This window comes from Arachis stenosperma, chromosome 6 (assembly GCF_014773155.1).
Source record: "Arachis stenosperma cultivar V10309 chromosome 6, arast.V10309.gnm1.PFL2, whole genome shotgun sequence".
Taxonomy (NCBI): domain Eukaryota; kingdom Viridiplantae; phylum Streptophyta; class Magnoliopsida; order Fabales; family Fabaceae; genus Arachis; species Arachis stenosperma.
The window spans coordinates 2399673-2470085 of NC_080382.1; the positions used below are offsets into that span (position 1 = coordinate 2399673).

At 32.3% G+C, this 70413-nt stretch overlaps 9 protein-coding genes and 1 non-coding gene across 16 annotated transcripts; 7 read left to right on the forward strand and 3 right to left on the reverse strand.

Annotated features, from left to right (window-relative positions):
- Nucleotides 1-6250: 6250 nt before the first annotated feature.
- On the forward strand, nucleotides 6251-9163 carry LOC130935124 (serine/arginine-rich splicing factor RS31). 4 transcript variants are annotated; one of them, XM_057864701.1, is made up of 7 exons: nucleotides 6297-6457; nucleotides 6615-6756; nucleotides 7192-7551; nucleotides 7698-7810; nucleotides 7938-8161; nucleotides 8268-8546; nucleotides 8690-9163. In XM_057864701.1, the coding sequence occupies exons 3-7, from the start codon at nucleotides 7428-7430 to the stop codon at nucleotides 8718-8720; spliced, it is 771 nt and encodes a 256-aa protein (XP_057720684.1). In that variant the 5' UTR covers nucleotides 6297-6457; nucleotides 6615-6756; nucleotides 7192-7427; the 3' UTR covers nucleotides 8721-9163. The 4 variants fall into 4 exon arrangements, with proteins under 4 accessions (XP_057720686.1, XP_057720684.1, XP_057720683.1 ...); XM_057864703.1 differs by lacking the exon at nucleotides 7192-7551 and having other exon boundaries at nucleotides 6251-6457; nucleotides 8690-9161; XM_057864700.1 differs by having other exon boundaries at nucleotides 6615-7551.
- Nucleotides 9164-9536: 373 nt separating this feature from the next.
- LOC130935125 (calcium-binding protein KIC) lies at nucleotides 9537-10262 on the reverse strand. Its single transcript, XM_057864704.1, has one exon. It carries the CDS (start codon nucleotides 10146-10148, stop codon nucleotides 9762-9764), a length of 387 nt encoding a protein of 128 aa, XP_057720687.1. The 5' UTR covers nucleotides 10149-10262; the 3' UTR covers nucleotides 9537-9761.
- A 691-nt stretch (nucleotides 10263-10953) lies between these two features.
- Nucleotides 10954-12951, forward strand: LOC130933292 (uncharacterized). Its single transcript, XM_057862871.1, has 3 exons — nucleotides 10954-11577; nucleotides 11659-11749; nucleotides 12620-12951. The coding sequence occupies exons 1-3, from the start codon at nucleotides 11464-11466 to the stop codon at nucleotides 12748-12750; spliced, it is 336 nt and encodes a 111-aa protein (XP_057718854.1). The 5' UTR covers nucleotides 10954-11463; the 3' UTR covers nucleotides 12751-12951.
- Nucleotides 12952-13916: 965 nt separating this feature from the next.
- LOC130935563 (probable serine/threonine-protein kinase WNK10) lies at nucleotides 13917-17821 on the reverse strand. 2 transcript variants are annotated; one of them, XM_057865360.1, is made up of 8 exons: nucleotides 17700-17821; nucleotides 17093-17571; nucleotides 16783-16820; nucleotides 16331-16558; nucleotides 16017-16237; nucleotides 15766-15923; nucleotides 15260-15662; nucleotides 13917-15075 (listed from the first exon to the last, which is right to left on the reverse strand). In XM_057865360.1, the coding sequence occupies exons 2-8, from the start codon at nucleotides 17204-17206 to the stop codon at nucleotides 14156-14158; spliced, it is 2082 nt and encodes a 693-aa protein (XP_057721343.1). In that variant the 5' UTR covers nucleotides 17207-17571; nucleotides 17700-17821; the 3' UTR covers nucleotides 13917-14155. The 2 variants fall into 2 exon arrangements, with proteins under 2 accessions (XP_057721343.1, XP_057721344.1); XM_057865361.1 differs by lacking the exon at nucleotides 16783-16820 and having other exon boundaries at nucleotides 17093-17797.
- A 4315-nt stretch (nucleotides 17822-22136) lies between these two features.
- On the forward strand, nucleotides 22137-22210 carry TRNAV-AAC (transfer RNA valine (anticodon AAC)). The gene has a single exon. It is a non-coding gene; the product is annotated as a tRNA-Val (tRNA).
- A 44-nt stretch (nucleotides 22211-22254) lies between these two features.
- LOC130935530 (bifunctional fucokinase/fucose pyrophosphorylase) lies at nucleotides 22255-27352 on the forward strand. The gene is made up of 7 exons (XM_057865316.1): nucleotides 22255-22765; nucleotides 22849-23113; nucleotides 23308-23672; nucleotides 23846-23972; nucleotides 24069-25085; nucleotides 25789-26522; nucleotides 26703-27352. The coding sequence occupies exons 1-7, from the start codon at nucleotides 22415-22417 to the stop codon at nucleotides 27093-27095; spliced, it is 3252 nt and encodes a 1083-aa protein (XP_057721299.1). The 5' UTR covers nucleotides 22255-22414; the 3' UTR covers nucleotides 27096-27352.
- Nucleotides 27353-28207: 855 nt separating this feature from the next.
- On the forward strand, nucleotides 28208-30102 carry LOC130933188 (protein LEAD-SENSITIVE 1). Its single transcript, XM_057862740.1, has 2 exons — nucleotides 28208-28447; nucleotides 29227-30102. Exons 1-2 carry the CDS (start codon nucleotides 28354-28356, stop codon nucleotides 29946-29948), a joined length of 816 nt encoding a protein of 271 aa, XP_057718723.1. The 5' UTR covers nucleotides 28208-28353; the 3' UTR covers nucleotides 29949-30102.
- Nucleotides 30103-30814: 712 nt separating this feature from the next.
- On the forward strand, nucleotides 30815-43385 carry LOC130935724 (uncharacterized). Of its 2 annotated transcripts, none has more exons than XM_057865601.1 (4): nucleotides 30815-31100; nucleotides 31184-31332; nucleotides 31423-31528; nucleotides 35102-35221. In XM_057865601.1, the coding sequence occupies exons 1-4, from the start codon at nucleotides 30915-30917 to the stop codon at nucleotides 35204-35206; spliced, it is 546 nt and encodes a 181-aa protein (XP_057721584.1). In that variant the 5' UTR covers nucleotides 30815-30914; the 3' UTR covers nucleotides 35207-35221. The 2 variants fall into 2 exon arrangements, with proteins under 2 accessions (XP_057721584.1, XP_057721585.1); XM_057865602.1 differs by lacking the exon at nucleotides 35102-35221 and adding an exon at nucleotides 43335-43385 and having other exon boundaries at nucleotides 30816-31100.
- On the reverse strand, nucleotides 37967-39635 carry LOC130935723 (dof zinc finger protein DOF2.5-like). 2 transcript variants are annotated; one of them, XM_057865598.1, is made up of 2 exons: nucleotides 39555-39635; nucleotides 37967-39255 (listed from the first exon to the last, which is right to left on the reverse strand). In XM_057865598.1, the coding sequence occupies exon 2, from the start codon at nucleotides 39239-39241 to the stop codon at nucleotides 38438-38440; it is 804 nt and encodes a 267-aa protein (XP_057721581.1). In that variant the 5' UTR covers nucleotides 39242-39255; nucleotides 39555-39635; the 3' UTR covers nucleotides 37967-38437. The 2 variants fall into 2 exon arrangements, with proteins under 2 accessions (XP_057721581.1, XP_057721582.1); XM_057865599.1 differs by having other exon boundaries at nucleotides 39458-39568.
- Nucleotides 43386-69025: 25640 nt separating the features above from the next.
- On the forward strand, nucleotides 69026-70109 carry LOC130936217 (transcription repressor MYB6-like). Its single transcript, XM_057866253.1, has 2 exons — nucleotides 69026-69304; nucleotides 69388-70109. The coding sequence occupies exons 1-2, from the start codon at nucleotides 69172-69174 to the stop codon at nucleotides 70074-70076; spliced, it is 822 nt and encodes a 273-aa protein (XP_057722236.1). The 5' UTR covers nucleotides 69026-69171; the 3' UTR covers nucleotides 70077-70109.
- Nucleotides 70110-70413: the final 304 nt, after the last annotated feature.

Sequence of the window (70413 nt, forward strand, 5' to 3'; positions counted from 1 at the left end):
AATTTATCATCAAATAAAATATAAAAATATTAATTTTTGTATCTTGTTTTTAGTGTCTTATTTTATTCTCATAACTAAACACTAAACACAGCCTAATAGCAGTGGTTTACCAAAAAAATTTAATAATCATGTTCTCGTAATAATAGTAGTTTACCGAAAAAAAAAGTTTAATAGTAGTATTTAGTTCTAGTAATTGCTATTGTGCTTTCCATTTATCAATTAAATTATACACTTAAGTTCAGTTTGGGTAAATAACTTAATTAAACTCTTTTTAAAAAAATAGATTAAATAATAAATGACTATATTAAAAGTAACTTATAAATAAGTTATTTTGTATTTAAATTTTTAGTTCTAAAAGTGTTTATTTTATAAAAATATGATAAAAAATAATAGTATTATAAGAGAAGTCATTTTTTTTAACTTCTCTATAAATTTTTAAATAATTTCTTAAAAAACTATAATTTATACCAGACATTAATATTACTAATTTTTATAAATAAAAAATTTAAAAAAATTACTTTTAAAACTTCTCAAAATATCGATCATATTCAAGTAGACAATTAGAATTATATTATGAGTGGAGGACTTGAAAATCACTTTCATTTTGGTCTTGCATATTTCAACTCAGCCTGTCATTCATTTCTGCCCATCCCATACTCCATGCCACCCTCAAAGGACCGTTTAATTTAATCTGTCTACCTAACATTTTAAATAATATCACAACCACTTCACAGTTGGGAATTTGATATTCCCCAAACTCTATCGCTGTACTAGTTAAAAAGTTGACTAACAAAAAACATTTTTCTTTTAATTGTTCAATTCAGTAAGTAGTTACATTTTTTATAAAATAAGGGCAACTAAACATTTCTAAATTAGAGTTCCTATGCCCAAGCTTAAACTTATTTATTATTTCAAAAGTTACCTAAAATGTTGATTTGGTCTGAATGTAAGATCCAGATCTCTTTGTATGATAGACTCTGACTTATTGATATTGATGTGTCGTCTGTCCGAGTTCTACGTGAAGAGGTGGGGGTGATACCTGTAAGAGACTCCGATGCTTAAATTAGTAAGGACTTTAAACAGATTTTTTTAGTAGATTAAAACGTAAATATACTTAAGGAATGTAAGTGTATTTATAGTAGAGTAGGTGACCACCTTTTGAGTAGTTCCATTTTTATTGATAGATAACCGTTCACTTTATTTTGGGAGTTGTTGAGACTTATCTTTTAGGAAAGATAGAGATAATAGGAGAAATTCGCGGAGGTAGTTTATTTGCTTGGACAAGTAGAGCTTGAACTCCTTTGCGGTGTCCGGCCTCTTTAAAGAGGTCGGGTACGGGTTGTAGACCTCCTTTATGGATTGGGTCTTTTATCTTTATTGGATCTGACTTTAGTTGTTGGGATAGAGTATAACCAATGCCTATGCTTGAGTCTTGAGTTTTTTAAGAAGTCGTACTCAAGCAATTTTGTGACCTTTGCTTTGACGTCAGGTACATCGTCTTTCTAGCGGTCGGGTACTCGACGTGTTTTGAAAATTTGAACGTTACCCTCTTTAAATGATAGTCTAATTTTGCATGACAGTTTTCTTGAATTATGCACACACCTTTAAAAGGAGTTAAGGAATGCTCGGGAAGAGTACGCTGCCCTTTAGGAAAATGTGGTCGGAGATATAGACAAGATGTTCGACAATTTAAAGGTTCAAATCCAAGTCCTTGTCCCCGACCTTGATCTTTCCTTTTTCAGCCAAGACAATATTGTTGTTGACGGGAGGATCGAGTGATGAGCCTTAACCTAACTTGAAGTCTCAGCGCAGCCGGCCTCCTCAAATCCCCGAGGTCCGCGTCGAGGTCGAAAATGCTAAAACTCTTTCCTCGCCTCCTGGTCTTATTCTGGCGGTCCCGGTCTCGGTACATCCTCTGACCCCTCCTGTCCGAGGTAAGGATGCCGAGATTGATGAAGACCTCAATCCTCTACTTGGTGCTACTTCTTTGAATGCTCTTATGCTTTTATTTGGGTTGTTCGAAATGACCTGGCTTGTGGGTCTTATGACAGTTTATTTTTTGTAATAGTTAGTAGCTTTTTTGAACACTATGCTTTGGTTATGGTTGCTTTTTTCACAACTTTATAAAGTAGTATTCGAGTTACTTTCTTGTATCTTAAAGAACCCTTCTACTTTTTAAGCGAGTGAAGCTAGGTCCTTGAGGTTGAATATAGTTTGCTTGATTTCGGATCTTAGCAAATTTTTTAAGTATAAATTCATTTATGAGTTTTCTTTCCTATTTTTGACCTCGTATAGTCGGACATTGTTAAGTTATTTTTACACTTCTTTTTTATCCGGCTTGTGGTTGAAGTCGGTTTTCATGAGTTATTTTTATAAGTTGTTACATTAATTTGTATTTCGTCGCTTTATCTTGTCGACCATTTTAGCTCGAGTAATGATTTTTTCAGTTTGTCGAGTTTAAATTAATGCGTTCTTAATAAAAAACTTTTGGAGAAAGAAATAGGAATTTTATTGATAAGCAAGAAATTCCTTTACATAAACCTACGTACTAAGGACTTAAGTACCCTTAGCCCTTGTTTTGGTGACTCATTAAAATCCTTTTTAGAAAAAACTCTTTTTCAGGGAAAAAATCCTAAGATCGAAAAAAATAGTACACCAAAGAATAAGGTTTGCTATCTAGCTGTAGTACTTTCTTAGGTTACATGCATGTCAAGACCTTGGGAGTTCCCGCCCTTGGAGGTCGAACACTTTATAGTAACCTTTGCCTAAGACCTCGACTACCTTCTAAGTTTCCTTCCAGTTTGCATATAGTTTTTCTTCACCTGACTTTTGCACTTCAATGTCATTTCGGATCAGGATAAGATTGTTTGTGACAAAACTTCTTTTGATCACCTTATGATTGTACCTTAGAGTCATCCTTTGTTTTTGGGCTTCCTCTCTAATCTAAGTTCTTTCTCAGACTTCTGGGAGAAGATTGAGCTCTTCTTTTTATGCCTGGACGTTAGCTCCTTCATTGTAGAATATAACTCGAGGTGATTATTCAGCAATTTGTATGAGAATCATGGCTTCCATTCCGTAAGCAAGTCGGAAAGGTGACTTCCCTGTTGTGGAATGTAGGGTGGTCCGATACACCCATAGGACTTGAGGAAGCTCGTCAGCCCAAGCCCTTTTCGCGTCTTGTAGTCGTCGCTTTAGCCCGACCAGTATGACTTTATTCGCAACTTCTTCCTGTTCATTGGCCTGGGGATGCTCTACCAATGTGAACTGATGTTTTATCTTGAGGTCAGCCACCAGGTTCCTGAAGGTTGAGTCGGTGAATTGAATCCCATTGTCTGTGGTGATGGAGTAAGAAACTCCAAACCTTGTGATAATGTTCTTGTACAAGAATTTTCTACTTCTCTAGGCAGTGGCGGTTGCTAAGGACTCTGTCTCGATCCATTTAGTGTAATAATCAATCCCTACTATGAGGTATTAGACTTGTCCTGAGGCTTGAAAAAATTATCCGAGCAGATCGATACCCCATTTTGCAAATGGCCATGGTGAGATGATACTAATGAGTTCCTCAGGCGGTGCAACGTGAAAGTTAGCATGCTTCTGGAAATATGGGAACTTCTTAACAAACTCGGCCGCTTCCTTTTGCAAGGTCGGCCAAAAGAATCCAGCTCTGATCACCTTTTTGGCTAGTGATCGGGCTCCCAGATGATTCCCACATATGTCATTGTGCACATCCTCTAAGACTTCCTTTGTGTTGGAGGTCAGAACGCACTACAAGAGGGGTGTTGATATCCTTCTGTTGAGTTAAGAAATTAACTAAATTAATTAACGATGACAAACGTTATTTTTGGACAAAATAAATAATTAGTATTGATTATTAATAATTATATGTTGCTAATTATTTATTAAATGTTGCAGACCAAAATTCAATTCAGCAGTCCAAATGGAATGAAAATAAAATAACAAGGCTGGTGGGCTAAAATATAAAGAGAAGCCTAAAGAAAATCAAAACAAGAGATCAGGCGGGCCAAGCAAACTAAGACCCGATCCAAACCCGGCTTGACTTCAACAAATCCCTCCATCTTGTTTTCAAAGCAACATTCTTTTTTTTCTCTGTCAAATCACAGAAGTAAGAGAAAGTGCTTAGTTCTTAAGCTATTCACAAAAGAAGGAAGAAAGAGAATGATGGGCAAGAAAGGGTAAGGTCTAATCAACCATTTCAAACCACATTAAGAAAAGATCAGAAGCTAAAAGGTAACCCATTTTGTTATACATGCATCATATGTTCTTCTCCTCTTCCTAACTCTTTGCTCAGTCCAAAATGAGATACAAAGGAAAGTTGATTTCTGTTTTTCACTGCTGTATATCTACGGTCACAAGTGATTCTTGGGGACCAAGTAGTTTCTCAATGGCTCAGATCCGATTTACCATTGGAATACTTTTGTGGTTGCTGTTTTATGGCTTTCAGTCAACAAGAAAAGGTCAGAAGCAAAGTTTCTACTCTGAGAATTAATGAGAAAAAGTGAGTTTGTGGGTTGGTGAAGCACACTGTTCAAAGTTTGACCTAGAACGAAGAACCCAACAACATGCAAGGAGATAAAAGAAATTTTGTGCTCATTCATAAGTCAAGGAGAGAAAACCAGAGTTTGGTGAGTTGTGTTCTGTGAAGAGTTCCCTGAAGAAGTTTCTCTACTTGGACAATGCTTTCTTTCAAAAAAAGCATTCTTCCAATATTGAAGAACTAATTCAGAGATATGCAAGTCTGGTTTATCACATAGCAAAGAGGTTGTTGATGAAGTCAATATCCTTCAGGATGGTGGATCTCTGAATGAATTCTCCTTGAGTGGAAGTTTCCCGATGTCCCTTCCCCGTGAGGACCATGCGTTTGCCGTGGTGGAGGTAGTATAATGGCATGGTCCACTTGTGTGGGGCTCGGGTTCAGATTTAGATGCCGTGTGGCCTTCTTAATATTGGTGGTCATGCCATTGTTAAAAAATGAATCACAAGTCTCCGACAACTGTGCCAATGTTCCAAAGGTTACCTAAAACGGTGATTTGGGTTTGAACATGAGGTCTAATTTTCTTTGTATGGCAGCGTCCGACTTGTTGATGCCGAGGTGCCGCCTGTCTGAGTTCCTCGTGAGGAGATGGGGGATGGTACCTGCAAGAGACTCCGATACTTAAGTTAGTAAGGATTTTAGGCTGATTTTTTTAGTAGATTATAATGTAAATATACCTAAGGGGTGTCAGTATATTTATAATCAGGGGCGAAGCTAGAGTAATTCTTAGGAGGGGGCTAACATAAAAATATAATTTTAGAAGAAGAAAAATTAAAATTAAGGAGGGATTAATATAAAAATTAATGACCTTTATACATTAAAATTTTTAATTTGGGGAGCCATTGCCCCTTTTTCCACTTGTCTCCGTCCTTGTTTATAGTAAGAGTAGGTGATCACCTGTTGTTGAGTAGTTCCATCTTTATTGATGGATAACCTTTTCCTTTATCTCGGGAGTTATTGAGACCTATCTTTTAGGGAAGATAGAGATAATAAGACAGATTCATGGAGTAGTTTACTTGCTTAGTTGCTTGTGCAAGTAGAGCTTGAACTCCTTTGCAGTGTCCGACCTCTTTAAAGAGATCGAATACGAGTTGAAGACCTCCTTTATAGATTAAGTCTTTTATCATTATTGGGTTTGACTTTAATTATTAGGACAAGATATAAATATTTATTATTTTTTTGGCCTTTCTTCTTTTTTTTTTTAATTTAAAATATAAAATAGTCAAATAAAACAATATTTTTTATTTTTTATGTTTTGGTCATAAAAACTAACATCTTGGAACTTTTTTTTTCTAAGAAAAAAGATAAACATAGATTAAATGATCTAAATGAATTGTATAATATTTAGAGTACTCAACAACAGATATAAAAAAATGTATTCGTATTTTGTTATATAATATTACTTATTATTTATTTATTTAAAAACTTGTTATGTTTTAGTTGTTAATTTCTAAACATTTTTAGTATAATATTTTTGGTGACTATTTTTAGTATAATATTTTGTTTAATTTGAATTTATTTCGAAGTAAATAATGCACAAATCAAATCTTCTCTCTTTAACTTGGATCGAGTTTTGTAACAACGATTTAAAAAAAATGATCTAAATGGGTTGCACCCATTGACTTTTATTGATGGGCTGAACTCCCACAACTACAAGCACAGACCACATCCCTATCAATCTAATCCAACTCAGTATTGACTATAGTCATCAATATTTTTTTATTTTTTCCCTTAAAGTTCAAAATTAGGGTTTGGTTTGTGGTGCGAAATCCTATCCGAATCAGAATATATATTTCAACCCGGTGAAGAAACATCACTCTCTTGCCTGTTCCCAGTGTGCTTTAGCTTTGTCCTTTTGATCCTTCCCTACCCGTAACTTTCCCCAACAGACTCCAAGCTTTTCAGGTACTAATTGATTCATTGGTATTCGGTTTTCTAAACTTATCGCAATTTTAGAGCGATGACCCCTATTTGTCAGGGGTTATGGTTTTTATGGTTTTTTTTTTTTTTTTTCTATTTCGTCCTTCGTTGATTCTTATAACTCTTTCTCTCTTTGTTCTAGGAAAGAAAACCCTTGGTTCTGAAGGCAAAGGCGAAGATGAGGCCGGTTTTCGTTGGGAACTTTGAGTACGATACTCGTCAGTCAGAGCTTGAACGCTTGTTCGCCAAGTATGGCAGGATTGAGCGCGTTGACATGAAATCTGGTAATTCTTGTATCACTTTCTGTTGCACGCTGAATGATCACTTCACCAATTTCACCTGTCTTGTATTAATGTATGTTTAGGGTTTGTAAAATTGCAACGTGTTTTTGGTTTTTGTGCAATTACACTAGTAGATGCTGGAAAATCTTTGATTGATAGGTTATAGATAGTTCATCTAACACTAATAGCTACTTAGAATTAGGTTTGATACTGAAAGATGCTGGAGATTAGGGTATATTATTTGTTAGTAATGCTGCTTTTGGAGTTGGAAGATTGTTGCTAATGTAATGTAATCCTGGTGGAAAATAAAATGGACGCAGAAAGAATTGAAAATTTCTGTGGGGGCAAAGCAATCCTCCATTTTATACGTGTTTATTTTGACGCAGGAACTTGTTCTAAGGAAAAATATGCTTTGATGAGCTTCTATACTTTTTACAGAAGGAAACCTTTCATGCTTGTCTGCTCTCTGCTTCCTTCTACCGATAGCATGATCTCCATTTTCTCACTCACCTCATCGCACCAACCACTTCCACTGGAATGATCTTCAATCGATTTAATATGCCATGCTTAGCTTCACTGAAAATAGGGGGTCATTGAATTTCTGTCATGCCATGCCATCTATTATTTGAATCACTACTGCTGTCTGAAATCTGAATGGAGAAGCATGCTTGGCAATGACATGCACAATATCAGAATCTCAATTTTGGATTTTAATCTTTAATTGCAATCATCATTTTCTTCATCATTCAACGCCTCTACACTACAGCATCATCTGCATCAGCTCTCACATATATGCAGGTGTTGTATTCCTTTGTTCCCGACAAGGGAAATAATTCCCTGATTCAGATGATATACTGCTTGCCAGGGATAACATGTTGAAATTTTATAATATTGATCTTTGCTTTTGCTTTTAGATGTTTTTAATACTAGTTCTGTTTATGCAGGGTTTGCTTTTGTCTATTTTGAGGATGAGCGAGATGCTGAAGATGCAGTTCGTGCTCTTGACAACTTTCCATTTGGTTATGAGAAGCGAAGGCTGTCTGTAGAGTGGGCTAGGGTATGATAGGATCCCAATTAGCATTTTTTTAGTTGCGTTTACCTAATATTATTCAAATTGTAATGCACGCCAGCAATCCATCACTTGATCTTAAGCAGAGGGATTCCTATTTGTTTTGTTTTAACAGGGTGAACGCGGTCGCCATCGTGATGGCTCAAGGTCAAACCAGAGGCCCACAAAAACACTATTTGTGATTAATTTTGATCCAATTCGCACCCGAGTTCGTGACATAGAAAGACATTTTGAACCTTATGGGAAGGTTCTTCATGTTCGCATTCGTCGTAACTTTGCATTTGTGCAGTTTGAAACACAAGAAGATGCTACTAAAGCTCTTGAGTGTACACATATGAGGTCAGTGATGAGATTCTAAATATTATTGGTTGGAATTCTGAAATTTCTTATTTGACTCCACATGTAAATTGGTGAATGAATTGCTGGTTGCATTGCAATTGTGCAGCAAGATATTGGATAGAGTAGTGTCTGTTGAGTATGCTCTGAGGGATGATGATGAAAAGGGTGACAGATATTATGACAGTCCTAGAAGAGGAGGTTATGGGAGATCACCCAGTCCAGGTTATAGGAGGAGACCGAGCCCTGACTATGGCCGTCCACGCAGTCCTGTATATGATAGGTACAATGGTCCAGCCTATGATAGGCGTAGGAGCCCTGAATATGGTAGGCCTCGGAGCCCTGACTATGGTAGGAACAGGAGTCCTGAATATGGGAGACATCGCAGGTATTACATTTGTTGGGCAAATTAATCAATAGCCTTTTGCATTTACTTATTGCATTTCAGTCAATTTAATTAATCCATTGGATTTGCCTTCCGTTTTAAAATTGTTTTCTCCACCTTAGATATATCTTATTGATTTTCTACAGTCGAACACCAATTCGAAGATCCAGAACTTAGAAGCAGTTCTTGGTCCCTGGGGTTTGATGCATCTGGAGTTGCTTGATCTTTTTCTCGTGGATGTTGGAATAGCTGGTCATACATCAAGGAGTGCGTTATGCTGTTTTCAAATTTCAATCTCTGGTTTCTTAGCTGTGTAGCAGTTAATATGAAATTTGCTTTTGTAGGATCCTAAATATATAGTCAGTTTTCAGAGGCAGAATCTTTAATACTTGATGCGACATCGTAGCTTGCTGTGATTAAAATTAATTGGCTTATTAATATGATGACATGCATGATTCTCTGGAACATTTTAGTATCATGTTATTACGGAAAGTGATGTCCCATGGTGTTGTAAAAGCATAAAGGGTTGCTTCTAAAATGTTTAAACACCAAACATTCCAAAATTTCCCATAGCTGACGATAAATTATGCAATAAAGGGTGCTTCATTGTTTGAAATCTGTTCTGCCAATTTTCAAGTAAAAGTGTTACAATATTCAGATCATCTTCTGAACAAAGGAGTTGATGCAAACTCAAATTTTAAGTTTCAAGTACTCAAATACATCCATGTTACTAAGTTTTATCCGTACTATAATCCATTTGAATTCAGAGATTTCTGACAGATATCATATTAAACCCTTTTAGGTTTTGATGATATCAAAATTATTTTATTAAAACATAATATTGTATCATAATGTTTTAAGGCAATGTACAGTATGGTAATTTAAATATTATATAAAAGCTCTTTTTATGAAAAATAAAATTACTCAAGCTATGACTTAAACTATCCAAAAATGCTTTAATATTTAGCACGCAAAATAACGTAACACTAATCATTTTGCTGGTTTGAACTCACTCAATAGATTCATTTCAATATTATTCAGATTCACATAAGCATTCACGGTGGACATGAGCACCTCAAGTCCTCAACCAGAGACACCATTCAAAAATACACGCAACTTTTTATAACCCAGATGAGATGATATAACATAAATATACATACATACATACATACATGTTACCGTAATAACTTAACAATTATTGACAGAAAGAAGCAGCGGTTACAAGGTTGATGATTTGGTGAGCTCTTGTTGAATTGCTTTGTGAAGCCATGCCTCAGCATCTTGCATCATTTCGGGGCTAAGCCTCACCATCAGGATGCAAAACTCAGTTTCATTCAGCTTCCCATCCCCATCAAGATCACCATGTCTAACCATAGCCTCTGCATCCTCTTTGCTCATCCCATCCATGCCCAGAAGCTCCGAGTTCCTCCTCAGACTCTCCGCCGTGATCAAACCCTTTTCGGGGTCAGCCAGAAGCTTGAAACCCCCACACAGCTCAGACACAAAAGTCTCCACGTCAAGCTTCTCTGCCATCACCGGCAGCAAGTCCTCAAACACAGCTGCTTCTGCAGAAGCGCTTTCTTTTTCCCCTTGGCTGCTTTCCATGGTTCTATTTTGTAAACTGTAGAAACTAGAGATAGGTGAATGAAAGAAGCAAGAGACTTTGGAAGCCGACTTGTAGTTGTGTGTGAACAATGGGGCAATGACTTGGAATTCGTTAGGAGAAATGGCCTTTATAAGAGATGCATTAGTCTATTCCACAATGCCAAGTTGTTAGGAGGAGCTAAATTCTTGATGGGTCCTACGCATTAGGAATTATTGTGTGTACAAAATACGGAGTCTAATAATACTTTAATGCTGACCCTGCATATTGAATTTAACACGATGGACTGACTAACAAATCTTAGTAACCCGTGTAACAAAAATGATGGTTTAACTTTAGTGCAGGGTGAACATGTTACTGCACTGTTTTTACTTTTTCATGGAGAGTGGCGGGCAGCCGGGCATTGGTGGGGAACAAGGGATATTATTTATAATAATGATTAAAACGTGATAGTCTTGGGAAGGAATTGGCTTCCATGAAACTTCCTCTACTCTTGTCCTTGTCTATAATTGATTAATTGTGATGTTATATGCACCCCTTTGTCTTCTAATCATGGGCGTGATTGTAATTTTTGAATTTTAGGGGCTTGTGTCGAGATAAGAGCTGAATTCGAAAATGATTAATTCCTTAGATATGGGAGGTAGTTACTTCAATCCTCAAAAGCCTTGTCAAAAGACCGGTCATAAACCGCTAAACCGGCCGGAACCACTCGGTCTGATCGAACCAGGATCCGGTCGGTTTTGAAAAAAGAGGCATAGCCGTTTTAACAATCAGGAAAAGTGAGGGGAAAAACCCAAAAAACCCTAACTTCCCCCAGCTATCTCGCCTCTCTCTCAACTCCAGAAGACCAGAACCCCTTCGAACGCAACAGCCTCTGTTCTTCGGAAGAACTTCTTCCATCTCGTCGTCGTTCTTCAACCAGTCCAGCCACCGCCGCCGTCCGCGCTTCTCCAAAAGCCGTCGCAACGCCTCTGTTCGTCGCACGTCCGCGTCTGTTTGCCGAGCTTCCCTTCTGTTTCGCCGTGCTTTTGCCGCCGTTTCACCGTGCTTCCGCCGCGCTCCAGCCATCGTCATCCAGCCTCGGTTCAAGTGAAAGTGTCCTGCCTCCCCTACCAACCCCGACGCCTCTTTTTTTTGAAGAAAAACCACACAATTGGGCTGGCCCACTCAAAATTTGCTTTTGCTCTCCGTAATACAGTGGGCCTTTCCCGATTATTCCCCCAGCCCAAGCCCAAAGAGAAAAAGGATATCTGGCCTCACCTCGCCGCGACGGCACTAGCGCTCCTAATCGAAGTTGAATCGGAAAGTAATGCAGTGATGGAGTTTTGCCCAACTTGTGGAAACATGTTGCAGTATGAACAGCCTAATCTGGGTCGCCCCTCTAGATTTTATTGTCCAACTTGCCCCTACGTTTGCCACATTGAGAACATGGTAGGAACACTCCTCTTTCCTTCTATTACGTCTTTATCTGCTTTTTCTATGGTTTTTACTTTTTCTATTTTCACTCTTTAGGTCAAGATTAAGAGAAAGCAGTTGTTGGTGAGGAAAGAGATAGAGCCTGTTATCTCGCAAGATGACATGAAGAATGCTCCCACTGCTGAGGGTATTCTTTTTCTTTTCTTTTTCCATTCACAGACGTACATATTCTCTGTGCATGATCCAAGCACTTCAATGCTTAATCAAGTTCAATCATCTTTTACTGTTATTAAGCACCCTTGGTTAGTTCATCATCTTATATGTAAATTTGTTCGTGATTTGAACGGTGCTTTGTTCTTTAGCTTTGTGTGATTGTTTACTAGGACAATTGGTAGAAATTGGAACAGTTATCATTGTTTGAACTTGTAATATCGCTTTGTTGATAAATTAACAGCTCCAACATAATTGAACACTTGAACGTGTCTAAATGCAACAAATTATCCTGATAGTTTTATTTATGAAAAAAGAAAATATTTTTAGAAGTAGGGAAATTGAAATTGTGTTCTGGTCAATTTCAAATCCAAACATGGACTGAATCAATCCCAAGTAATCAACCATATTGCTGAAATGCTGAATCATAAGTTCATAACACACTAATTATGTTCAGTTATGTCAATTTGCATACTTCAGTTTGCTTATCAATGCTTGAGTAGAAACTTTTTGAGTTGATTCTATCGGCCTTAATTTTGTCATGCTGTTGTCATAGATTTCCATTATGATTATGTTTATTATTATTTTTTGGGAGGATGAGTTATACGTTGATCTAGGTTGAGAACTAATTCACAATATAGATTTTGTGCTAGTGCTAAGGTTTTCTTTTATCTCAATCTCATAGGAATGTATAGTTGTGTATGTTTAATTGGAAAAAGTTTTTTTCTAATTCAGTACTTTTAACTAATAATTAGGACTAATTGCACAATCCATGCTTCTTTTGTCAACACCTTGTATCCTCTCCTGTTTTTCTTCTTATTTAACTTGGTTCCCTCTTCTTTTGCAGTGCCATGCCCAAGATGCAGTCATGATAAAGCTGCTTACACAGAGTTTCAGACTCGTTCAGCTGATGAGCCAGCAACTATATTTTACTTGTGCCTGAATGAGAAGTGTAAGCACCAATGGCGTGAAGATTAACTGCATATGCTCATGCAATCTTTTTATTATTTTTGGTTGGCCCAACATAGAGAAGCTTTTCATGTTGTTTGAATAGAAATTATATGGCAGCTGAGAGGGTGTGGTTCTTGGTTTCCTCTTTTTTGCTAATAATTACAAAATTCTTATATTTTCCAGTTTTTTGTCTATTTTAGAATATTAATAAAATATAATTTTATATCATTACTTCATATTAATCATTGTCATTTGTTTCAATCCATGTGTATATTTAACTATTTGCTACATTGCCACTTATCGTTTGAATAGTGTAAATCATATTAATGTATTATGCAATGTAGACCAACTCCACTGAGATATCAATTATTTTCTATGATGCACGGACACGGGACACGACACGACACGGGACACGTTGGCACGTGAATTTTAAAATCTTACATGACACGGGGACACGCATACATATAAAATATAAAGTATTTTTTAGATAAATCGTAATGATATTTTAATATTTTATTGATATTAAAATATAAATTAATTTTTTAAATTATTTTTAATGTCTTATTTTAATTATATTAAGTATTGAAATTTTTTTTTGTTTTAATAAATAATAATATATACTATATCTAAATTTATTTTAAGAATATATATTAAGAATAAGATTGGATACGCTGACACGTGATGATATTTAGGTGTGTCCAAGTGTGTCCAGAGAAGAATTTTTTATTTTTAATTGAGACACGGTTTGGACACAGCAGACACGCGTGTCGGACGAGTGTCGTGTCCGAAATGTGTCCGACACGCAGACACGGCAACTCAGCAAAGTTTCTGTGCTTCATAAATTATTTTACTTGTTTGTCCAAAAGTGTAAATGCATAGGAGAAGACAATATTAATAGTTATATCTCTAACATTCTCCTTCAAGCAAGAGTTTTTTTTTTTAATTTGCTTGATTTTTGAATGGATTTTCTTTTTTCGTTTATTTATCTTATGCTATTTTTTCACTTTTTGAAATTCACCAACAATTAAACTCTAAATCTTTTGGACAAAGAGTGAATGAATGGTTTTTTTTCTTCTTTTATGTATCTTATATTAGTCTCATTTGCATAGCATTGATTACTTTGAAATCACAAAAATAATGTTTTCGTGATTGCTTGTAGGCGAATGCTAATCCAAAAGCAACTACTTTATTAAATGAACCTTAAAATTAAACAAAGTAGTATTAACAACAAATGGTTGGAGAAGGCCCTTCTCATATATGATGGCAATACTAATTTAATAAAATCTCTGAAACCTGTGAAAATAGGCTGAGAGTACGGACGGTGGCTTTAACTAAAAAGAGCCGCATCCAATGTACAAATAATAATAGTAAATATCACAAGCTTTACAAAACTTGGACCAGGGGCAAAAGGGGAAGAGCAGCAATCGTAGGATCAATGAACAATCAGTTTCTTCCTTTCTGTCCATTTCTTTCTGGTGGCTTCCAATGCTTCCAACTTCTGTCTTGAAAGTTCTTGGAACCAAAGCTCATAGTGTAATTCGATCGCATCGAGTTCATGCTTTAGCTCGTGCTCGATGTCTTTGTCGGTTGGAGACCAAGAATTGTTGCTTGTCAAGCTCAAAGCATTAGGTGTTCCCCAAAAGGCTGGGATTGTAGAGTGAGAAGAGTTCTTTGAGATTCCTTTCAGTACAATGCTTTCTGCAGCACAGTTTGTAGCCTGCAATTTACAACATTCCCAGAATGTATCAGCCAGCTTCATTTCTAAGGTTGACCAACTTAATCCCTTCTCACTCCTATCAGCGTCAGAATCAAGACAGTATTCATTTTTCATGCAAGCATCTTCAATGGTTATATCAGCCTCTGCCGGTTCTTGCCAATCTTGATCTTCCAAGCTACTCAAACTTGGAGAAGAATTATACTCACCAACAAAAGCAGCATTATCACCATTGTTAAACACAAAGCTTCTGTTGGCTGTCTCAAAATCTTCTGCTTGGTTAGAATCAACTGGAGTCGAGTTCTCTTGATTGAAAACCAATTCAGAGGGAGCATTGGTTTGGACAGGACTGAAAACCAATTCAGAGGGAGCATTGGTTTGGACAGGACGCTGTGCGTTGTCTTGATCAAAAATCACTTCAGTGCGAGGACTGCTTGGCACAGGACACTGACTATGACTATTTCCTTCATTCAGCGGCTTACACGGAGGTAATAGCTTCATTATCAAGTAATCAATAAGCTCAGCTATGAAGGCTACATCATGATCGGACAGCTCCAAATTTTCAACCATCTCTGATGCCACAGAAACTGCAGTATCTGTCTCAAGGTAGAAGAGGAAATGTATATTCCTTACTTGACCTGCGAATAATAGAAACTAAGTTATTGCATTATGGAAGATGAACAATCTGGTATCAATTCAATACTACCAACATGGAAGCTTGTCAAAATTAGGTCAGATATTATTTTCTATTTACCAAACTACATCTTTGGTATCTTTCCCATGTGAAAAAGAAAAAGAAAAATGGAAAGAGCATATAATCACCACAAGAATCAGCAATACGCAAGATTAATGACACCGTGATATCATCGTTTTTGGTCCCTTTCAATTTAAACTCATTGTTTTTATATGTACGCCGAACTTCCAGAAGTGGACAATGTGAACTTCCATGGCTGTTTTCAGCACAGGTAATCACAGACACATTTTTGGAGTCAGCCTCGAAGTCTATAGATAAAGGACCAGATTTCGGCTTATCTATAGCCTTTGGAGATTTAGTAGGTGAGTTTAAGGGATTAAGGATTGGATCCTTGGGACACTCGACTTGCAGAAATGGGTCTCTAAGAAGCTCCTCTGCAGACAACCTCTCAGATGCAGGAACAAGACACTTGTTGATAAACTCCTTAATTTGGGGATCACTCACCCTGTTAAGGGAATTCGGTTTGATGCCCTGCAATGAAATGAGTCAGAGTAGAGGGGAAAAGAAATGCAGTTGCAGTTATTCAGAAAACGAGCATGGAATTATAAGATATATCAATTGTCACTACACTTACAGAGGTAACTTTCTTGTAAATTTGAGCTGGATTCTTGCATTCGCTATACGGGTACTCAAAAGTAACCATTTCCAACATGCACATCCCAAAAGAATAGACATCCACGAGTTCATTGTATTCCTCTTCATATAGTTCTGGAGCCATAAACTCGGGGGTCCCTTTTACAAGGAAAATTTACAAATTCAGCACTCTGCATGGTGTTAACACGATGAAAAATCCAGAACATCAATATTCAAGAAAAGTAATAGCACCAATAACACTTCGAGCAGTTGGCTGCTGCATGACAGTTGCCAAACCGAGATCTCCGATCTTGACTTCTCCATGGTTCCCATTTACAAAGATGTTGTCACATTTCAAGTCTCTGTGAATAATAGGCGGCTTGTGACCGTGAAGATATACCAGACCTTGAAGAATTTGTCGAGCCCAACCTTTTATGGCTTTCATGTCAACATATCTATGCTTCTTCCGGTATCTGTTAGCAACAAGCATGCAAGAGATTCATGTGTGCATAATACAACAATACAACATAAAGAAAAGGAACGGTGATAGGTGCAAGAGAGCATACTGTCTTAGGTTTCCAGATGTGAAGAGCTCAGTAATAATGTTAACAGTTTTCTTCTTATCATCAATCCAAGAATTATAGAACTTAATGATGTTTTCGTGGTTCACAGACTTCAATAGGTTTACTTCGGAGTACAACTTTGCAACATCATCTGCAGATCCCAGGAGTTCATCAATCCTGACTTGGTTCCAAGCAACTTCTAATCCGTCAACTTCATCAAAGCCCCTATAACTGCAAGCAAGAGAAAGAGGGAAAAAGAAGTAGAGTAATTAGCTCGCTTTCACAACTTCAAGAATCATGAAATATAATTGGAGGCTAAACTTGTTAAAGAGACATCTACTGTAATATATTAAGTTAATCCTGTGCAGAAATTAGAAGACAATGAAGTGTGAACAAAATATAATTATATAACTGAAGGGGAAATTAGAAAAGAAAATCAAGTATCAGAATCATACACAGTCTTGAAAGCACCCTTGCCCAACATTTCATTGTACTGTGGGGAAAAAGAACACCAAGACAAGAAATAAAACAGTTAATAATTAAAAAAAAAAAAAGAAAAAGTAAAAAAAAAAAAAGATGATTCATGGAAGCAGAATCAACTCTTCATTCACATAATGATATACTGCATAGTATTGATGAAAATGCAGAAGCAGAAAACGTTCAAATTGTGTCTATGGTATATTGCAGTTTCAGTCTTTCAGATTCAAACACACAATGACATGCAAAACACATTGAATCGTGAAAAACACATAAACGAGGTCGTACTCTAAGATAGCGGCCGGTAGGATCTTTCTCTACAAAGTCTTCCTCAAAATCATGACTGTCCCTTGATTTGAATCCATTGCTCTTAGGCAATGCCAACACAGAATCAGAATCCATCCTGAAAAATGCTAAGATTCCAGAAATAAAAGAAAACCGGGGATATACTTTGTTGTTTGTTTTCTTTTTCTTTTTTTTTTTCTTTTGTTACTAAAGAGTGGTGGGTCAAAGGTGTCGCTGCTCTGCTCCAAGAGGTATGAATGAACAAGAACAACCACCTTCAGAGAAAGCTTTGGAATGAATATTGGAGAACAATTCGAATGCCGATCGCAACATGTATCGGCATTCGATAACGATGGTTTGAGGCAGTGAACCTAAATCCAGTACCCCACCTTCCATATCATAACAAAAATTCATCTTCATACGAAACCCAGAACAACCTTCCTCAAAAAATCCATTCTTTTCACCAGCCCAGCTGCTATTACCTAATAAAGGATCAAAATTGAACAGATGGGATATCTCATTAGACACCTGCTATGAGGAAAACAGAAAACTATGGGGGAGAGTAATACGAGAAAAACAAAACTAAACAAAATCAAGGAGGAAAATTTACTTAGAGGGGGTGTGGTTTGTTTGGTTTGGTTTTGGTGAGTGGTGATAATGAAGAAAGAGAAAGCGGGTGTGATTTGTGAATGCGAAAGCTGAAGATGAGGAGGGAACGGACACTTGTACGGTGGCAATTCGTAGTATCAGTTAGTCCCATGAATACCGCATCATATATCGTACCAAGTACTCTACCAAACTCCTAACTCATTTGCACTCCACACTCCTAAGACACTCAATACACAATAATATAAATTGCTTTTATTTATTCCTAATTAATTTACAATATTCATTGATACTTAAACTACCTATAAATTTCGCCGATCAGTGATAGCTCAAATGACATAGTCTCCTTATACTTAATTAAGAGATTATGGGTTCGAAGATACCCCAATCTCTATTGTAATACTCGAAAGACAAAGACAAAATTAATCGAAATCGTCCACGAAAGATACACGACTTGGTCACGTTAGTCCTTCCGTCAGTTGGAATGATGACATATCACGTTAAGTACCACGTGACATGATGACGTGGTGGGTTAATGCCATGTGGCACAAGATGATTGGTTCACGTGTCACTTGACATGTAAGACGTAAGTCGTTTTCATTCTTAAAATTTTAAAAATTAATCAAATTAGTTCTCATATAATTTTTTTTATTTTTTCTTCGTAATATTAAATTTAAAATATTTTTTGATACTACTAATTTTAATAAAAATGTAATTGACAAACAAAAAATTAGTAATTGTATCTTTTCTTCTTAATTTTTTTTAATAAAATTATCTCTTTCCTTTAATTCTTCTCAAAATCTCTCTTATTCTTTTCTATTCTAAAATCTTTTTCTTATGTTATTATATTTTGAATAAACACCCAACCCAATCCATGTCCATTTCAAATTCGGACAAGGCGACCCCTCACTATAAAAGTCACCCACGCCGGTCCCTGTCCATGCATGAAATAACCCATCGCGCCCTCTCCCTTGCATCCCACGTCTAAAGTTGACGGAAAAGTCTGATGTGGCACTTACTGGCGCTGATTTGGCAGTTAGTCCAGAGTTAAGTGTCAACCTGGATTAGAGTAAATGGATAGGGGTCGATTTGTCCCCTGTCACATTAAAAATGATGTCGTTGCTAGGTTAAGAAGGAGAAAACGTTTTTTAATCGGGTGTGCTCTAACTGAAGTCTCCAGATATGAATGCAGCATTGCTTTTATGAGTTGCATAAGAAGCACTTCTGGAAATGTCTAGAAGGAAGCATAAAACTTTGTTAATGGATATATTCTAGGATAAAAACAACAGGTTTTCTATTACTAACAATTCAATCAATATGAAAATCATACATAATGATCACTAAGCTTCAAATTGAAACATGCATACAATGAACTCCTTTCACCTGCTGTGAATGCAAAGATGGCAATGCTACGGTGATCACTCGAGCAAGGATTATAAGTGATCCAATACTTGCTCTAGCAAGAACACCAGACGACAAATTTTCTAAGGTTATGGCCATTAAGTCGAGCAGTGGCCATACATCAGAGACCTATTTATAGAAAATGAAGCAGTTTAATTGTTGGAAGCAGAGAGATCTAACTAATTGTAAAATGATTTTCTAGGCCAAAGAATGCACATTCATGAACCTACTCGCTTGGAAAATTCTAGTAAGCATTTCTCAATGGAGATTTGGAGTAAGATATTTGAGTTTAGCTCTTGCTCTCCAACAAATTCTCTAGAGGCTTGAAGGCTTTTTCTAAGATGCCTGCAAAGGTCATCAACAAAACCAAATTCTACCAACCCTCTCCCAGTTCTAATTTGCACAGCCAAATATGTGGCAACTTGAATAATGCTAGTTTTAAGGTGGGGATCATGTAAAATATTTTTGTGGTCCAGATGACGTATGACAAAAGCTAGAATTAACTGCTGATTCCCTAGAAAACAAGGTGAAAAAAAATGGCAAATTCATGGGATAAGAGTACAAGATTTTGCATAAGAATCTTATATGGCATTGTTTAATAGCTCTTTTGAATCTTAAAATCCATGAATGTTCAAAGTTACAAAGTGGAACCAAACAACAGTACAACACATCCACTATATTATTGGGTTCGATTTCAGACAAAGATTTGACTGAGATATGATGAAGAGAACAATACCTGAATTCTCCATGAAATAGGTCATGCTAGACAAAATCATTATTGGTAACCCTTTTGGAGGAGACCAATGTCGTCCAGAATCAAAGTAAACAAACATTGGATCCAATACACGACGCATCGTTGTATTTTTTTCGGCTAATTCAACCAATCTCTGAATGCATATTTGAGCACATATTTCAGGTTTTTCCATTTCTTCTCTATAAAAATGACACTAACAAATCAGAAAATGGAAGTATAACAACCAATAAATGATATAGATTCTTTTATCAGCTATTAATAAGAAGAACTATTACCCTATCAACAGGGAAGTGTCCTTTATTTTTAGATGCTGCCAGATGATCAAGCATCTAGAGCGAGTGTCATTACCAACAATTAAATCACCACGGCCTTCACACTGTACAATTTCATCTACCCAATTATGATGAGGCTCTGCTATAAGATCAGCATCTTCACTTTGCCTGTCCTGCATATAATTATCTAAAGTGGTGCGAATGATCTGCATAAAAAATGAAACCAACAGATCAGGGATGGTATCTATCTGAAACTCTAAAACCTTAGCATAATGGCAACTATAAAGTCATTTGGTTTTACTGCTATTTAGGAAACCTGCAAACCTTTATGACAATTAATTATTAGAAATCAAATTAGGAGCATTTAACCAAGAAAGTTTGCTTCAAATTATTCATTTTAAGAATTTTTTTCATTTTTTTTCCCGCACCTTGTGAGCTTCCCAAAATCAATGTGAAGGGTTCTACCAAGTATAAGAGGTTAAACACAGCGACCAACTAAACTCCCTGATTAGCAAGTTAACATCAAAGAGCTTTCAATTCATTTAAGCTTTAATCCCCATTTCTTGCAGAGTAATATTTACACAAAAATGGACTTTTCCATCAATGATGAGAATTCAATCATACAACTTTTCAACCTTAAAGCATCAGTTGGTTTTCTTATGAAAATCAATTTGATGAAAAGAAGAAACAACATATTCCTTAGATAATGCATTCATACAAAATTTCATGATATTTTCTCTCCCAAAATGGGGATATGCATACACGTTTTCTCTTCCGTTAACTTGAAATTGTAGATGCAATATAAGCTTCATTATAAGACTACTCAGTGGGATAACTCAATAACTTACTAGGTTGGGGAACCAAAAGATGAAGTAAACGTTTCCTCTTTCTTAACCTAGCAACGACGTCGTTTTTAAATGTGACAGGGGGACAAATCGACCCCTATCCATTTACCCTAATCTAGGTTAGCACTTAACTCTGGACTAACTGCCAGATCAGCGCCGGTAACTTCCACATCAAACTTTTCCGTCAACTTTGAACGGGGATGCAAGGGAGGAGGCTCGATGAGTTATTTTATGCATGGATAGGGACCGACGTGGGTGACTTTTATGGCGAGGGATCGCTTTGTCCGAATTTAAAATGGACAGGGACCAGATTGTGTATTTACTCTTATATTTTGCTGGAATATATATATATACTCAAAATTGAAATGTATGTATTTGTTAACCTAAACAAAGTTATATGCTCAAAATCAAAATTTATATATGTTAACCTAAATAAAGTTATACCATTATTTTTTTTCTACTACATTTTTTTTCATTACGATATTATTTACATATAAAATGTAATTGTAGTGATATTTTTTTAAAAAAATTGATACTATAATGCAAAATTTTATTTGATACATTAAGCAAAAATTATGCATAAATGTCTCTTTATCATTAATAATTATATTATGTAATATAATACAATTTTTCGTTATGTTTGCAATTTTTTTAAATGCATCGAACCATGTCTAATTACAAAGTGTCTCCAATTTTTTTTAACATTGAAACGGGGCTAACCCTCCCCTCCCCCCCTCCCCCCAAAATGATTACAATGCAGTAATTAAATGGGATAATAAGATTTTTCTATAGTCCACAACAATAATCATTCTAAGAAATTTTAGAAAATAACAAATGCTAAGTAAAAAAAAAAAACTTTATCTTTATTATGATAAACCACCTTGAACATTCTCTTTGATAATGAGACTAATGGTAAATTTATATGTGTATGCAAACAAATGACGATATTATTAGGAGAGAAAATGACACAAATAATATCTCATAGTTTCACGTATATATCCTCTTATAAACTCTAATGGTAAATTTATTGTTTTTATTAATTGAATTTTTTTTTATAAAATTCAAAAAATAAAAAAATACTGAAATTAAAAAGTAAATCAAATGTAGCCAAACAAGTTTTACACAACTTAAAAAGAATTTTACATAATTAAATAGAAATTCTGCAAGATGGTGTCGTGGTGTAGTTGGTTATCACGTCAGTCTAACACACTGAAGGTCTCCGGTTCGAGTCCGGGCGACGCCATAGTTTTATTGTTATCTAGTTCTTCACATTTTAATGGTCGTCTGCGGCAGTTATGATTTATGAAGTTGTCAATTTTTTGTCGTCAAACATCAAAGAAAGACGAAGGTAGTTATTTGCGGTGATTTGGTCTTTCGTCGTCTTGTCTTCACTGCTTCTTCACTCAGTCTGGCAGCTGAGAGAACCACCGACAAATTGGTTACGACGATGGAGAGCAGCAGAAAGGCGGGTCGGTCTTCTCGGGCCAAACAGAAGCACGATTTGGCCTCCCTCCTCCGCAAATCATGGTACCATCTCAGGCTCTCCGTCCGCCACCCATCCAGAGTCCCCACCTGGGACGCCATCCTCCTAACCGCCGCCAGCCCCGAGCAGGCCCAGCTCTACACCTGGCAGCTCCAACGGGCCAAGCGTATGGGTCGGATCGCCCCCTCCACCGTCACCCTTGCCGTACCCGACCCCGACGGCCACCGCATCGGATCCGGTGCTGCCACTCTCAATGCCATTCACGCCCTCGCCCTCCATTACCGCAACCACTTCGTCCCCGATCTCCACTCACAGGTTCCGATCTTATTGCTGCTAACGTATAATTCCGTTATTTCAAAGTAAATGATTGGATTGATTCCTACTCCATTGTTGTACAGGTCGCAAGCACAAATGGCAGTGGTAGTGGTGCCGGTGACGGTGATGGTGATGACGTGGCAATGGCTGAGTTGATGGCCAAAAAGCACATTCTGCTGCTCCATGCGGGTGGGGATTCTAAGAGGGTGCCATGGGCTAACCCTATGGGGAAGGTGTTCCTTCCGCTTCCCTATTTGGCCGGTGATGATCCAGATGGTCCTGTTCCTCTCCTCTTTGACCATATTCTTGCTATTGCTTCTTGTGCCAGGCAAGCTTTTGGAAGTGAAGGTTCACTCTCTCTTTCCCTATATCATACTTATGTACTCTTCCTATGCCATGTACTTATTAGACAAGGGTTATGTAAGTTTCAGAAGCGATTTGTTTATTTTCCTTGTTGCTATTCCTTGTCTACATTGTAATTTGCTTTCATCATGAGTGGTGATGTTTGGTTAAAACTTGCAAGATTCTTTTAATGGTTGCAGGTGGGATGTTAACCATGACCGGGGATGTTCTTCCATGTTTTGATGCATCGACCATGACTCTGCCTCAGGACACTTCATGCATCATCACTGTTCCAATCACCCTTGATGTTGCTTCAAATCATGGAGTGATTGTTGCAGCTAAAACTAAAAATAACACTCAAAACTATGCAGTGAGTTTGGTAGATAATCTCCTGCAGAAACCTAGCGTAGAAGAGCTTGTTAAAAGCAAGGCAGTTCTAGCTGATGGTAGAACGCTTCTTGATACTGGAATAATAGCAGTTAGGGGTAAGGCGTGGTCAGAGCTTGTTACCCTTTCATGTTCCTCTCAGCAAATGATTTCAGAACTCATCAAGATAAAAAAAGAGGTATAGTGGATTCCTTTGTATTAAATATATAGCATTGCTTTTTAAGATGGTAGAAAGCAACCGAGAAACAAAGAAATGTATGGCAAGGGATCTTGTTATGTTTCACTGTATATATGTTTGGAGTATGTCCGATGTTTTATTTTATCCAAGAATACTTGGTCTGCATTGTGCAGATGAGTTTATATGAAGATTTGGTTGCTGCCTGGGTACCTGCAAAGCATGAGTGGTTGAGAAAGCGTCCACTGGGTGAAGAACTGGTCAATAAATTAGGCAAGCAGAAGATGTTCAGCTATTGTGACTGTATGTCAAGCTTAGTTGCATTCTTATCTCTATATGTAACATTCCTCGTACCCATCTGTACAAAAATTTACTCTTTCATGTATTGTTATGTTGCAGATGACTTGTTGTTTTTGCACTTTGGAACCTCAAATGAAGTTCTAGAACACCTCAGCGGAGTTGGTTCAGAATTAGTAGGGAGAAGACACCTGTGTTCTATTCCAGCAACAACAGCTGCTGATATTACAGCATCTGCTGTTATTCTTTCTAGTAAAATTGCACCAGGAGTCTCTATTGGAGAAGATTCTCTAATATATGATTCATCTATTTCGGGTGGAATACAAATTGGCTCCTTATGTATAGTTGTTGGAGTCAACATTGCTCTTGATGATCATCTTAGCACTGAGGATTCAATCAAATTCATGCTTCCAGATCGCCATTGTCTTTGGGAGGTTCCCTTGGTTGGGAGTGGAGAACGAGTTCTAGTATTTTGTGGCCTTCATGATAACCCGAAAAGTTCACTTTCTAGAGATGGCACATTTTGTGGGAAACCTTGGAAGAAAGTTTTACATGATTTGGGTATTCAAGAAAGTGATTTATGGGAGTCCTCAAGCACCGATGAGAAGTGTTTATGGAATTCGAAAATATTTCCTATACTTCCTTATTCTCAGATGCTTAACGTTGCACTCTGGTTGATGGGCTTAGCTAAACCAAAAACTGAACATATGCTTTCTTCGTTATGGAGATCTTCCAGCCGCATCAGCCTGGAGGAATTGCATAGATCAATTGATTTCTCAACAATGTGCATAGGTTCTAGCAATCACCAAGCTGATCTTGCAGCAGGAATTGCAAAAGCGTGCATTAGCTATGGAATGCTGGGTCGCAATTTGTCTCAATTATGTGAAGAAATTCTTCAAAATGAAGGTTCTGGAGTTGAAATATGCATGGATTTTCTGGGTATGTGTCCAAAAGTTCAAGAGCAGAACTCCAATATACTTCCCAAAAGCCGGGCATACCAGGTGCAAGTTGATCTTCTTCGAGCTTGCAATGATGAAGTGACAGCATGCAAGCTGGAGCCCAAAGTTTGGGCCGCTGTGGCTGATGAAACCGCTTCAGCAGTAAGATATGGATTTAAGGGTACATACTTTAATCCTTCCCCAAGATTATACGCACAAACTTGCAGCTCTCTCTCCTCTTCCCCAAGATATGTATGTGTTGTGGGAGAAGTAGGGTTTTTCTTGGTACAGTTTTGATGACTTGTCTTTTGCTTTAGTTAGTTGAGGAAGCATAAACATGAATCATTTAAATATTTGTGCTGTAACTTAGGGTAACCTAGCTGGAGAAATAATTACAAGAGAAGTGATATTAAATTATATTCATAGTAAGGATCATTTTCTTTTGACAAGGCATAATGAATTGGACATTATTTTCTTACATGATATTGTGCGCATCTGTTGGTGCCAAATAATGAAATAAAACCACAAATGTGCTGGTTATTGCGAATCAATATAGCATTTAAACTATTGAAATCCAATTTTTCTTTGAAGATAAAATAGTGGCATTTATGTCTAAAGTTGGTTTTATTAGTTTCTCCAGATATTGTCTCTGTATATTTGAGGTTCATAATACTATTATATTAGAATTGTGAAAGGATGCAGGAGTGTTTCGAGTTTTGACGGAAAATGACAGGTTACAACGTATAACATACTATGTTAGTTTTTTAATTTAGACATTATATTCTGTGTTTCCATATCTGAACTAGTTAATTGCTTCTTTAGTTTATGCAAAAGAATTAGAGAAAATGAAATTTCTGAAGCTGAATTCAGTCTCCTTTCTGCAGAGCATTTATCAGAGTCACCTGGTAGCCTCTCCTGTCTTGAGTACCAGAATAACCACCATGATGGGCACACTCATGAGCCTTTCCATCGTAGAATGGTAAAAGTAGAACTACCTGTACGCGTAGATTTTGTTGGGGGTTGGAGTGATACCCCTCCATGGAGCATCGAGCGTGCTGGATGTGTTCTAAATATGGCAATAAGCTTGGAAGGTTCTGCTCCAATTGGCACTGTCATAGAGACAACTGAAACAACCGGAGTATTAATTACTGATGATGTGAACAACAAGTTACATATTGAAGATTATAAATCCATTTCTGCTCCATTTGATGGAGATGATCCATTTCGGTTGGTCAAATCTGCCTTACTTGTGACTGGCATTATTCATGACAACATTCTTGTAGACATGGGCATGAAAATCAAGACTTGGGCCAATGTCCCCCGTGGTAGTGGGTTAGGTACTTCTAGTATCTTAGCTGCTGCAGTGGTAAAAGCGCTTCTCCAGATAATTGATGGCGATGACAGCACTGAGAATGTTGCTAGACTTGTTTTGGTGTTGGAACAACTCATGGGCACTGGAGGTGGGTGGCAAGACCAAATTGGGGGATTATACCCTGGGATCAAATGTACTTCAAGCTTTCCAGGAATTCCATTGCGGCTTCAAGTCATTCCATTGTTAGCTTCACCTCAGTTGGTTTCTAAGTTGCAGCAAAGGTTACTTGTTGTATTTACTGGTCAAGTAAGTATTATATTATAGTAGGAACTTGCTTTTCTGTTTCTGTTCCTGCACAGAGAGTTCTATGCATTCAAATACAGCATCACCACCTTTCTATCTTGTCATTTTGAAGTTAACACTTCTCTTGATACATCATCTTTTTAGTTAGTTGTGATTTTGATTGCATATTGAACTGTTTTATAGGTTCGACTTGCACATAAGGTTTTGCAAAAAGTGGTGATCAGATATCTTCGGAGGGATAACCTTCTTGTATCCAGTATTAAGCGCCTTGTTGAACTGGCAAAGATTGGGAGAGAAGCTTTGATGAATTGCGACATTGATGAACTTGGCGAGATAATGTTGGAAGCTTGGAGATTGCATCAAGAGCTTGATCCTTACTGCAGCAACGAGTGTGTTGACAGGCTCTTTTCTTTTGCTAGTCCATACTGCTCCGGGTACAAGCTGGTTGGAGCTGGCGGCGGCGGGTTTGCTCTCTTGCTTGCCAAGGATGCAGATCAAGCCATGGAACTGAGACAAAGACTACAAGATAACAAAGATTTGAATGCGAAAATCTACAATTGGCAGATATTTCTATAGAATTTATGATAGTGAATAATACAAATCGTTGTTGGAAACTTGAGTTGTTATTCTACAACCCATTCATTTGTACATTGAGATTTGAGGGTTCACGGAATTGTGTAATGTAAAACGCACAGATGTAGATAGTGTTAGCCGTATAGCCATAAGAAGACTTGATGCAAGATTCAGCCAAATTTGTCAAATTATTTAATGTTTTGTAATCATGCTTGTTAATGATCTCTTCTTGATAAATAGTTGAATAATCACACCTTATTTATTCCCTTCATAGAGATATATTTATTTACAAAAAAGTGATGATGTGCAAAGCAGGATAGAATAATAAAAGATGAAAAGAGGGGGACCTAAATTATTAGAAGAGCATCACTTGTTAATGAAGCGAAGAATCCAAAGCAGCATCTGTTGCTTCGATGCAGAAACTTCGTTCCTTTTTCCAAATCGCCTATGGGCTATAGATGGGCATATACTATAGTATGTTCAATGGACCTGCATAGTCCAAAGGTGAAATGTCATGTAAATAATAATTAGAATATACAACTAAATTGGGTTGTTCTAATGGTTAGCTCACTAGTCCGCTTAAGCAAGTGTTGTTTCAAATTCCGCCTTATGCATGCAGCAATCCATTGGCCAGCGGCGAATTAGTCTTTGACCTGCCGAATTGGGAAATACAGTGAAAAAAAAATAATTAGAATATACGACATTAATCAATATGAGATTTTGCAGATATCACATTCCATTACTCCAGCCAGATAATTCGGCGACCGCCTCAACTTACAAATCCCGGATCCATCTCACAATCTGTACCAGAAATTTATAGTACATTCTTATATATTTTGGATAGAAATTTTAAATATCTTATATTTTAAAAAATTAAAAATGTTTTTATATTTTCAATTAATTAGAAATTTATGTATTTTTGAATTAAAAAGTTAAGGATGGATTTACTTCTTTTTAATAATTCAAATACATTTTTAAATTATGACGCAAAAACAAGAGAGTCATTAGTCAGTACATGCGATGGATTTGGTGGAAGTCGTTGAGCGGAAACCATTCATTACATTCCATGTAATTAAAAAAAAAAAGAAAAGAAAAGAAAATGTGGTTGATGATGTGTGGGGCCTCTCCATGTCCATCGAATATGGCACAAAAAGTCATACTCCTTCTCTGTTTATGCCTATGCTAAGTGCTGAAGGAAAGCGAAGCGGTGTGGAGTGAGTGAGACTGTGAGAGTGAGAGTGAGTGCGAGTGAGAGTGAGAGATGGGTCTGCTTACAAACAAAGTATTGAGACATGAAATCAAGCCTGGCGATCACATCTACACTTACAGAGCTGTTTTCGCTTACTCTCATCATGGTCTCTCTCTCTCTCTCTCTCTGCAATGTCCCTTCATTTCCACAATTTCTATCTAATTTTTCCTCAATGTGGCTTCTTTTTGTTAGTTCAACCTTTTCTTTTCTTTTTTCCCCCTACCCATGTATTTGATTTATGTAAATGTTTACTGAATTATGGAAAGAAAAGAAGCTGTGTCGGTGTTGGTGGTGTTGAAGGATCCACTCACCCTGCCACGGGCACGGAAAAAGCATTTGCATTTGTTTGTTTTATCATTCAATTTGGGTTTTCGTATTGACCCCCTCGTAAACTAGGTTATATAAATCGAGATTGATTGTTTTTGTTTGAAAGTCAACATACATGATAGGGAGATCTGATTAAGTTGCTTTGGAGATTGGACAATGCAAGTTTTGTTTCAGGGTCCGGGAATCATTTTATGCTCTTTGTGGTCACTTTTTGTTCAGATTCTTAATGTTGGTGGGTTAGCCTTGTCCGTCATTTGGTTTGCTCTTAAGTTGACAACTTCTAATTGATGTTAGTTGCTATGATTAGTAGCATGTACAAGTTATGGTGCTTGATGAATGTTTGGATTTGTAGTGAAAATACTGACTATTTCTTTTTAAATTTAGATATGTTTGTGCATGTAGGACATTTGATTTATGTTATGCCTAGACTCTCTGATAGATTTATGTAGTTTTGTTAATCTTTCCTGCAAAGCTTGCCTCTTAGAAAAGCTCTAAAACCCCAAACCAAATTCAGAATGGTATTTAGCAACTGGTGTGTTGATTGTGGAATCCATGCAGGGATTTTTGTTGGGGGAAGCAAGGTTGTGCATTTCAGACCTGCGCGAAACTTGAAGTCAATCACCGAGGCATCTTCAGACCTGGATGATCAAACATCAGACCCATGTCCAACCTTTCCTGATTGCGGATTCAGGCAGCCAAACAGTGGCGTGGTTCTTTCTTGCCTAGACTGCTTCCTTCGAAATGGGTCCATTTACTGTTTTGAGTATGGTGTTTCACCATCCGTTTTTCTTACCAAAATACGGGGAGGCACATGCACTACTGCATTATCTGATCCACCAGAGACCGTGATCCATCGGGCAATGTATCTGCTTCAAAATGGCTTTGGCAACTATAATGTGTTTCAAAACAATTGTGAGGATTTTGCTTTGTACTGCAGAACTGGCCTATTGATAGTGGATAAGCAAGGGGTTGGAAGAAGTGGCCAAGCTTCTTCCATTATCGGTGCCCCGCTGGCTGCAATGCTTTCTTCTCCACTCAAGTTGTTGATGCCAAGTCCTGTTGGTGTGGCAACGGTAACAGCAGGAATGTACTGCATGAGCAGGTATGCAACTGACATTGGTGTAAGAAGTGATGTGATCAAGGTTGGAGTCGAAGACTTGGCCGTGAACTTGGGATGGCATTGCCCTGATCCGATGCAAGAGGAGGAGGAGGAGGAGGAGGAGGAGGTGGTGGATCCTGGAGTGGAAACTTCAGACACACAGATTACCACTGTCAGATGACTTGGGCATTTATTCATCCGTATATGCCTAGGTTATGGGATCTTCATGTTAACCTTAGTTCTATTGGTTTCTAGTTATTCAACTTGTGCCTGGAGTGATGTAACAATAATATAATATTCAGTATTAATGAAGTATAAATCCGATGTTTTCCTTTTGATTGCTCCAAATCCAGCATTCTACTTTGCCGTGCAGCATGAAAAAAACACACATTTACTGATTCTGACTAGTTATTTTAATATTTTCAATCATGTTTAGGCACATTATTTGAAGTGTGGAAACACTTTTGAAATGCAAATTCTTACTGATAATTTACTTTTTGTTTTCTTCGATCTCATTTCTGAGAACCGGATCCTCTATACGCATATTGAAAATAGAATGAGGCTTTTCTCATTTTGGAAGTATATAATGTCATCATCAATCACATAAGAAACTTATAGAGGCGAAGAAAGTCAGACTCGGACATAGTTAGTTACAACCTTAAGGGCTCCAACCAAATCTGTTGATGGATGCAAAGTTTTGTTGTTATCCAATCCAATCCAATCAAATCTACTAACAAATAAAAATGGTTTTGGTTATTATCTTCTGGAAGGCGACGTGTTAGTTAGCACCTAAAACCTGTTTCTCAACAGCACTGCAACTCTTTAATAAGCTTTTATTTATTTAAAGTAAATATAAAACTAGTCTTAAGAAGCAAAAACTTAAATTGTCCAAATGATTGTTATTGCTGTTACCTGTTATCCCCATTTTTCCACATATAACATTTATTTATTTGTTAATAAATTGTCGTTTTGAGTTGACATGCAAGGGAGATATTACATATTATCTTTTTATAAATTATTTAATAACTATAAAATAGAAATAAATGGAACAAAATTTATTTAGTAGGTTGGAAATTGAATCCGCAACCAACAAGAGAAGAAGAATATCATTGATTGATCTGAATCAGAGAGAGAGAGAGAGAGAGAGATGGCTAATCTGTATGTGAAGGCGGTGCCACCGGCGGATCTGAACAGGAACACGGAGTGGTTCATGTATCCAGGGGTGTGGACCAGCTACATCCTCATCATCTTCTTCGCATGGCTTCTCGTCCTCTCCATCTTCCACTGCACCCCCGGCATCGCCTGGACCATCATCAACCTCGCCCATTTCGCCGTCCGTAATTCAATTCCTTTCGTTCTTTCTTTCTTTGTTTCTTGATTTATTCATGATTGATTGATTGATTGATTGATTGATAGATTACGTATCACTACTTCCACTGGAAGAAAGGAACCCCGTTCGCGGAGGACCAAGGGATCTACAACCAGCTGACGTGGTGGGAGCAGATTGACAGCGGCAAACAGCTCACTCGTAACCGCAAGTTCCTCACTGTTGTCCCCGTCGTTCTGTATGTACTCTGCATTCAGTAGAGAGATTTCATTATTGAATTTTGAATCAATAATAACGTAACTGATTTTATTGCTTGCTTGCTCATCAGGTACCTCATTGCGTCGCACACAACTGACTACCGACACCCCATGCTGTTGTTCAACACCCTCGCTGTCATTGTCCTCCTCATTGCCAAGTCCCCCAATATGCACAAGGTCAGGATTTTTGGAATCAATTCTGACAACTGACTCTCTTCTTCTTGTAATGTTTTGCTGCCTTTTAGGTATAAAATCCAATAAATCTTTTCACTCTTTTTTTTTCTCTACTACTCACTCTGCCTGCCGCCTGGCCCATTCAACTAGATCAAACTAATTGTATTTCGATCACAAAACTATGTATGTGTATCTTGTCATTTGAATTTAATTCAACTTGTGTTACTTCTCAATAACATATTGAATTTCACCTTGTAAAGAAAAGGAAACACGTCCATCAAACTTCCCTTTAAGATTCTAACACGATTATTTTTACGTGTGAAACAAACTTTGTAAGCAACATTCTATGTGGTTTTACATTTAGGCGTTGCTAGAATTTTTAGTACTCAAGTCTGGAACATAGTGCATAAAAAACTAATATATTGATGTAATTTTGTACGTAATATTGATATTGTCTTCTTTCTGTGTGTGGTAATTCTTGTCCTTCATCTTGACAATATTATATTAGCTTCTTTTCTCGTAAAATTAAGTAATCAATAAAATATAAGACAAAGGGGGAAAAAGGAAAATACAAATGATCGTTTTCCACTTTTCCTCCGGTCGCGCAATTCTATATATATATTTTTTCGCTACTGGTACTTGCTTTTGTACTAAACAGATTAAAATTACTTTTAGTGAATATGCAGATAAACACCAAATCCAACAAGACTTCTGCATTTTTTGCTACTTTTTCTCTGTTTCTCCCTTTGCGTATGATAAACTTTTGCATTGCATAGTGACAACAACGAAACAAAAAATATATGCACTTTCGATTTCCTTGCCTGAGCCCAACTTTACTGTTCGCAGTCCTTTGTAGGCTGTTGGAATCTATCAATAAACTGCACTTTGCAACTTGAAATTCTAAATAAAAAGGAAAAGTATAGGTATAATATACTATCTGTCAATTTATTGTTAACAATAATTAATATCAAAGATATTTCTATTAGAAGATACATGTATAAAGAGACATTTAGAAAATACATTCACAAAAACACTTTTATTAGACATAACCATAAGAAGATATTTTCATTAGACATATTCATAAATATACTTCCATTAAACACAGTTATAAATAAGAGTTGGCAAGAGTTGATAAAATTCTTGTTGGTTACATAACCAAATTTGAAAAAAAAATATTTTAAACTTTTAACAATGCTTATTTATAGTTGAAAATTATAACTATTGATTGAAAAAAAATATTCATGATATTCATATTAACCATCATACATAATAAAATATAATGACATTATCTAATATATATAGCCGATTCTATTTAGTACTTCGGACTACTTTAGATAAATAATTTAATTAAAATCTTATGAAAAAGAAGCTTAAAACATAAATATTTATATTAAAATTAATTCATAAAAAATATTTTTTTTATTTGTAATTTAGTTTGTGTTTATTTTAAAATGGAGTAATAGACATTTTTTAAAAGAAGAAAAGTCATTTTTTTATTTTTTCATAAATATTTAAAATTTTTTTTTTTAAATTACAAGTTAATTTTAAAATGTCAAATATTAACAGTGACTTTTTATAACTTAAAAATTAATTAAAAGTATGCTGGATCTTTCTAGACAGGAGCTTAGTGTGATAAAAAAATGTAGTTATAGTTATAACTTATAATGTAATATTTTTTATTATTAAGTCTTTGCTCAACTAATATATACCGTATTTCTATTATCAATATAATATATGCCTAATAAAATTTTGCTAATATATGTTTTAAGAATATTAAAAACATATTTTATAAAAAATTATTGAAAAAATGAACAAGTTCAACAAATTTAAGTGAAACGAAACCAAATGAACCTGAATTAAACTAAAAAATGAACCGAAATTTCTTAAGGAATAAAAATTTTTGTCAATACTTAACAGCAGTATCAAGTGAACCTTAATTAATTCACAAATGAACCGAAATTAGTTCAGATTTGAATAAAAACTAACGAACTAAACAACCACACATGAACAAGTTCAGCAAATTCAAGCGAAACGAAACTAAATGAACCTAAATTAAACTAAGAAATGAACTGAAATTTTTTAAGGAATAAAAAATTTGGTCAATACTTAACAGCAACATCAAGTGAACCTCAGTTAATTCACAAATGAACTAAAATTAGTTCATATTTGAACAAAAACTAACTAAACAACCACACATGAACACGTTCAGCAAATTCAAGTGAAACGAAACCAAATGAACCTAAATTAAACTAAAAAATGAACCAAAATTTCTTAAGGAATAAAAAATTTAGTCAATACTTAACAGCAGCATCAAGTGAACATCAGTTAATTCACAAATGAACCGAAATTAGTTCATATTTGAACAAAAACTAACTAAACAACTACACATGAACAAGTTCAACAAATTCAAGCGAAACGAAACCAAATAAATCTAAATTAAACTAAGAAATGAAACGAAATTTCTTAAAGAATACAAAATTTGGTTAATACTTAATACTATCATCAAGTGAACCTCAGTTAATTCGCAAATGAATCGGAATTAGTTTAGATTTGAACAAACAGTAAAAAAACTCAATCATCAACACAAATACATCAACTTCATTTCTTGATCTAAATGAATCTCAAATAAACTAAGAAATGAAATAAAATTATTTAATAATGACATCAGAGAAAATCAGAACGAATAAATATGTTAAAAAAATGTTGGTATTATTGTTGGTGATGATGATAACAAAAGAAAAAGATAATGAAAAAGAAAAAAAAAAGAAGACGCAGCATTAGGAAAGAAGCGGTGAAACGTGCGCGCGTGAATTTAAAATACTTGTTTGGACTTGATTCGGGTTATGACTTGAATGTAGAGTTTTATTCATATAATATAGTTGTATTCAGTTTTAATTTTAATATTTTAATTTTAATTTTAATTACAATTAAAAAATGTCATGTTACATATTTTAGTTGTTAAATTTATAATTATTAATTAGTCATTGATAATATATAAGAGAGTTAGATAGGTGTGAAGGAATGAGATAGAGAAAAGGAGAAAGAAAAAAAATTTAATTTTAATTGTAATGAAAAAGTGACATATGACAAATTTTAATTATAAAATTAGTAATTTAATAAATGTATAACATAGGATTTAGATTAATGATTTACTATTTATGATCTAATTAAAATATAATAAATTAATTTTTAAAAAATTAGTTGATATTGACTATAAAAAAGTTTTAAAATATTATTTATTATTTATTTATATACTAAAATCAATTACTAATATATATGTATATAAATATATATTATTTGATTTATTTTTAAAATATATTTATATTTTAATAAATATTTATATTTATAGCTCATTTTAATATACACTTAGTGTGATTGGAAAGAAAAAATAACTCTCTAACATTACTCGTTTTAAAAATATTAAGGGTTATCAAAACTATTCAAGATATAGATTAAGACTAAGTAGCTAGTTTGTCATTGTTCTCACTTATTTATTTATTATTATTATTGAATTTCTATAGAATTAATTGAAAAAAAAAACATACAAATTAATAACATATCAACACTCAAATTTAGCAGCGGGGCATTATTCATAAGCAAATACTGTGGATTCCATCTGAGCCTCCAAATGGGCGCGCGCCACTCCAGCTCTTTAATTTGTTCATCCCTCATTCAAATTAAATTGGTCTTATCTTTGTAATTATTTTGGTCAACAATGGGATCTTGCTAGATATGAAGTTGCATTATGACCTGTGAGGAGGGTACATAGGGTTGTTTCTCTTTTATTTCTAGTAGTTTTTTTTTTAATCAAATATAGAGTAATTCGAACTCGCAACCTCTTATATGAGTATGAAAAGATTATGTCATTTAAACTATAGCTAGTCGGCTCTTTCCTTCTTTCTTTCTTTAACTTGTTGGACCATATATATATATACAATTGTAAATAGTAAATACCAAAGTGAAGGAATTCTAGACAAGTGATGAGCAATTTAACCATTTCAGTACTCGGCAAAAAATATCTATCTTTTCATGAGAAACAGATAGTCAAAGAAAAATGAAGAAACAATCTTGAGTAAAGTATCGTTTTTGTCCCTAACGTTTGGGGTAAGTCTCAAAGTTGTCCCTAACGTTTCAATCGTCCTATTTAAGTCCTTAACGTTTCAAAATTGACTCAATGTTGTCCTGCCGTTAGGGATCCGTTAATAGAATTAACGGCGGGACAAAATTGAGACAATTTTAAAACGTTGGGGACAAAAACGATACATAGAAATAAATTTTAATTTTATCCTTCAATAATATTAATTTTTACTGTACATAATATTCAATCGTTTTTTAAATTACAGTTAATCACATTACTTTTATTTTAAATAAATTAATTTTGTTATAATTTTATTCTTAAAATAATGTAATTTTTTATAAATAAATAAATTTTACACTTTCATTCTAAATAATGTAATTTTACTTTCATTATTTAATCACATTACTTATAATTTTTTTAATAATTTTACACTTTCATTCTAAATAAATTAATTTTTTTATAATTTTACATTTAAAGTAATGTAATTTTTTTTTATAAATAAATAACTTTTATACTTTCATTCTAAATAATATAATTTTACTTTCATTACTTAATCACATTACTTATATTTTTTTTTAATTTTACACTTTCATTCTAAATAAATAAATTTTTTATAATTTTATGCTTAAGTATTGTAATTCTTTTATAAATAAATAAATTTTATACTTTCATTCTAAATAATGTAATTTTACTTTCATTACTTAATCACATTACTTATAATTTTTTTTATAATTTTACACTTTCATTCAAAATAAATTAATTTTTTTATACTTTTACTCTTTCATTCTAAATAATGTAATTTTACTTTCATTACTCAATCATATTACTTATATTTTTTTTATAATTTTACACTTTCATTCTATTCATATTACATTATTTATTTAGAATAAAAGTGTAAAATTTATTTATTTATAAAAAAATTACATTACTTTAAGTATAAAATAAAAAAAAATTTTATTTAGAATAAAAGTGATGTGATTAAGTGTAAATGTGATTAAAAATAATTAAATACTATGTATAGTAAAAAATTATTATTATTGAAGAATAAAATTAAAATTTATTTCTATGTATCATTTTTGTCCCCAACGTTTTCGTCCTATTTAAGTCCCTAACGTTTCAAAATCGTTTCAATTTTGTCCCGCCGTCAATTTTATTAACGGATCCCTAACGGTAGGACAACATTGAGTCAATTTTGAAACGTTGGGGACTTAAATAGGACGATTGAAACGTTAGGGACAACTTTGAGACTTACCCCAAACGTTGGGGACAAAAACGATACTTTACTCAACAATCTTTTCAGCAAAAGAAATGACAAAAGGACGAAACTTAAGCAGGCACAAATGCCCCACTCATCAGGAAAACTATTATATTCACGAACTTGCAAATTAAAGCAACAACAAATTATATGAGTTTCAACATAGAGCTGTTGGTAGTAATTAAAGAAATTAATAATTAAAGTGGAAAGAACACTTTGATTTTCAAAGATATTCGTACAGACCAAGCCCGAATGAAAGGAAGAAAGGCATTATTATTACATATATACATACACACATTAAGATTAGCATATATGAGTAAAGGTGTTAGTTTTTGTCTGGCGATTGAAATAATAATAGTTAATTGATGATGGACATGTGAAGGCATTGACCTAAGTGATGGAAATGATTTCCACTTGGGCCAAGAGAATGTTTAGAGGGTCCCACTTAAATACCGAAAGAAGGGTGTGCTCTTGAGAGAGTCTTTGCACATGCCATAATTAAAAGCGGAACATCATCGATCACTCGTGGAATTGAGGATCTGTGTCGTGACTCATGCCTCTCTCTTCCTATTAAAATAATACAAATCCTTCAAAGTGGTCGTCCATTGTATTAGGTTTGTGTTTGGTTGGGGCAGGTACGTAATTTAATCCGCTTTTATTTTGGGTAATGCTAGAGCGATAAATTAATTGTTGCCACAATAAATAAATGTTAAATAAAATAAGTTATGACTGTTTTTGTCTGATTTTTTTTTTGTTACCAAATATTTTCGATTATTTTAATATGTATTGTGATTAATCAATTATGTGATTTATGTAAGAGAACTTTGTTGTCAATTTGAGTTTTATAATTAATGCTTGCAATAATGTGATCCACAATTTAAGCCCGCCATTAATTGTTGCGGACATGAGCAAATTAATTAAAACATGCGTTGTTTTTCTTCTTTTCCTAATTTTCAACCGAATAATTCCACCAAAGTGCTTTCATGGTTGGAAAGAATCTTGATCCGATGGGATAATTTAGATAACAAAGCTGACAAACCCACTAATTTTTGCACAGATAGATAGAAATAGTAACCATAGAGAGGGAGCTAGCTAGCGCACAAACCACTCAACCAAAATAATAATAATAATAATTAAACTTGAATAATTAATATATATCGGAGTCTTTTCCTTAATCATGATCAAAACTCAAAAGTCATTTGGACCAAATCTTTGAAAGCATACATGAATAAAGTTGATTGATCTACTTCTGACAGAAGAATTCATGAATACAAGTTGCATGTCCTGGGGCAAATTAAAGCATGACCTATATTCAGCTATTCTTCTATCTATCTATCTATCTCTCTATGTAAAAAGATTTCAAGAAAGGAAAAACAAACCAAGAGTAAAACCCTCACATTGTTGAAATAGCAAATGTATACAAATTAAGAGCAAGTAATTAATAATAACCATATATATTATCCTACTACTGTGTTAGCTTCTCTCTGAACAATTTCAAGCAGATTATATATAATTAAGAAGATGAGATGAATGCATTGCATGATTGTCATCATTAATTTTCTTCTTAATTAATAACTAATTACCATGATGAGCCTTCACCAATAATACCAGTCCAATACCCAGTTGAATTGTTCCCAGCTTGTTGTTTGTTGTTTTGGTCAACTCCAAAAGGGAACAGAAGCCTCCCATTATTATGATTATCATTATTCTCTACTTGCCCACCATCAACCAAAGAAAACCCAAGACTGGGCTTAATCTCTTGCATGGGAAACCCAGAAGGGTAAAGAGCATTTGAATTTGGCATCAATGAAGAATGGACATAAGGAGCAGCCATCCCAGAAGACCTTAGCAACTCAATCGCTGATAGAGAACTTGGAGCAACAGCACCAGCAGCAGCAGTAGAAGAAGATCCATCACCTCCTCCTCCTCCTCCTCCTCCGGTTTCGAGTTTCGGAATCTCAACATATGCAGACAAAGCATGATGATGAAAGTTGTCCATAGCTGGAAAAGCTAAATTGAGATCATGCCCTCCTCCTTGCATCATTTTATTATTAGGGTTTTGTGGTGGGTTCAAATCTGGAACCTTTGGTGCAGAAGATGACGATAAAGAAGATGAAGAGGATGAAGCTGATGATGAGATGATCTTCTTATTCTTCCTTGAACCGCCACCGACAGGGACGTTGCGAAGAGAGCCTCCCTCAGTCCAGTACCTTCTGCAAGTCTTGCAGAAGTACCTGGGCTGAGTGAGGCTATAGTTGTTATAGTAGCAAAACTTTGTGTTGGTTGAATTGCACCTTGGACAGTTCAATTGCTCTTGTGGCCTTGCTTTCTTCTCCAACACTGGCCTTGCTGTGCATGAAGAATTCCCAGATATTCCTTCCATGCTTCTTCAACCTCCTAACATATTAACAACAAATAAAAATAATCTTCTTTTTCACAATTATAGATCACATGAGCAAAGGAAAAAGAAAAGCAGTGTAAACTTCCTTTTGTAGAAAGAGAGAGAAGATGGTGGAAAATTATATAAATCCAAAGTTGAAGAAATTAAAGATACTAATAATAACTCCTCTCAAGTCCAATTAATTAACTTGATACATACCATTAATCTAAGATTTTCATTATTAAACCTAATCTCAGAACATAGAAGAAAAAGAAAGAGGAAAGCAATAAGAGAGAGAGAGAGAGAGAGAAGTGACCTTGAAGCTGGTGGCTGGTCCTTAGTGTAAGAAAGAATGTTTTAGTTGGTTTGTGGGTTGGCTTTATCTGTTGGCTTTACTTTATGAATGATACAAAGAGAAAAAGTATCACAAAAGAAGAAGAGAAATGTGTCTGTCTCTTTTGACTATTAACCTTGCAGTAATTAATTAATTTGATTTGATTTCTCTTTTGCTTTTGTTTTAATTTACGTGGTGGAATAATGAGTGGGTTTCTCTTTCTTTGCTATATCTACTTTCTTTTGTCAAACCATCTTTTTCTTCTCTAATCAACGACCATTCATCACAAACCTATATATATTCTTTTATGTAACTAACATACAGAGATCCATGTTTTCCATTATTCCTTTCATTCTCCATGATGCTTTAACATATTAGGGTTTTAATTTCTTGCAAAGTTATCAAATTGGATTCTCTCCTATCATGATCGGTCGTCTTCATTTTTTACCTTTATCTATTTATGCAATAACTTGTAAACATTCTATGTTTTGGAAATTTGGAAAAGCTTTATTTCATGGTTGATCACTCATAATAAGATGAGGGTAAAAAATCAGGTGCAGTCGACTTCACGTGAAGTTAATAGCTGAGAGCTGTTACATAAAAATTTAGTTAAATCAGTCAAATCATCTAAAAGCTCTCAGTTATCAATTTTACGTGAAATTGACTACACTTAAATTTTCACCTAAGATGAAACGTACTGAAACCACAATTCAATTGCAACCAACTGCATTAGACGAGCCCACCAAGTAATGTAACTTTAACTGTTAATTACTTGATAATTGGATGATCTCATTTTATGAATTTAATTTATTTTATTTTATTTCTGTATATGGTTAGTGAAATTTTTATATCAAAAATATTTGTTAACAAAAAAAAACCAAAAACAACTAAAATTTATTTTATTTATTATTTATTAATTATTAATAAAAAATGAATAAATATTAAATAAGATAAGTTTTTTTTATCATTTTAGCATTACTGTTTTTATATATAATAAGTATTTAGTCATGCAGAGTTACATAGATAATTAAGTTGTTTTATAAAATCACTTATTACTATTTTAAAATTCTCATAAACACAAGTTGATTAGTGATTATAAATGACATGATCCTTTAATTGTAGATAATTATAACAAATATGGTCTAAAATAAGAAGGTGCTTAATTTGAAGAGTGAAACGTTACGGATTCAATGCATCATTATGCATACTGTATGTACAACTCGTCATGAATGAGAAAATCATGATCAATATTGAATAGTAAGTCAATTAATCTGGACTTAAAACGTGAGGAAATGGGTGTGTTTTCTGGAATGTTTTGGAATTAAGCAATGTGCTTAAGCTTGAACTAATCAGAAAGCAATACATGAATTCGCTCACATCATCATTCCATAATTATATTTTCGCATGTTTTGCAAAACAATACTTGTCTATTAAGAAAATTGTAGTATTAAATTTAAACGGAAATATAAACTTTATTTATTTTTGCTAGAAAAAAATTTTAATTTGATTGATTGTACCTCTCATGAGCTGATATATTACCAAAACATATTAATTTAGTCAAGAGAAGAAATAATTTTGCATCCTAAAATGAGATACAGCGTTGCTTTATGCAGCATCGATGGATCATGATATTCATAGCAAAGAACAAATTAATTAATTAAAGGGTAAGAGAGGTTTTTCAAATACATAAAAAAGTGGGTGTCAATATAGCCGACAAGAGGCGACAAAAAGAGGCCACCATGGGTCCCAAATAGTGCGCGGATGGGATGGAAAAAAGAAAAAGAAAAAGATCCTTCAATCTTTAAATACTATTATTCAATTGAAATTAATCATAATTAATTAGTGAAATCTTGTTCAATTGGGTACCCTTTTGGTTGTGATGGGGACGCCTATTGCCTTCAATTACTTTTATTTTATTTTATTTTTTACAAACCATACAAACCCAATATTACGAATCCTCAGTTAGCAATGGAAGTTCTGCCATCACAGATAATATTCCTGATGCTTTAATTTCCAATAAAACAGAACATATATAATACAATATAACTGCAAACAAAAGCGAATGGTAAGGAGTAGTGAATTAGAGAAGATTTGCATATGCGTGCATGCTATTGGCCATCATCATTGACTAATATTGAATTTTTGATACGCATCAAATTAAAATCCATAGACTAATCAGTAATCACTAATGTATGTATGTAGGTGTATGCGTTAACTTTGGCTGCGTTTGTTTACAAGACACTGACTGCGTTTGTTTATAAAGATAGGACATTAAAACAGAAACACTGAAACCAAAATTGTATTTTATGTCCATCTTGACAGGAAGGACACGGAAACACTAACAAAATACACAACTTATACTTTTTATTTTTTTTCATTATTTTTGTTAATTTTTTATAATTATATTTTTTATTATTATATTTTTCATCTCAAATTTTTTGAATGAAAAAAATGAGAATAAATTAAATTTTCATAATTTGTTTTAGTTTATCACTAAATAAAATACAAGAACATAAAATTTTGTGTCTTTATCTATCAATATCTTGTCCTATTTTATTCTCAGTATTTTCTCTTATCTTGTTTTTAAAAACAAACGCCTTGGGAATAAAACCTCTTCCACCAAGAGTGTACTATTCAATTATTTAATTAATTTGTTGTTGCTAAAGTCATGGCATTAGAGGAATATATAATGTGCACGATTCTTACTAGCTAGCTACAACAAGCCCTGTCAAATTAAAAGATATTATGTCAATATCTTTGAGAGAGACAGTCACTTACCTGGTGGCTGGTATGTGATGAACGCAAGCCATGCCAATTCTTTATTATTATTATTATTTCAATGTTCATATACTCCATTCAGTTGATTAGTACATTTATTTCAATAGGGAAGACTTTGAGATCCTGATGATGGAATACTTGTGTGCATGTAGCCCTACCCTGGCGACCCACACTTTGAAATATGTATACTTGGTGTTTCTCAAGATTTGTGTGTTTGCTAGACCAGCTAAAATCAGTAGCGAGACTATTGGTGTTTTACTATGTAACCAAAGTGGTTCTTTCGAACATGACAATGAAAAAGAGTTTGTATCAGAGAGATTACGAGTAAATACCCATAATGGTCTCTGTGATTCGGGTTGTTACTTAATGTGGTCTCTGAGATCCTAATTGCACCATTGTAATCTTTCAAATACGGCTCCGGATGCCATAATAGTCCTTGGACAGTTTTTCGGTAATGAGTCATCAACAAAACGCTGACGTGGCCTCATTTTGCCACGCTGGATGATGTCAATGGCTAGTTGAGCTGGCAAAGTTTCAATTTATACCCAATGTGGTCCCTCCCTCTATATTTAACCCTAAATTCCCAAATGTTCAGTAAGTTAATTTCTTCTTCTTCTTCATCGTTGTTTTCCCATTCTTGTTGTTGCTGTTGTTCCTGAAGTTGGAAGTGAATATCCATGATGGGTGGTGGAAGCACTAGAGCCGGAAGCTCTATTAGTTCACCGTGCAGTGGCCATCGGACGAGAACGCAAAGTAGGAGCAGAAGATCCGGGGTATCGGAATGGTGCGATTGCGGCTGCCGGCCAGTTCTCAGGTGGTCTGGGACAGATTCAAACCCAAATAAATCATTTTTTGGTTGTCCCAATTATAATGTGAGTTATCAGTATTACTTGTGTTGTTATGATTACTCCTACCTACCTGACTGTTCTTCTCTTGTTCTTCTTTCCTGAAGTTTGAGCATGTTATATGTTTGCTTGATTACAGACAAGTGAAAAGAGATGGTGTGGGCTTTTTGTGTGAGCAGATACTGGACAGGATGAACCAGTTGAGAAACCAAAATCTTATGGAGATAATCATGAAGTGAAGATGAACTTTGATTGGAGACTTGGGAGATTAGAAGAAGATGTCCGGAATCAAAAATTGGTTAACCAATTGTTGGTGTTAGTTGTGTATGTATTGATTGTGTTAATTGTTATCCTGTATTGTAAAGGCTGAGTTAAAAGAGTTGGTGGTGTGTATCTTGTATTCATTGAATGAACAATATGTAAAAAATGATAACATGATTATGGTATTAAAAACTGTTGAATGGTGTTTGTTGATGGAATGTAAACTTGGATAACTCAATTAATTAAAACAGTAATATGCTAAAGAAGGTAGCATAAGTGATTGAAAACCAGCCATCACTGAATTAAGATAATGGTTCAAACTTAAAAGATAATTGTATTAAGATAATGGTTCAACTTAACACAGTTAGTCACATAACACAAATGGCAGCCAACTAACATGAGCATGTTAAACAAAGTTGTCTCAAAAAGGAGGACTTTACAGCAAAACATATACATGCTCTATGGGGGTAATGGTTGTGTTAATCTTGGAGAATTCTTTTTCTGTTGTGTATTTTCCTCCAAAACCTTTGGTAGTGATGCTCCATGCTCGAAATAGAGTTTTATCAACAGATAAGAGTTTTATCAAATAGAACACTCATGACCATGAAACAGAATATTATTTTTAAACAGAGTATGACCATAATCAAACAGAGCTTCTCATGAAACCCCAACCTAATCAAACCATAGAACCATAGTAATAGAAAAAAAAAAACCAAAATTCCAACCACACTCAAAACACAAGCATATACAAAAATCATCATGCATTGCAGAAAAAGAATAAAAAAATTACCTTTACAAATGGCAGAATCTCTTGTTTCTGACACAGGAGAAAACAAACGATAAAGTGAAACTTGATTTTGATGTCTTCTGAGTGCAAGAATTTCAACCTCACCAATGGAACCTTAAGAAAGTAACAGAGCATTATTTTCAAACAGAGCATCTCATGCAACCTAATCAAACCCTAGAACCATAGTAACAGAATAAAAAAAATCATAATTTCCAACCATACTCACAACACAAGCATATACAAAAATTATCATGCATTGCAAAAAAAGAATAAAAAAAAATTACCTTTACAAATGCATAACCTCTTGTTTCTGACGCAGGAGGAAACGAACGATGAAGTAAAACTTGATTTTGATATCTTTTGAGTGTAAGAATTTCAACCTCACTAATGGAAAGAGAGAAGGAAAAAGAAGAAGAAAATAAGAAGACAGAGGGTGGAAGTGGAGAAGACAAGTGAAGAGATGGTGTGTTTTTTATGAAGCGCGTTTCATATTTTTATTTTATGCCAAACGACGATGTTTTTGCCAAATTGGGGCGCCAACCCAAAACGCCAACGTTTTGGCTCTCCAACGTGGCATCTTTGTGATACATCAGATCGACGGTCATGACTCATCACCGGAAAACTGTTCAGGGACTATTATGGTACCCGGAGCCATATCTGAAGGATTACAATGGTGCAATTGGGATCTCAGGGATCACATTGGGTAACGACCTGAATCTCAGAAACTATTATGGAGATTTACTCGAGAGATTACTGTTGGTGGAATAGTTCCGTATCTTTAGTCCAATAATCTAGCATAATTTTTTTTAATCAATACTTTTAAATATTATTAATCAACTAACAATTAAAAATAATAAGTTCAACCAAATAAAATTTAAATAAATTATGAAAGCAAGAGGGATTTTTTTAAAATAAATATTATTTACGAAAATAAATAATTTGCAGTATTTTTATAAAATTGCATCGTATTACTTATTTTATTTACAGTGTAAACAAAATAATTATGAACGTATTTTGTTTACACTTTAAATGAAGCAAGACTGACATGCTGAGGCGTGTTTATTTTGTTTACACTGTAAATGAAATACGTGGAATATTATGATGTTTACAGTATAAACGAAATATGTTACGACAAATTTTCTGCAGTTATAAAAAGATGAATTGATGGGTGCGTGGCCAGCAGAAGATACCAATGTGATGGCTCCACCAGAGTCTTTAGCACGAACTCCTCCTCGTTATCATCTTTTAATGAATCGCTGTCGTTGCTATTCGCAACATAGTCCTCGTCGGATTTCTCACCGTCAATGTCCATGTCATCCAACGGACTAGCAACGTGGATCGGTGATAGTGCGAGAGGTGGATCATCCTGCACAAAGTTCGACTGCCCAGATCCACCGCCACCAACATCACCAACCTCCGCAGAAATCTCCATCACTTGTTCGGCCATGATTCTCCCATGGATGTCAAACATCAACCGCACATGCTCGTTGCCCTGTAGTCAAAACAGACAAAACCGAAAAACTCAATTTCCCATCGTTGCTAGCAGCCTATACCCTACCCGTCCGACCTCTTTTCTCCCACTACCAGCAATGTTATTCAATATCAGACTCTTCGACTCCAACAATGAGGCAACTCGTTGTGTACGCAACAACATAGGATTCTCACACTCAACAACGATCCATTATCACCATTTCTCATAAGGCAATTGGAATACACACATACAACCAAATATCTACTACTATTAGACATTATAGCTAATTTACGAAAGAAAAAGGTTTAGAAGAAGTAGTCAATATCATACATTGAACATGTCAAAGTTTTACCTACCAAATCTATGTCAAAGTTATCCTAACATCCTATCGGGTCGTTCAAACCACTTAGAACAATATATTACTAGACCTAATATCTACTGCACACTACTTCTATTAAGGTACCCACACTATGGCAATATGTTTCATGTTTATTATAAACACTAAACGAATAGCAAGACCAACTTAAAAGTCTTCTGCTTCAGCAAAGTGCCACGTGTCGTTCAGCCTATTAATGTCTACATCGCGCTGATCGGTGCACGCCATAATCTTTAAGTGACTCGTAGAGTTTATCAAAGAAGGGTAAAGTAGGAGAAAAGTGAAAGAAATGAACAATTTCTAACATTTGGTTGTGCTGTAAAAACTCTTATATATAGGCGTTTCTGACCTTGTATCATTTACAGTGTAAATAAAATAATTATAAACGTATTTTGTTTGCATTGTAAACGAAATAAAGTCGTTGCACAACATATGTGCAAACGTCATACGGCCGCCACGTTTTCAATCTTATTTTGTTTACAATATAAACAAAATATGTTTATAATTATTTTGTTTACACTGTAAATGAAATAAGTAATATGATGCAATTTCGTAAAAATATTGCAAATCGTTTGTTTTTGTAAATAATATATTTATTTTATTTATTTAAAAAAAATCCGAGCTATAGACACCCAAAAAAAATTATGAGAGCAAGATAATGACTAATGTTACAATAATGATTGAATCTCAATTAATTGATCTTTATTTTAATTAAGTGATTAATATTTTTCTAGAAAGAAGGTTAAAAAGTCATAAGAATTTATTATTTTGACTATTAATTAACCATCAATATTTAAAAGTGTGAGCTAAAATATATTGTTAGATTATTAAGTTATAAGAATTAAATTAATGACTAAAAATGATGGCCAAAAATAATAAATTCAAGAGAAAAAAAATCTTAAACGGTCCCTAACAATTATCTCGAAAGACAGCAAGGCCCTTAACAAAAAAAAACCTTTGCAGCTCCTAATTTTTATTTTTACGAGACTGATTACCCCCTCTATCAATATTTTCTTTCTGTATGAACGGAATAAGCCTATATGGCATGTTAAGCTGTTGATTTATCCATTAAATACCAGCTAAAATTGACAAATTCTTTTTTGTTGGGAATCTCGTTGTCTTTTAAGGGTAATTGTCAAGGCCGTTTAGTTTTTATTTTTATTTTTTATTATCTTTTTTAAATATATTAGCTAAATTTATTGAGTAAAATAAGAAATATTGGTGATTTTAAATTGGTCTTGCTTATAAAAATTAAATAGAGGATATATTAGTGATTAATATGTTACATAAGTATGTTCTGAAAAGAAATCATTGACAGCAGAACTAACGAGTCTCATAAAATTAAATATCGAGAGCTGAAAAGAATATTTTTTTATCAGAGACTTCGTTGTCCTTCGAAAAAAAATCAAGAATTGAGATCGAATAATCACTCTAAATTCTAATGACTCTCTAATATTTTTTACTTTTGGGTTGATAATGGGCTAATGCAATCTTTAGGATGTAACTTCTTCTCGAATGAATCGGATTCGAATTCACTAACCCAAAGGTCTAAAAATTGGATTATTTCTTTGGGTTGGTTTTATTTTATTTTTGGACGATAAAGATTTGACTATGATTTAATTTGGTAAAGTTTTTATTTTTTAAAAGTAATTTATAAAAATTAATTTTTAAAAAATAAATTTTAAAAGTTGTAACATATGTATTTGATTAATTAAATTAAAAGTAGTTTTTAACAAGTACACGCAACAATAAGTGTATTTGGTTTTATTTTATTAATTAATATATAATGTTATATTAGACTTTTTAATTTTTATAAGTACAAACGAACTTTGAAAAGTTCTCTCTTATGTACTTTCAAAAGTACCCTAACTTTTAAAAGCTACGAATATAATACGAGCTTTTTTATTTACCAAACGCAAAACGAAGTGTTTGTTCTTCGAAAAGTTTTACCAAACCAATCCTATATATACTAGCGACTCAATAAGTATTATCATACCTGTTCAGTTACTTTTTTTTATTATTTTTAAGAAATTAATTTTATTTCTTTTGTTAATATATTATTCACCCTTCAAATTTGTTAGTTAAGTATTTTTTTATCATTTTAATATTGGCGTGACCTTATTTATATCATATTTTGATAAAATTAAAATTACTATAAAAGATCTTTAAAATACTAAATTATAAAAACACACAACAAAAATATATCTATCTTATCAAAAAATAAAACATAGTTCAAAAACTCATGGTAATAATATTATCCTTATTCAAAAAGAGTATATATAAACCAAAATACATGTTAGTTATTTATAAAAGAAAAATTACGCTTAAATGTCCTGAATATTCATATTTCTTTTTATCTTTTTTAAGTGATAGATAAAAATATAGATCTAAATTTAAAGAGACATTTATTTTCATACAAATAGTAAAAAAAATGAATATGCTTATTTTTTTGTTTTTAAATATCAAAGTATAAGAATAATTAAAAAACAAAATAGAAGAATATAAAAATTATGTACCGAGAAAAAATTCTTTGTAATTTATCATACATATCCTTGTCAATAATTTTTTGAGTCTTGAAAAATTATCAGATTATTAAAGAAAGTAGATTATTAAAATCGATTAATAATTATTTTAAAATTAATCCAATTAACACTAAATTAAAAAAAACAAACAATGGATAACATGTTATTTTTTATTAATCAAATTATTATAATTCAAATTAATTTTAAAAAAATTTAAAATTATAATTTCAATCTTATCACGTGTATAGCGCACAATAATTACACTTGTATATATATATATATATATTTCAACCATATCTTTCCGTGCATTTACTTCCCCCTCTTGGGTCTTGAAGAGGTAGCATTTTTTTTTTTGGTAATTTGAAGAGGGTAGCATTTGATAGCGGGTTTTTGTGCTTTTGGGCTTCTAAAAGATGGGTTTGTCTCCATGCTTCAATAAAAACAAAGTTTTCCCTTTTCATTTTGTGGTGGATCTGTTTCTAGGTCTCATTCACTTTACATGTCTGGTTTGTATGAGAGGATATTTTTTTTTGTTTGGTGGCCAGTTTGTATTAGATTTATTTGATCATTTTGATGCAGTTGTATAAGAGTTCTTAACTTCTTATGCAATTTACTAGGGAAGCAATTCACTTGGTCTAACAGAAAAAACAGAAATGTAACTTAATTTTTTAAAAGTGAACAAAAATATAAAATTAAAAAGAGGGCATTCTTCTAAAAGTAAATATCAAATTCTTCTTCATAAAATAGCCTATCTTTATAATTTTTATTAGAAATTATTTACTGAATTATTACGATAATACGAACTATGAATTATATATATTAATTTGATAAATAAAATTACTTATTTCAATAAATGAATAAAATTATTCCCTCTGAAATAATTTATCTTTTCTTTTGTTTTATTTGGTTGGGATGATTGTGAGCTGAATTATTTGCATGAAGCATGCATGCACCAGTCACTCTATCTGTCATTCCTCTATCTAACTGCCTTATAACATCATCATTTTCTTAAATGAATAAGGGGGAAAGTGTGTTGTATGTATGGAAAATCCAATACTGCCCAACACATTGATATCTAAATTACCTAAAAGATGAGAGAGACCAAAGAATAATATAGCATCAAGGACGGTCACGAATTTTTTAGATACCTCAATCATTGTGCTCACAACATCACAGCAGACTAGACACAAAATTGTATTTAGTAGAGAAGACATGAATAGAGACAATGTGTTCAAAAATATTAAATTAGTGTATTTTGTGTTCATCCTAACAAAAGAATACGAAGACACTAACAAAGGACAATTTATTTTTTTATTTTTTCTTTCATTATTTTTGTTAATTTTTTATAATTATATTTTTTATTGTTATATTTTTCATCACAAATTTTTTGAATAAAAAAAATGAGAATCAATTGAATTTTTATAATTTATTCTAGTTTATCACCAAACAGATACAAGAACACAAAATTTTGTATCTCTGTCCATCAGTGTCTTGTCATGCCTTATTTTCAGTGTCTTATCCTGTCCTGTTCTTAGAAACAAACACAACCTTGTAATTTTTTTAGTTAAGTACGATTTTAGTTTCTAAAGTATATGTTGAAAAAAAATTTTATTCTAAACTTTTTTTTTTTACATATAAAATCATCCCTAAAATTTAACTTAATTTTAAAATCGATCTTACCTTAGGGAGCAAAACTATAAGGAGGTGGCGACAGAAGCAGAAATCAGGCGCATCGTGGACAGCTCTTCTTCTTCTTCTTCTTCTCTTATCTTTTTGTAGGAGTAGAAACATTTTCTTTCTCTTTTTTTTTTTAATTATGAGTAATTTGATCCAAAATTGTAATATGCAAGTAAAAAATATTATTTTAAAACTTAATTTTAAACTTTAGGAACGATTTTGTATGCAAAAAAGGTTGACGATAAAAAAAATTTTCGACTTTTATCTTAAAGATTAAAATCGTACTTAACCTTTTTTTCATTCAATAAATTTATTGCCTAAAAATTTATAGAAATGAATATTTTTAGTGATCAATATTATTAGTGTTGATTCAAATACAAAATAAAAGTAAAAAAAATTTAGCGTTGATTCAAATACAAAATAAAAGTAAAAAATTATTTATTGCCTAATAACATTCATTTTTTATTATAATACTATTTCGATAAAAGTTGGACAATTTTGGGCGAAAACACTATTGTATGGTTGTGATTTGGTTTAGTTTTTTATATAATTACTGTGTACATAAAAAATTACTTATTAATCAGCTATCGCTTATAATAATACTCATCAAAGTTTTTATTATATAATAAACAAATTTACTTATTTTATTATGACAGTATATTTGATTATTTTAATAATTAATTATTTAATTTTAAAACTATATATAGTTGTTAATTCGCTACATAATTTCTTTTAGTGTATATGGAGATTTATATATTATTGAAAAAGGCTTTTGTGTTTGTTTCATTGGTGAGATAAGCAATGAGAGAGAGGCTTATGAAACAAATGATTTAATTGATTTATTCACTTGTAATTTCCACACATAAGTTTTTCCGTACATTAAAAGTGCATGTAAAAAAAAAAAAAACTTATTATATAAGTAGTATTTTAAAGGGCAAAATGACTGCTAGTTTGTATAAAACTATATTCCAAGACTAAGAATGCGCGTGTAAATAATTAAATATTATAACCAAAGCCCATAATGATAATATAAAAACAATCGTCGATCATTACCAATTTTTTAACTCATAATTATAGGTACTTTTTATTTTATAACTATAGTTCATTATCATCAAATTATTCTTTAATATTAATTACAATACAGTATAATAAATTATTTCACATGTATTATTCAATCATTTATCTTTTATTTTGTAATGAAAGCAATTGTTTATACATGTCATGGCATATAACTAAACACTGAATGAATCTTAAAAGTGTGTTTGAACCAAGTACCTTTTGATTTTATTTTATTTGAGTTGAGTTGAGTTAAATTAAATTAGAAATTAGTTATTGTGATTGAAATCAATGTGTCCTAAAATAGAAATTGAACAGATTTATAAATCAATATTTATATTTGGATTGCATTTTAATGAGAAGTAAATTATTGAATTGAATTAACAATTTAAATTTTTTATCCTTTGTTTACATCACAATTCTCTACCATAGACAATATATACTATATATAGAGGTAGTATTTGTATTTAGAGATTTTAACTGAGATTGTATAAATGAAATTCAATATCGTATTTAGTAGTTAGAGGTTAAAATTAAATTTTTTTTAGTATTTTTAAAAAATAAAGACATAGAAAATTAAAATTTGGTAGATACCAGATACATTTAATTTTATATAAAGTTAATAATTGAGAGTTGTTAGATAAAAATTTATTTAAAGTAATTAAATTATTTAACGATTTTTAAATATCAATTTCACGTGAAATTGATTATTAAATTTTCACCTTAAAATTTTTTGAGATAAAAACTAAAATTTTGATAATACTTTTTTTCAAAAATACTCTTATTTAATTTTTTAATTCTAAAATTACTCTTTAATTTTCATATTTATTTAATTAAATATAATATAAAAACTTAATTTAATATTTTATCTCTTCGTCCATTTAAATTGTAAAAATGACATTTTGTATTTTTAATGAACCAAATTACATTAATTCCAATCAAATCAATCATCTATAAATGAATTTTCAAATCAAATAAATTTCAGTACAGTTATTTTTGAACACATGTCCTAAAAGATTTTTGCATTTACTTTCTAAACAAGAGTCAAGACTTGGGGAAGTTCTTAAATGTTGAAATACATCACAATTTATTAAGAGGTTGAAAAGTAGTGAAAAATGTTCAATTCCACTCTGGCTGCTAGCCACTCGCTAGAAAACGAACTCAATGGGAAGCGACTATTCAGCATCTTCAGTTTTATAATCACACTAAATTAATTGTAGGCGCTCTCTGACTCTCTTATCTAAATGCAAGTGTTTCTATCTAGCCACGTAGAAGACCATCACAACATTTTTTTTTTTTTATTAAAGATAAAGATATTCGAATTCACAATTTAAAAAAAAAATTATGTCATTTAAGTTATAATTTATTAGCACATTTTAAATATTTTACTTTGAGAAAATTTTATAGAATAATATTATATATTTAAATTTTTTATGAACCAAATCCAACTAATTATATAACAAAACATAGAATAATATTAACCATAACAGTTAATTTTTATTATATTAGACCAACTTAATTAGACTTAAGTAATAAAAATAATTTAGATGTATAATATTATTCATTTTTATATACATCCTTTAAGATTAATTTTTTTTATTGATTATATATTGCTAAAATTGTTTAAAAAAATAATAAATAATAATAAGAATAACTGACCAATTATGTAACGATGTGAAGTGAAATTTCCTTTTCTATATAAAAGAGAACAGAAATCTCAATAACTTTTACTTAATCAACTATAAATTCATTAATTGATCATTTTTATTTTCATGAGTTAATTAATATTTAAATTGATCACTGAAATTATACTTACATCTTAAATTAATCTTTAAAATGTTAATTTATTTAATTTGATCTTTTAATTTAATATTTATAATTCACATTACTTTCTAACTTTATTTTCATTACATAATATATATATGGTTATAAATTTAAATTATAATATATTTAAAATAAGGAAATATTAAAATTTGATGTTTATATACTATTTCCACCAAACTCATCATGATTAATCTACACATCATTATTTTAAGTTACTATTTGTAAATATATATTAAAGAAAAATTAAGTAACATTTATTATATAAAAGAGGGATCTATTTTATATAGGATCATTTTAATATGTCTAAATTATAATGATTATAGTAGTTGTAGTATTTTAAAAAATATTATTAAAATTAAAATAATATTATTTTATTATTGAGCGACACTTTTTTATTATTAACAATATTTTAAAGACGTATTGCTAAAAAAAGTGTGATTTTAATTTTAAGTGCATTTACATAGTCACCATAAATACTATAAATATAAACATACTAAAATTCACCCTCTTTATATTTTCTATAAGGTGATTAATTAAATTAAACAATATAATAAATTTTAAATAAATACAACAAAAATTAAAAAAAAATACTCATCTTATTATGATTACTATATTGAGACAAGTAATTTTATCAGACTTTTAGAAAAAAAATTCTAGAACTCAATATTTATTGATCCCAGAATAATTAATATTATCGTAAGGTAAAAAAAGTTTTTATATGAGAAATTGTATAAAATATAATTATATATGTATTTTTTCATTAATTTATCTTTTTTAGATAAATAAATTACCACAATAATTTTAGTCCCTCGTGAAAGTTGTGATCATTAAAAGCTTACAAATTAAATAACGAAGTAAACACTACGATAAAAATAATTTTTAGCGATAAATTTTTTAATAGTAATAACATAATAATCATTATATATCTTAATTTAATTTATATTTTGTAATAATTATATATTTGTCATTATTATTATATATTATAATAGTAATTATATATTTTTTGTGGTTATTAAAAAAATTTATTGAAAATTATATAATTATCATTAAAATTATTTATTGATAAAAATAATTATTTTATCTGTGAAACCTAAGTAGTCGATTTATTTTTAAAAATATCTTTTATTTTTGTTTTCTGTTTTCATTTTTAAAAAATAATTTTCATTTTTAATTTTTATATTTTTAAAAATGCGATTGGTTTAATTTTTAGAAAAAAATTAATTTCTAAATATAGAAAATAATAAAAATATGTTTAGTTAGTTTATTTTTAAAATGTATTTTAATATTTTTAAATCACAAAACTATATTTTTATTAAATGTACAATTTTAGTTATTTTTTATTAAATTAATAATTAATTTTATGTGGTATCAATATGAAATAAATTACTATTTTTTTATAATATTTTAAAATAATTTGGTATCTCTTATATATATATAGTTGGTTTTATATTTTCTATGGCACTCTAAAACAATAAAAAACATCAATTGCAACTAAAATTAGTTCTATACCAAACAAATCAATAATTAATATCAAAATTTATTGATGTAAATAATTTTTTTAATAAATAATTTATCAATAAAATAATAAATAAATAAATATTAAAGTTAAAAAAATTTTAAAACATAAAGCCAACTTCTTTTGTCAATATTTTTAAATTTTTATGTATATTTTTAATTTTTATTATCGATACTTTTATAATTAATTGTCAATTTAAAAAGTTATTTTCATAACAAAATAATTTCTTTAAACTACAAAATGAAGGTAAAAAATAAAAAAATTTAACAAATATATATTAATTCAAAAAGTACGTACTCATTCCTAAATAAAATAAAAAATTCAACAAATACATATTTTAATTTTAATTAGAACTTTATTTTCCTTTAGTTATATTGTTTATATAACTTAAAGATACAAAAATCAAACCTAAAATAAAAAATTAAAAGGACCCAATGAAATAAAAAATCGAAAAAAAATTACCTTTTTAATAGATGTATGTATAAGTTTTTATAGATAATAGATATTCTGATAACATAAATAAAAAAGAGAGGAGAAGACAACAAAAGACTAACGTAAAATTTACTAGATGAATATGACGTGAGGAAAAAAAAAGATATAAAAACGAATAAAAAAGGTTCGAACTTTTATCCTAAAATCAATAATATTATATTTTAGTTTAAAAATATTTTTAAAAGTTAAAACTGAAAAAATAAAAAATATAAAAATAACGTTTTTAATTTTATTCTATTTTTTTAAAATATTTTTATTAAAAATATTTAATTAATAATATTTTTATACCTTATTTTTATTTTTATCGAAAATAAAAATAAAAATATGGAAATCAATCAGCCCAATAATATCACTCTGTATATATAACATTGAAAACAAGTATATAGTCAACTGAACAAACCTTTCGTAGCATGACACAACTACTTAATGCGGCTGATGCATGCGTGTGTGGCTTCATTATCATCAGATAATAGTATTATTATACATTTATATACTTATCAATTATCATGCTAACTATAGTACTTAGTACATGTCTCTGTGATAGATAGTGTGATGTATGCAACACCTAATGTAACGAACCCACAAATTCACTCAAAGCATGACTACTCTAATCCGTTAATTATAGTTATTTTTAGTTATTAAAAAATACGAAAAACAATCAATTTTTATCTTCAAATCATTTAACTAACTAAATTCAACTAAGTAGCTTTGGCTTAATTTATCTTTACTCACTATTATTATTTTTAATAAACATTTGACTCGATACACAAATATATATAACTATTTTTTTTATACGAATTTCGTTTTTTTCGAATTTTTTTAACTTTTTTTGCATTTCTACGTTCTGTTTTATTTCTGCATATTCTGTATTTCTCTTTCTTTTCTATGTTCTCTTCATTCTCTACATTTTTTCATTCAAATTCAATACTCTTTTATCTGATTTGAAATTTTGGATTAAAGTTTTTGAAATCAAACTGTAAAATTAGGTTTGAACAGATATTTTGTTGTCGAAGATAATGAATAATTCAAGTTCACACTGTCAATTGAATCAGAGCGAAGTCGATTATTGTTTTGAATCGAATCAAGTGGCTGAGGTCTTATTCGATTCTAGTTCATGTAGTTCGTTAGTAGTTTATAATTTTGTAGGTGAATAATGTTTTTGTCTTTGAAAATTGTTGTTCATGGTTGATGGTTTGAATAGAATGTAAAGTAGGAGTTCTGAATCTAAGTTATTATTCTAATGAATTTGTCTCGTTCTCGTTTCAGTGTATTTCTATTTATAAATTGGTGTATTTTGGTAATCTTTCAGTGTATTTTTAGGTTTCAATTAAACCAGGCCGAATTGTATTATTGTTTTGAATCGAATCAAGTGGTGAGGTGTGGTTTGAATCTAGTTAATGATTTGAATTTGAATGACATATACGAGTTCTGAATTTGATTTTATTATTTTGAATTTGTTTCATTCAAAGTTTCGGTGTATTTTTAGATTCTAATATGGTGTGTTTTGGAACGATTTCGATGTTGTTTCAGTTTTTGTGTGATGTTGATAAGTAATTTGTTCCAAAATTTAGGATGACTTTTAACATGCTTGAAGAAGCTAAAAAATTCTACAAAGATTATTCTAAAGTTGCAGGTTTTTCTACGAAAATTTGTAACACAAATAAAAAGAAAAATAAAATTAAGAACCAACTGATTATATGTAGCAGGGAGAAAAAATGGAAATCAAACATATCTCTAACTTAGAAGACATATCCCTCGTTTGGATTAAATTGTCCTGCAAGATTTAACATACATATATTATAGAACGTTGTTGTTATGATCATTTCGAAGGTTGTGTTGCATCATTCACATCCGTGCTGTTCAAATCAAGCAGAAATGCTTGAACAATACAGGCAATTAAGCATGTCTATACGACTTACAATAGAGAATAACGAGGAAGCCAGAATCAGACCAAGCAAAATATATCAATCGTTTGTCGCAGCAACAAGAGGTCATCGTGAATTAAGTTTTATTGAAAAAGATGTGAGAAATGATATCACGAGAGAAGTGCGTAATATTTCAAAATTAGAGGATGAAAATGAATTTGGGAAATACTTATTAAGAATAAAAGAGAAGAATCATATTTTCTTTTTCGAGATTGAACTTGAGGTTGATTACTCAATTAAGATTGCTTTTTGGGCCGACGCAAGAAGCAATGCTGCTTGTGAGTATTTTGGAAATATTATTTCATTCGATATCACTTACAATACAAATAAGTAATATGTTATTCTGGTTTATGTGTATTTTGAAACACTTTTCGGTATATATAGTTAGCTTTTTGGTGAATATATGATTTGTTTATGTGTCGTTGTATTCAGGTATAATATGATTTTTGGTTCTTTGTTGGGGTGAATGATCAAGGTCAGTCAGCACTTCTGGAATGTGCTTTGATGAAAAATGAGGATATTCAATTATTCAAATGGTTATCTGAATGTTAGCTTTGTTGCATGAGAGGAAATGCTCCAAAAGGTATTCTTATCGATCAATGTGCAGCGGTGCAAGGGGTTATTAAGGTCTGTATGCCCACAACAATTCACCGGAAGTGTATTTGGTATATCATGAAGAAGATTCCAAGTAAATTAAATAGCTACAAATGACACGAAAAAATTGAACATGAGATGAGTCATGTTGTTTGGAACTCTTTTATAGAAGAATCTCATGTTGTGGTATTTATCAAAAATGGATCTTGCCGAACATCTTAAATTATGATTTTTCTATAAATAAATGAGAATCATGTAAATAAACTATATTTATACAAAAAAATTGAGTTGTTAAAACATATATATGCTTACATTATATTTTGGCGCTTACTTTTTTGTCATTTTTTCTGTAAGGAATAAAAAAAAGGTTAATAGGTAACAAGAACACCAGATGTACCTCAATTCACATGAAATATACCGAAAGACAAATTAAATATACTGAAACACAAACCAAATACTCCAAAACAAAAATCAAATACACCAAGATTATTTTTTTATTACATCATATATTGTAAGGTCAAAAAGACATGAAACTCAATCAAACATGCATAAAATGATACTAAAAGCACTACAACAAAATTCTACGAATAGTTACAATAAATTCATGAACCAAATTCCTGAAAAATAGACAAAAACAGATGAAAATCACTCAAATATGTTCAAGATAATATCAGAAGCACAAGAACAATATTCTATTGTCTAATTACAGCATAAAGATGACAACAGCACTAGGTACACTTCAATTCACATAATGTAAAATATATCGAAAGGCAAACCAAATACAATGTGATGTCAAAAAGACATACAAATCAATCAAACATGCATAAAATAATAATACCAGAAGCACTATAACACACTTTTATGGATTGTTACAACAAATCGATGAAGAAAATATAGCTTAAACTATACGTAACATTGTTACAACAATATTATATGCAAATCCCTCAAACACATACAAATATTGCTTAAACTATACATTTTTACACCGACCTAACACATTTATTACCAAATGAAGCATATAATGAGAACAGTAATACATACTTCAATGCAAGAACACAAAATGAATCTACTAAATAAACAGAAATATCACTATGTAGTGTTTCGCAATCGAAATGAAAAAGAGAAAAGTGAAAAAATTGGACGATTAGTAAACAGTACCTTCAAGAATCTTTTGTGTTCTCTTTCTGTTTCTTGGTGAAGATTTTGAATTTAACTTTGAAATTTTCTTAACTTTTCGTAACGATTTTGAGTTTGGTTTGAATTATATGTGTATTGTGGTTTTGATAAAGAGAGAAGAACCATTTTTTCATAATGACATTTGCGCTATTCAACAGTGGATGAGCACGTGTTTACACGGACTCTAATCTAAAGTTATTTTTTGTTGGATTTAGACCAACTTAGTTGGATTTAGTTGCCAAAATAACTTGTATATATAGCAAAATTGTACTAAAAAATTATTAAAATTTATTATTTTTAGTTATTAATTGTTGGGAATAATACACCATTCCCCCTTGAGAAAACACCTTTGACAGAGAAATAAAATAGACACAATCACAATACAAGAATTTAATGTGGAAACTCCAATTACCGGAGAAAAAACCACGGCCGTTGTCAAATGACAACCAGAGAATATCACTATATGAAAATTGTTACAACACATAGACTTCTTTCTCTCTAACACCGGCACCCCAGTACACCCACACTCTCTCAAAGCAAATATTTAACTACACCTCACAACACTCTCTAATCAAAGAGTACAGAGGAAAAGAAAAATCAGATACAAGATTAAAATGTTTCTGACTGGTGCAAAAATAAATGGAGAACTTAGCCTCATATTTATAGCCTAGGTCACCCACTCCATTTGCTATCCTAAGCAATGTGGGACTAATTCAACCAAATCCTAACAATCTCCACCTTGATTGAAATAGTCACACATCTTCAGCTTCCATTGTCAACACCGACAATTCTTTGCTGCCATTGTCTATACCGACAATCATAGTTCAGAGAACTATCATACTCACCATGAAAGTATACTCACTTGGAATTAGACCACTCCAAGCATTTCGTCTTGGTACAGATCGAAACCTTGCTGAAAATTCATGGTGTAACTTCCAAATTAGCTTTTCCTGGAAGTTCTTCAGCCATCGACCTAACTCCGCCACACACCTTGCATCTCAACGCCAACCAATGTCCGTGTGCAATTGTGGACCCGATTGCCACAACTTATCCTTATCCATGGCAGTGCGGCAATACCATGAGGATACTTCTTGTCTTCTAGAGAACACCATCTTCTCTCATAGAGAGAGCAACCAGAGATCTTCTCCTTCAATGCCTTGTGCAAACCTGATTGTATCAACACATCCTTGACTTGTATTTGCCACAAGCCAAAATTGATTCTTCCATCAAATTTCTCTATTTCAAGCTTCACAGCACTTGAATATCCTGACATTGTTGCAACCGTATACTGGAATAGTATAACTCAACTATAGACCGTGCACTAGGAAGGGTCCCCAGGAAAGAGAGGTGGGTCACAATGGACACACTTAAATACCAGGTCTTTCCTTAGCCAAAACCTTTCCAAACTGCACTCTCACAGTGTCACACTGCCTTCCAGCAACAACAACAGCAACCAAAGATCAATCTCAAGCCACAGGACAAAATTCTTTTCTGATGTGGAAGATCAGACTAGGCTGCAACCACAAAGCATACTAAGAATAAATCCCACCGAACCGAAGCTCTGATACCACTTGTTAGGAATAATACACCATTCCCCATTGAGAAAACACCTTTGACAGAGAAATAAAATAGACACAATCACAACACAAGAATTTAACGTGGAAACTCCAATTACCGGAGAAAAAACCACGGTCATTGTCAAATGACAACTAGAGAATATCACTATGTGAAAATTGTTACAACACATAGACTTCTTTATCTCTAACACCGGCACCCCAGTACACCCACACTCTCTCAAAGCAAATATTTAACTACACCTCACAACACTCTCTAATCAAATAGTACAGAGAAAAAGAAAAATCAGATACAAGCTTAAAGTGTTTCTGACTGATGCAAAAACAAATGGAGAATTTAGCCTCATATTTATAGCCTAGGCCACCCACTCCATTTGCTATCCTAAGCAATGTGGGACTAATTCAACCAAATTCTAACATTAATTAATCACTAATATTTAAAAATATAAAATAAAATATATTATTAAATTAATAAACTAAAAAAATTAAATTAATAATTAAATAATAAATAAAAATAATAAATTCTAATTGGTTCTACAATCTCTCGTTGGGAATGAATCGAATAACTTGCCTATGTACTTAAATATCGTTGAATTGAAAAATATGTTTTTAGAATTTTATATACTACTTCTATAATTCTAGGGAAGCTTCAATAATAATGTTTGGGCATCAACATCAAGTATTTCGGACTATAACTATATGGGTTCCTAAACGCACTACCGGCCAGACCGCGACTATATGTTTTCAAGCATTATTAAATGTCCTGTTGACATTTCTAAAAGTCCATATATATATATATATATATATATATATATATATATATATATATATATATATATTATGAATCTTACAAGTATTCTATCTATAATCTATATCGTAATCACAAGGTAAGCGTTTAAAATTAACAAATATTATTTATACATCAAATTTAATAATTTTATATTTATATATTAATATATATAATTTAATTTATTTTTAATATATATTTTATATTGATAATTGATTTTAATATATATTTAATATAATTATTTAATATTAATTCATCACAGGAAAATATTAAAAATATATAATAAGTTTATTATTATTTAAAAATTAAGTTATTTTATTTTATTTAGTTAGGACGAATAAATATAGGTTTTTATCATTTTATTATTCAATCAGTTACAATTAAAATTACGTTCAGATAGAATAATATATATATATATATATAATTGATACTTGAATTCCGCCAAATTTTTATTTAAAATATTTGTGGTACTAGAATTTTCTACGACAAACACTAAAATTAACACCATATCTAGTGTCTTTTTAAGAGAAACTATCGCCTCTTTTAATGGTCCCTTCCCATGCACCAAGATATGCTTAGCAAGAACTTTGATCCTAGTATATAGTATGAATGACTTTTAATAGTTTTAGTGGAGAAAACTCGAGCGATAATCCCTGTCATATATAGATAGTATGAATGACTTTTCACGATTATAGCATCCATAATTATATTGCGGCTAGGACACATATATATGTTTGTATGTATAAATGATAGATTTTGAATCTTACTCATCATCGTCATCAGATTTTATTTTATTTTTTTTGGAAGATGAATCTTTAATAATGTATTTTTTTATTTTATCCTGATAAAACAAAAATTATTAGGCAAATAAATACAATAAAATTGATAAAATACACTAAAATATAATATTTAATTTTTTACCATTCTTTTAGTATTTTTTTTATGTCTCCTATGAGTCATATTCAAAATCAGCCTCACACTTAACAACACTTTTACTTTTTGAAAAAATAGTTTTCTTTTTTTTTTTGTGGCTTTTTTTGTTCCTTTTTTTCTTCCTTTCTTTTGGTTATTTGATTATTTTCTTAGCTGTGTTCTTCTCACAATGCCTTAAAACAGAAAAATAGTTGTTTATACAATATATTTAAAATAAATACATTCAAATTAAAAAAATAATTATGTTGAGTTATCATATCATCCTTAATCTCAGCGTGTATTCTTTCAACCAACAACTCTCTGGTCCAATGTTGTGTCCACGGAGGAGTGGATCATCTCCAGTGAAAAAAAACTGGATGATGTGCAGTGTTTAATCTAACCATTTATCATTCTCTCTCTCTTATTTATTTCTAGTCTCATTTATAGAATTAAAAGTGAGCGATCACACTGTATTTTGTCAAGTGTTAAAAAAACTGGAGAAGATCCATTTCCGTATCCACAGTGGTCCAAAAATTGCATGCATCGGCTTATTTTTGTGTGTAGATTTATGAAAATATACAATCATCAAAAAGTAAAGAGGCACCTATTGATAGTATATTTCTTTTCCAATGTGTAGTTTTTGATGCCCTTGATAAGGAAGCTGCGCACATAACCATCTCAATTCTGTTCACGTACTGTGTCCACGTGAAAAATGGACGGTATGTGAATCAGAGAAACTTTGTTTATTGTTGTAGACAACAAGAAGCATATCTGAATGTAGAGGATGAATGTCTTCTTGAATTTTAGCCGATTTTTCTCTTCATCAACACTCATCTCCATCATAAAGCTTGTCAATTCCGACAAAGTCTTGTCTTGGAAGTTTCTAACAACTTTCTTATTCTCCTCACGAAGTTCTTGAAAATTAATTTTGCCTGGATAGTGTGGCCTTGCAAAAGCAGCAAAAATATTTCAATAACACAGAAATAATTTGATAATACACCAAAATTTGATTTGCAGAATATATTACAAAATAGATTTTTACCAGATACAGTCAAGTTAAGGACAGCTGCTATATTTTCGTAGGTGATCTTGATTATACCATATTGTGTGTTCAGTATGTTATTGTACAGATCAAATGAATATGTCAATTCTTTCAAGAGTTTATGCGACATATTCATGAGAGGGATATATATTATACCACCAAATCTCAGTTCTTGCACTACAAAAAATATTGATTAAAATAGTAATAGTATTATTCAGGTCCACAAAACTGCCATTTTTTTGGCTAATTTCAGCAATTTTAATCTCTGTCGTAATGTTCAATTTCTTTTGGCATTTATTTTCTGTTCTTTTTTCTTTTTTATGTGTTTTAAACCGAGGGGGTGAGGAGGTGATGAATCTAAAAGTGATTAGTGTTGCATTTGAGAAGGGAAAAATGATGTGAATGACAGACCCTAAACTCTTGTCGCCATTCATCTTCCACCTCTCTCATACATCTCTTTGCTGCCACCTGTTGCAGCTCATCTCTCTGCCGGCGTTGCCGTTACAAACAATGTCGTTGTTGCTGTCTTCAACAAGCTCTGCAGTTCGGTTGTGCCTTTTCTGATCTGTCACTTTCAATAAGTAATCTATTTCATCTTCTTCTTTTGATTTTCCTCTCACTTCATACTTTTAGGTCTAGTTTATGATCTAGTAGGAAAAATAGAGAATACTTGCTCACTGAGTCGCGCCAGCAAATCAGATCTACCAAAATATTTGACAGCATCCTCGGTTAGAGATTCGTCGTGAAATGGTTCCGTACTTTAATTTTTTTTGTTTTTGTTATTCCTTCTTTATGCCTTTCACATATTGCGGTTTTGCTCATTGTTGTAACATCCTACCACATAGAGTTCTACGCTTAAGTCGTAAAGCAGAGGTGGCGAGGTATTACGACCTCTAAAAGAAAAGACATATAAATATAGTTGAAAGAAATTATATCTAAGAGCCTTGAAGAATAAGCTAAACAAGAACGATAAACAGAAAATCGTGAGACACTCGCATGGATATTCATAAAACGGATAAACAAGATCAAAAGGAAGCTGAAAGCATATATACATATCAGAGTTCCAAAACTCAGATAGCAAGCTTCAGACTCGACCTGCGAAGCTAAGGCCGGCCAGAGTATATAATTATATATATATATACAACCTAAAATAAAACTCAAACTACAAAATAAACACCTGTATCTCCAAGTTAACCTCTAGGAGGGACAAAACACAAAATATACATGCGGAGATTCTATAAACATATATACATAGCCTAAAACAAAATATGACAGTCCAAAAGGTAGTTCTTTGCTTATAAGGAGGATATCCAGTGCTCAACGAGGTGTCTCTTGACCTACATCTGAAAAACAACAACATAGTATGGGATGAGAATCGGATGTTTTCAGTATGGTAAAGGTGCCCGCATAGTTAATATAAAAGGCCCCGGGAAAGCCAGAGGCACTTCTAGAACTCCGACACTCAGAATCATTCTTAAGGAAGATAAACTAAACCAAAAGTTAGGTAAGTTATCTAAGGTATTCTAGTTCTGAAACTAACTTTACCCTAACATTCAACTTCCTGTCTCCTCTAATCCTCTGAATCGCCCGTAGGACAACCCCCTTCACACCTCCGTCAAGAGGAGTTTCTCAGAAAACACACACATACAATTCAAACAAGGAAAACACAGATAGAGAAGCATTTACAGCAAGTAGAACAAGTAGCAGATAAGTGGAATTAAACAGTTAAACAAACCAAAACAATGCACGCTCAAGCAAACAAACAAATGCATATGATGTATGCCTGTCCTATAGCTGATGAGTTTCATCTGTCGGTTATACAGCCAACCCGACAAATCCTGGTAATTAACCATTGGACAGTCCCTCTGTGCGCCCATCCCTAAGGTCAATAATATTCCATGGAGTTAAACTCCAAGCTCAAATATAATATTCCATGGAGTCACACTCCAAACTCAATAATATAGTATTCCATGGAGTTAAACTCCAAACTCAATAATATTCAATATTCATATTTATATGCAGGCTCATGGGGGAATCCGGGGAGTTAAAGTGCCCGGTCACATCTTGCGACAGAGGGTCAACAAATAGTCTCAAATACACAAGCCACATAATAATCTCTTTCCCTTCTAAAATAACACTTCAAATCCAAACTTCAATTCTTATAGAAATTTTGGCAATATCTCTTCTAAGACTCAAATTTCTGCCACCCTTCAAGGGTCCCAACTATCAAACCAAACACCTCTCAATCCTTCAAATCATTTCCAGTAACAAATTATTTCAAAAATCAAACAAATACCAATATTAAATCTTTTTCCAAACCGACCAACTTCAACAGCAAATTATTAACAACAGCTAAACCTCACATTTTATACCATATACACAATCCATCAATTATACATTTAGTTCATTCCTATCTTAAGGTCTTATAGCCTAAGTTTTCACGTGACATTAAATATTAACTACGAGAAACCAAAACCATACCTTCGTACAAAATCAAAAATATTCGGAGTTCTGGAGAAACTTTCTGACCGAACTATTGAAAAAGAAAACGTCCAGAATCGTCTGTGCCTCCTAAAACTCCCGTTGGCCAAACCCAAGGAATAGAAGAGTTACGTCACCTTCAACTTTCACCGATCAAAAATGGTGCCAACGTGTATAGTTGGATATGTATATGTATATATACATCACTACACACCAAAATAACCCAGTAACCACTTCGCTTCAGGTGTCTAGACGCCTAATGAGATATCTTTCTCTCCGCATAACTCATACTTTTTGATCCTCCTAGAGGTTTATGGAGAGGCAGGATTTTGTTTATGTATATTTTGGGTTTTAGATATGTATATGTATATGTAAATATTCTCCGTCCAGCCTTGACTTCGCGGACTGAGTAAGGAGCTTGTTATTTTGTACCTTTGGCTTTCTACTCATACTTTTATTATCTTACGTTTGATAGTTATAGTTTGACTCACACGCAAGTTGTTCCATTTCCGGAGCGTGGCGCTTTTCATTTTGCGATTTTGTTTTACCCATTTTTAAGGCTCCTAGTCTATTATCTTCTTTCTACTACTATAAGTATGTATTTTATTTTTTTTAGAAGTCGTAATACCTCGTCACCTCTGCTTTACGACTTAAGCGTAAGGCTCTGTGTGGTAGGGTGTTACAATTGTGATTTTCAATTTTTTTATTTTATCTCCTTTTATTTTTTCTAGTGCTTTTACTTTTACTATTAGAAATTTGTTAAACACGCTAAAAAATAAAAAAATATTTTTTTAACAAAATAATGGTGTCCAAACAAGTACTTACAACAGTTTTTTTTTTCTATTTTTGTTTTTGAAAATTTGTTGACTCGGTTACGATAAATAAATAGATTTTTTATTGGAGTTGATCTATGAATTCATCAATGCACAACTTCAGAAGAATGTGCTAGTTTTAGTCTTTTGTGATTCAACTATGGTTTAAAGATTTTGAGACATTATTTTGTTTTTAGAATGAAAATTGATTGAGCTGACAAAATGTTTCTATCTCTAAAATCTGATGCATATGATTGATGAAAGACTCTGATGTTAGTATTCTTGTTTAGTTGGAAGTGAATTTCGAAGAACTTTTATAAAGTTGCGCAAAAAATTATCCCTATTGTTTTTAATCTTACTAAAACGTGCTACCAAGGTATCTCATTTGTATGCCAATGTATGTGTATTAGTATTCTGTTGTGACACTTGTAATTTATTAACTTTATTGTTTGTTCAAGGCAATTAGAATTGCTACGGATTTGGAGACAGATAAGCCACATTTAAGTGACATGTCAGTGATAACATCGGAAGGTATAGGATTATGGCATTTAAAATATTTCTGGTAACATATTCAGTTACAGATCAAAGAATATTTGATATTGTCAATGAACTTTTGTTTTGTTTTTTTTTTGTTTTGCTGAGTAATCAATCTTATTTCAGGTTTATTCCCATCACTAACTTATTTCTTCTCAAGAAACGGATCACGCATGTTGGATTACCAGCTTGCTCTGCAGCGATGTGTTAGAAAAGATGCCGGTAAGTAGTTTTTATGGGTATTAAATGACATATTGTTATAATGTTTATATTTGTTATTTGATTATTTAAAGTGTATTTGACAAATGTGTTAAAAGGGCGAAATCACATTCTAGCTTTTGAAAGTTTCAATTAGGTGGAAACTCAGGTGCAGTCAATTTTACATAAAGTTGATATCTGAGAGCCGTTAGATAATTTGACCGATTTGACTAAATTTTTATCTAACGTCTCTCAAATATCAACTTCACGTGAAGTCGACTTCACCTGAATTTTCACCTTTCAATTATTGGTTTGGCTAATTTTTTTCTTTGTAAACGCAGAGATGATTTTGTATTCAAAATCACGTTTACAAGAAGTAATAATTTTTAGCTATGCGTTTTACCAACAGACTTTTAGCCATTGACACTTAATATTTATTTTCTTTTTATCAACTTTATCTTTTATACATGTTATTGATTTATTTATAGAATTCTTATTATTTCTCTTTATACCAGCTCTTTTCTCTATTATTTATTATTTATTATTTTTTATTAATTTTTTGTTTGATATTATACATTTTTATAAATGTGATTTTTGTGTATTATATTATTATTATCATTTTATATATGATTTATTGATCCCATTAAATAAAATAAATTAAACAAAAAAATTAACTATAAATAATAATAATAATAATAAAAAAAATATAGTGTATTAAAAAAGAGTAGTGAGAATATTAAAAATATACTATATATAAAAAATATATCTATAAAAATATAAAAAAAATAAACATACATAAAAAAATAATATTATAATTTAATGTTATGTTTTTTTTAGTAATTATTTATCTAAAAATAATTTTAATTAATATTATCCCAACAATATTTATTTTATCAAAATCAACTTTAATATAGAGTTGCTAAACATAAATCATATTGACACAAATTTATTTCTATCCAAAATTAATTCTATAAAATTACTTTAATTCAAATTCTAATTTGACAAATTAAACAACAATTTAAACACACTTTAATAGTACACTTATCATAAATCAAATTAGTTAGATTTGAATTTAAATATATAGGTTGAATGTCACATATTTAATAATCGTTATCTGTGTAATTACAATAAAAATTATTTGTATAAACTATTTAATGGCTTTTTAATGTATAACAATAACATAGTGTTACAAATTTCATAATAATTTTTTTTACATATAAGTGAAATTTATTACAAAAATATTATTTGTACACCAAAATCAGTCATTAAAATCAGTCACTAATATATTTGTATATAAATATATATGTGACTTAATTTATTTTTAATGTATATTTATATTCCAATATATATTTTATACTGATAACTAATTTTGGTGGTTAATTTTAATGAAAATATAACATAATTCAATTTATTAATATAGACCTAAAAAATGTATTTCTCAAAGATAAAAAATAGAAGAATATTTTATTTTGTACAATAAATTTTATGCAAGAAAAAATTCTCAAAATAAAAGTAATAACTATTAATATCAATAAGAAAAATATTAGGGGATAATGACTTTATTAAATAATGAACAATTATTAATCAAATAAAAACACACTACATTTTTAAATTAATTTTTTAAATTTTAATATTAAAATAACTATTCATATACTAATAAAATAAATATTTAATATATCTATTATTTATATTATTTAATATTTTTATTGTTTACCTATACTTTTTCTACGAAGAGAATATGTCATTGATTTTTATATTAGAACACCCCCGGTTTTACACTAGTTTTACTTTAAAAAGGAGGTCGTCACGGGAATTGGGTTATGATCATGAGGCATGAGCACACCTTAATACTCTGACATCCCTCTCCCCTCATTGCTCGGTTCTCTTGTTTTCTCTTCGCTCCACACACACACACACTCACACTCACACTCTACGGTACACCTTGTCCATCTCCAAGAGATGGTAAGAGCTCCTTGTTGTTCAAAAGTTGGATTGCACAGAGGTCCATGGACTCCCCGAGAAGATGCATTACTCACCCAATATATTCAATCCCATGGCGAAGGCCAATGGAGATCACTCCCTAAAAGAGCTGGTACCATTAATTGAATTTCCTATCAATCCACATCCACCTTTCTCGTCTATATATCCGTTGATTATTGTTGTATGTGTATGCAGGCCTTCTTAGATGCGGGAAGAGTTGCAGGTTGAGATGGATGAACTATCTGAGGCCAGATATCAAGAGAGGCAACATAACACCCGAAGAAGACGATCTCATCATTAGAATGCATTCACTCTTAGGGAACAGGTGGTCCCTCATCGCTGGAAGGTTACCGGGAAGAACCGACAATGAAATAAAAAATTACTGGAATACCCACCTCAGCAAGAAGCTCCTCAGGAGTCAACCCAAGAAGAAGAAGCAGAAGAAGAAAGACGCACAAGCAGAGGGAGAGGCAGAGACAGAGAAGAACAACAAGACCGTTGTTTATTTACCCAAACCAATTCGAGTTACCGCTATTCCAAGAACCAAAAGTACCCTAACCTTGGAATCCAATTCAGGAAGCGCATCAACGAGCCACGAGAAACAAGAAGTTGCGCAAGAGGTAAATAATATTGATGACGTCATGATTTGCGGTAACGACGAAGAAGATGAGGAGCTTGGACTATTTCTCGGTGGTGATGGTGAAGATCAATACCATATTGACCATGTAGTCAACGGATCTGATGACGTGGAATGCGGGTCCCCTGATTTTTTCGGGGATTGTGGATCCCTTGAGAAGTTATATGAAGAATACCTTCAGTTGTTGAACACGGATGAGGCCAATCCTGACCAATTGGATTCTTCTCCTAAAAATTTTCTACTGTAAAACTGTAAAAATACCCTTGTATGTAAAAATACCTTATGGAAAATATTAAAATAATAATAATAATTGGCCAAAGCCAAAATGTTATTTTATTTAAGACAATTTTTGGTGTCTTCCAATTGCGTGATAAATTTACTGAACTTCTCTTTTAAGGTAAATATTAAACATTTAAAAATTATTTATTTTTATATATTTTAACATTTTTTATTTTTTATAATAAATTAGACAATTATACGTAGATACTATAGTAATTATCTTGATTTAATTTAGGGTTTGGTTAAATATATTTTTAAAGCATTTAATATATAAAAAGAGTAACAAAAGTATTAGAGGATCAATA

Coding starts and splice junctions, on each gene's coding strand:
- LOC130935124 (XM_057864700.1), top strand. CDS start 7,428: ATGACATGCACAATATCAGAATCTCAATTTTGGATTTTAATCTTTAAT. Junction 7,811..7,937: donor TGTCTGTAGAGTGGGCTAGG/GTATGATAGGAT, acceptor TTGTTTTAACAG/GGTGAACGCGGTCGCCATCG. Junction 8,547..8,689: donor GAATATGGGAGACATCGCAG/GTATTACATTTG, acceptor GATTTTCTACAG/TCGAACACCAATTCGAAGAT.
- LOC130935125 (XM_057864704.1), bottom strand. CDS start 10,148: ATGGAAAGCAGCCAAGGGGAAAAAGAAAGCGCTTCTGCAGAAGCAGCT.
- LOC130933292 (XM_057862871.1), top strand. CDS start 11,464: ATGGAGTTTTGCCCAACTTGTGGAAACATGTTGCAGTATGAACAGCCT. Junction 11,578..11,658: donor TTTGCCACATTGAGAACATG/GTAGGAACACTC, acceptor TTCACTCTTTAG/GTCAAGATTAAGAGAAAGCA. Junction 11,750..12,619: donor GAATGCTCCCACTGCTGAGG/GTATTCTTTTTC, acceptor CTTCTTTTGCAG/TGCCATGCCCAAGATGCAGT.
- LOC130935563 (XM_057865360.1), bottom strand. CDS start 17,206: ATGGATTCTGATTCTGTGTTGGCATTGCCTAAGAGCAATGGATTCAAA. Junction 15,924..16,016: donor AACTGCTCGAAGTGTTATTG/GTGCTATTACTT, acceptor TCCTTGTAAAAG/GGACCCCCGAGTTTATGGCT. Junction 15,663..15,765: donor TTTACAAGAAAGTTACCTCT/GTAAGTGTAGTG, acceptor ATTTCATTGCAG/GGCATCAAACCGAATTCCCT.
- LOC130935530 (XM_057865316.1), top strand. CDS start 22,415: ATGGAGAGCAGCAGAAAGGCGGGTCGGTCTTCTCGGGCCAAACAGAAG. Junction 22,766..22,848: donor TCCCCGATCTCCACTCACAG/GTTCCGATCTTA, acceptor ATTGTTGTACAG/GTCGCAAGCACAAATGGCAG. Junction 23,973..24,068: donor GATGTTCAGCTATTGTGACT/GTATGTCAAGCT, acceptor GTTATGTTGCAG/ATGACTTGTTGTTTTTGCAC.
- LOC130933188 (XM_057862740.1), top strand. CDS start 28,354: ATGGGTCTGCTTACAAACAAAGTATTGAGACATGAAATCAAGCCTGGC. Junction 28,448..29,226: donor TTTCGCTTACTCTCATCATG/GTCTCTCTCTCT, acceptor GAATCCATGCAG/GGATTTTTGTTGGGGGAAGC.
- LOC130935724 (XM_057865601.1), top strand. CDS start 30,915: ATGGCTAATCTGTATGTGAAGGCGGTGCCACCGGCGGATCTGAACAGG. Junction 31,101..31,183: donor TCAACCTCGCCCATTTCGCC/GTCCGTAATTCA, acceptor ATTGATTGATAG/ATTACGTATCACTACTTCCA. Junction 31,529..35,101: donor AGTCCCCCAATATGCACAAG/GTCAGGATTTTT, acceptor ACTCAAATTTAG/CAGCGGGGCATTATTCATAA.
- LOC130935723 (XM_057865598.1), bottom strand. CDS start 39,241: ATGGAAGGAATATCTGGGAATTCTTCATGCACAGCAAGGCCAGTGTTG.
- LOC130936217 (XM_057866253.1), top strand. CDS start 69,172: ATGGTAAGAGCTCCTTGTTGTTCAAAAGTTGGATTGCACAGAGGTCCA. Junction 69,305..69,387: donor ATCACTCCCTAAAAGAGCTG/GTACCATTAATT, acceptor ATGTGTATGCAG/GCCTTCTTAGATGCGGGAAG.